This window comes from Bos grunniens, chromosome 7 (assembly GCF_055505025.1).
Source record: "Bos grunniens cultivar Pamir isolate PY7600 chromosome 7, Bosgru_T2T1.0, whole genome shotgun sequence".
Taxonomy (NCBI): domain Eukaryota; kingdom Metazoa; phylum Chordata; class Mammalia; order Artiodactyla; family Bovidae; genus Bos; species Bos grunniens.
The window spans coordinates 41193115-41265203 of NC_141171.1; the positions used below are offsets into that span (position 1 = coordinate 41193115).

The 72089-nt window shown below is 38.5% G+C and overlaps 2 protein-coding genes and 2 pseudogenes across 3 annotated transcripts; 1 reads left to right on the plus strand and 3 right to left on the minus strand.

The window, feature by feature from the left end:
- Positions 1-8238: 8238 nt before the first annotated feature.
- Positions 8239-24127, minus strand: LOC147369190 (olfactory receptor 14A16-like; annotated as a pseudogene).
- A 1639-nt stretch (positions 24128-25766) lies between these two features.
- LOC147369191 (olfactory receptor 6E1-like) lies at positions 25767-26968 on the plus strand. Its single transcript, XM_086413803.1, has one exon. The coding sequence runs from the start codon at positions 26000-26002 to the stop codon at positions 26966-26968; it is 969 nt and encodes a 322-aa protein (XP_086269929.1). The 5' UTR covers positions 25767-25999.
- Positions 26969-29494: 2526 nt separating this feature from the next.
- On the minus strand, positions 29495-30421 carry LOC147369192 (syntaxin-17 pseudogene; annotated as a pseudogene). Its single transcript, XR_015168652.1, has one exon. The product of XR_015168652.1 is annotated as a syntaxin-17 pseudogene (transcript).
- Positions 30422-60456: 30035 nt separating this feature from the next.
- Positions 60457-61428, minus strand: LOC147369193 (olfactory receptor 11L1-like). Its single transcript, XM_086413481.1, has one exon. The coding sequence runs from the start codon at positions 61426-61428 to the stop codon at positions 60457-60459; it is 972 nt and encodes a 323-aa protein (XP_086269607.1).
- Positions 61429-72089: the final 10661 nt, after the last annotated feature.

Here is a 72089-nt window from a genome sequence, read left to right on the forward strand (position 1 = left end):
TTCTTATTATATTTCATATTTGGATAATGAAATTATAATGTATTTTGAATTCATATTAATAAGCAAAATAATTTACAAGGAAAAAGACAATTATTTTTAAAAATTACAGATTGGCAAATTAACACAGCAAATTCAAAAGACCACGATTTTTATAATCTTTTTTAACCATTCATGAAGTGAAAGTGAAAGTCTCTCAGTGTGTTCGACTCTTTGTGACCCCATGGACTATACAGCTAAGGAATTCTCCAGGCCAATATACTGGAATGAGTAACCTTTCCCTTCTCCAGGGGATCTTCCCAATCCAGGGATCATTCCAGGTCTTATGCATTGCAGGAGGATTCTTTACCAGCTGAGTCACAAGGGAAGTCCAAATAAATTTTTGAAACTGAAAGTCCCACAAAAAAAGAAAACTACAGGCCAATATCACTGATGAACATAGATGCAAAAATCCTTAACAAAATTCTAGCAACCAGAATCCAGCAACACATTAAAAAGATCATACACCATGACCAAGTGGGCTTTATCCCAGGGATGCAAGGATTCTTCAATATCCGCAAATCAATCAATGTAATACACCACATTAACAAATTGAAAAATAAAAACCATATGATTATCTCAATAGATGCAGAGAAAGCCTTTGACAAAATTCAACACCCATTTATGATAAAAACTCTCCAGAAAGCAGGAATAGAAGGAACATACCTCAACATAATAAAAGCTTTCAATTTTTCACCATTGAGGACCCACAGCAAACATTATCCTCAATGGTGAAAAATTGAAAGCATTTCCTCTAAAGTCAGGAACAAGACAAGGGTGCCCACTTTCACCATTACTATTCAACATAGTTTTGGAAGTTTTGGCCACAGCAATCAGAGCAGAAAAAGAAATAAAAGGAATCCAAATTGGAAAAGAAGAAGTAAAACTCTCACTATTTGCAGATGACATGATCCTCTACATAGAAAACCCTAAAGACTCCACCAGAAAATTACTAGAACTAATCAATGACTATAGTAAAGTTGCAGGATATAAAATCAACACACAGAAATGCCTTGCATTCCTAAACACTAATAATGAGAAAACAGAAAGAGAAATTAAGGAAACAATTCCACTCACCATTGCAATGGAAACAATAAAATACTTAGGAATATATCTACCTAAAGAAACTAAAGACCTATATATAGAAAACTATAGAACACTGGTGAAAGAAATCAAAGAGGACACTAATAGATGGAGAAATATACCATGTTCATGGATTGGAAGAATCAATATAGTGAAAATGAATATACTACCCAAAGCAATTTATAGATTCAATGCAATCCCTATCAAGCTACCAACAGTATTCTTCACAGAGCTAGAACAAATAATTTCACAATTTGTATGGAAATACAAAAAACCTCGAATAGTCAAAGCGATCTTGAGAAAGAAGAATGGAACTGGAGGAATCAACCTACCTGACTTCAGGCTCTACTACAAAGCCACAGTTATCAAGACAGTATGGTACTGGCACAAAAACAGAAATATAGATCAATGGAACAAAATAGAAAGCCCAGAGATAAATCCACGCACATATGGACACCTTATCTTTGACAAAGGAGGCAAGAATATACAATGGATTAAAGACAATCTCTTTAACAAGTGGTGCTTTGAAAACTGGTCAACCGCTTGTAAAAGAATGAAACTAGAACACTTTCTAACACCATACACAAAAATAAACTCAAAACGGATTAAAGATCTAAACATAAGACCAGAAACTATAAAACTCCTAGAGGAGAACATAGGCAAAACACTCTCTGACATACATCACAGCAGGATCCTCTATGACCCACCTCCCAGAATATCGGAAACAAAAGCAAAAATAAACAAATGGGACCTAATTAACCTTAAAAGCTTCTGCACATCAAAGGAAACTATCAGCAAGGTGAAAAGACAGCCTTCAGAATGGGAAAAAATAATAGCAAATGAAGCAACTGACAAACAACTAATCTCAAAAATATACAAGCAACTCCTCCAGCTCAACTCCAGAAAAATAAATGACCCAATCAAAAAATGGGCCAAAGAACTAAATAGACATTTCTCCAAAGAAGACATACAGATGGCTAACAAACACATGAAAAGATGCTCAACATCACTCATTATCAGAGAAATGCAAATCAAGACCACTATGAGGTACCATTTCACACCAGTCAGAATGGCTGTGATCCAAAAGTCTACAAATAATAAATGTTGGAGAGGGTGTGGAGGAAAGGGAACCCTCTTACACTGTTGGTGGGAATGCAAACTAGTACAGCCACTATGGAGAACAGTGTGGAGATTCCTTAAAAAACTGGAAATAGAACTGCCTTACAATCCAGCAATCCCACTGCTGGGCATACACACTGAGGAAACCAGAAGGGAAAGAGACACGTGTACCCCAATGTTCATCGCAGCACTGTTTATAATAGCCAGGACATGGAAGCCACCTAGATGTCCATCAGCAGATGAATGGATAAGAAAGCAGTGGTACATATACACAATGGAGTATTACTCAGCCATTAAAAAGAATACATTTGAATCAGTTCTAATGAGGTGGATGAAACTGGAGCCTATTATACAGAGTGAAGTAAGCCAGAAGGAAAAACACCAATACAGTATACTAACGCATATATATGGAATTTAGAAAGATGATAACAATAACCCTGTGTACGAGACAGCAAAATTGTCGCTGATGTATGGAACAGTCTTATGGACTCTGTGGGAGAGGGAGAGGGTGGGAAGATTTGGGAGAATGGCATTGAAACATGTAAAATATCATGTATGAAACGAGATGCCAGTCCAGGTTCAATGCACGATACTGGATGCTTGGGGCTAGTGCACTGGGACGACCCAGAGGGATGGTATGGGGAGGGAGGAGGAAGGAGGGTTCAGGATGGGGAGCACATGTATACCTGTGATGGATTCATTTTGATATTTGGCAAAACTAATACAATTATGTAAAGTTTAAAAATAAAAAAATAAAATTAAAAAAAAAAAGAAAGTCACTCAGTTCAGTTCAGTTCAGTACATTTCAGTCACTCACTTGTGTCCCACACTCTGCGACCCCATGAATCACAGCACGCCAGGCCTCTCTGTCCATCACCAACTCCCGGAGTTCACCCAGACTCATGTCCATCGAGTCAGCAATGCATCCAGCCGTCTCATCCTCTGTCGTCCCCTTCTCCTCCTGTCCCCAGTCCCTCCCAGCGTCAGAGTCTTTTCCAATGAGTCAACTCTTCGCATGCGGTGGCCAAAGTACTGGAGTTTCAGCTTTAGCATCATTCCTTCCAAAGAAATCCCACGGCTGGTCTCCTTCAGAATGGACTCGTTGAATCTCCTTGCAGTCCAAGGGATTCTGAAGAGTCTTCTCCAACACCACAGTTCAAAAGCATCAATTCTTCAGTGCTCAGCTTTCTTCATAGCCCAACTCTCACATCCATACATGACCACAGGAAAAACCATAGCCTTGACTAGACGGACCTTTGTTGGCAAAGTAATGTCTCTGCTTTTGAATATGCTATCTATGTTGGTCATAACTTTCCTTCCAAGGAGTAAGCGTCTTTTAATTTCATGGCTGCAATCACCATCTGTGATTTTGAAGCCCCCAAAAAATAAATTCTGACACTGTTTCCCCATCTATTTCCCATGAAGTGATGGGATCAGATGCCATGATCTTCGTTTTCTGAATGTTTAGCTTTAAGCCAAATTTTTCACTCTCCTCTTACACTTTCATCAAGAGGCTTTTTAGTTCCTCTTCACTTTCTGCCATAAGGGTGGTGTCATCTGCATAGCTGAGGTTATTGATATTTCTCCCAGCAATCTTGATTCCAGCTTGTGCTTCCTCCAGTCCAGAGTTTCTCATGATGTACTCTGCATGTAAGTTAAATAATCAGGGTGACAGTATAGAGCCTTGATGTACTCCTTTTCCTATTTGGAACCAGTCTGTCGTTCCATGTCCAGTTCTAACTGTTGCTTCCTGGCCTGCATACAGATTTCTCAAGAGGCGGGTCAGGTGGTCTGGTATTCCCATCTCTTTCAGAATTTTCCACAGTTTATTGTGATCCATACAGTCAAAGGCTTTGGCGTAGTCCAAAAAGCAGAAATAGATGTTTTTCTGGAACTCTCTTAGTTGTGTCCTATTCTTTGTCACACACACCATTCACAGGAGTGGACTCAAATATAATTATATCACATATCAGAATCAGTCCTGGTCTGAGTCAAGTTCATAAATGATTATCACAATCATAGGATGAACTTTTTGAGAAGTTACTATTATCTGAAATATAATTATTATTCATCTTTATCATAAATATTTCAACATTAAATTTGAATAGAGTAAAAATCAAATGCCTCAGACCAGAAAGCATCCTGAAAAGCTTCTGGAATTAATTAAGTGTGTAACACTTGTGATATAAATGTGATGCCTATCTGCATCTAATGTTAGAAAGAAAGCTATAAATAATGAATGCACTTTATTTTCCCCAAATTTTCAGTCTTTATGCAATATTTTTATACTTTTAAAGTTTACACTGAATGATGCTATTGTTTTTATTTTCCATGAATTCAAGGTGATTTCTTTTAAAATATACATATGTAAAAGTAAATATTCTATGTTAGACACTCATGAGAAAATAAAGTATCCCACCGGGACATTTTCATATCTTTACATGAACTTTATGTAATGAAATAGATGGAAGTAAGTGAAATGAAAGCACTCATTTGTGTCCTACTCTTTGAAACCTCAATACTACACAGTCCATGGAATTCTCAAGGCCAGAATACTCGAGTGTGTTGTCATTCCCTTCTCCAGGGGATCTTCCCAATCCAAGGATTGAACCAGGTTCTCCTGCACTGCAGGTGGATTCTTTACCAGCTGAGCTACCAGGGAATACCAATGGAAGTAAATATATTCCCAAAGTATAGTGTAGTGTTATGACTGCTATTCAGCAAATATTTTTTGGAAATATTAGAATTAGGATGCAGTCTACTATCCATTAGATAGTAGATTAGATCTGATAGACAGAATGCCTAAAGAACTATGGACAGAGGTTCGTAACATTGTACATGAGGCAGTGATCAAGAGATTTCCCAAGGACAAGAAAAGCAAAAAGTCAAAATGATTGTCTGAGGAGGCCTTAAAAATAGCTGAGGGAAGAAGAGAAGCTAAAGGCAAAGGAGAAAAGGAAAGATATACCCATTTGAATACAGAATTCCAAAGAATAGCAAAGAAAGACAAGAAAGCTTTCCTCAGTGATCAGTGCAAAGAAACAGAGGAAAACAGTAGAATGGGAAAGACTAGAGATCTTTAAAAAAAAAAATAGAGATACCAAGGGAACATTTCATGCAAAGATGGGCTCAATAAAGGACAGAAATGGTATGGACCTAAATGAAGCAATTAAGAAGAGGTGGCAAGAATACAAAGAAGAACTACACAAAAAAGATCTTCATGACACAGATAACCACGATTGTGTGATCACTTACCTAGAGCCAGACATCCTAGAATGAAAAGTTAAGTGGGTCTTACCAAGCCTCAATATGAACAAAGCTAGTGGAGGTGAGGGAATTCCAGTTGAGCTATTTCAAATCCTAAAAGATGATGCTGTCAAACTGCTGAACTCAACATGCCAGCAAATTTGGAAAAATCAGCAGTGGCCACAGGACAGGAAAAGGTCAGTTTTCATGCCAATCGCAAAGAAAGGCAATGCCAAAGAATGTTCACATTACCACACAATTGCACTCATCTCACATGCTAGCAAAGTAATCCTCAAAACTTTCCAAGCCAGGCTTCAACAGTAAGTGAACCCAGAACTTTCAGGTGCTCAAGCTGGTTTTAGAAAAGGCAGAGGAACCAGAGGTCAAATTGCCAACATCCACTGGATCATCAAAAATGCAAGAGAGTTCCAGAAAAGCATCTACTTCTACCTTATTGACTACACCAAAGCCTTTGACTGTGTGGATCACAACAAACTGTGGAAAATTCTGGAGATGGGAATACCAGACCACCTGACCTGCCTCTTGAGAAATCTGTATGCAGGTCAGGAAGCAACAGTTAGAACTGGACATGGAACAACAGACTGGTTCCAAATGGGAAAAGGAGTATGTCAAGACTGTATATTGTCACCCTGCTTATTTAACTTTTATGCAGAGTATATAATAAGAAATGCTGGGATGGATGAAGCACAAGCTGGAATCAAGATTGCCAGGAGAAATATCAGTAACCTCAGATATGCAGATGACACCACCCTTATGGCAGAAAGGGAAGAAGAACTAAAGAGCCTCTTGATGGAATTTAAAGAGGAGAGTGAAAAAGTTGGCATAAAACAGCATTTACAAAACTAAGATCATGGCAACCGGTCCCATCATGTCATGTCAAATAGATGGGGAAACAGTGGCTGACTTTACTGTGGAGGGCTTCGAAATCACTGCAGATGGTGATAGCAGCCATAAATTTAAAAGACCCTTGCTCCTTGGAAGGAAAGTTATGACCAATCTAGACAGCATATTAAAAAACAGAGATGTTACTTTGCCAACAAAGGCCCATCTAATCAAAGCTATGGTTTTTCCAGTAGTCAGGTATGGATGTGAGAGTTGGACTGTGAAGAAGGCTGAGCGCCGAAGAATTGATGCTTTTGAACTGTGGTGTTGGAGAAGACTCTTGAGAGTCCCTTGGACTGTAAGGAGATCCAACTAGTCCATTCTAAAGGATATCGGTCCTGGGTGTTCTTTGGAAGGACTGATGCTAACGCTGAAACTCCAGTACTTTGGCCACCTCATGCGAAGAGTTGACTCATTGGAAAAGACTCTGATGCTGGGAGGGATTAGGGGCAGGAGGAGAAGGGGATGACAGAGGATGAGATGGCTGGATGGCATCACCGACTCAATGGATGTGAGTTTGAGTGAACTCCAGGAGTTGGTGATGGACAGGGAGGCCTGGCATGCTGCAATTCATGGGGTCACAGAGTCGGACATGACTGAGTGACTGAACTGAACCGAACTAAATTTTTGAAGATGTAGGTGTTTTATGTTAAAATTTTAATTAAGCATAAATATGTGTCAATGGCAATAGTGGTAAAAATTATAATTTATTGAAAAAACTATGTAAGTGATTTCAAGGAATATCTATTTTGCAAAATAATGACAGTATAAGCAAATCAAAGACATCATCACCCATTCCTTATACACTAGTAAATTCTAACTACTGTCTAAGTCAAAATGTTTGTTGGCTAAATATTTGCATTTAACCAAGATTTGAGCAAGAAAAATATAGAATATTATAAACAAAACATATATATCAAGCAGCATAGTTTTCTGAGAAACCTGTCTGAGTTTGGTTTATAGCAGCTTGTTTTTCTCCTATGTTATTTGGGCAAGAGTTTGAATGAGCAGTGCCAAAAGAAAACACTAACAGATCATACATCAAAAGATACCACATAAATTATTTCTGTGTACTGGTCAGTTATAATAAAGAATTTTAAAACTTTTCAAAATATTGGATAAGAAAAAATAAACAACCCAATCAAAAAGTGAGCAGATCTATATAGACATTTCTCCAAAGTAAATCTTCCAGGAAAAAGCATCTCTCCTGTTTTAATTTTCAGTGATACTTATGAAAACTTTTGAGACAGAAGCAAATGTTTTATTTAGCTATGTTCCAGTCTTATAGATTTAGATTATATGAAAGACTGACAATAACCTATCAATGCATACTCAGAAAAGGTTTGTTACTGTAAATTGTACAATGCAACAGGAGCAAGAAAGTGTAATGCAATATTAAGGAGATTCAGAACACCCTGGCTCAGCTTCCAGGGGCCATTCTCAGTCACATTCTCCAGAGAGGATGTACTTCCTCTCCAGAATACAAAGCAGGACACCTGGGAATCCAGGTTCACTCAAGGAGGAAGCTGCTCTCTAGTTAAGAATCCAAAACCAGGATGTGTGAGCTGACTCAATAAACAGAAATTAAATTGGCCTAATGGTAACTATTTATGAACTATGAATGCACATTTTCTTTAGCAAGTCTCCAAAACTGGAACTGTCAGACCTGAGTGCAGCTTCATTAATACTAGATTTTATAGTTTATTGCAGATTGACCAAGCATCATCACCATGGGTCCAGGTAATCCTGGAGATTAACACAACAAATCAGTCAGATCCATCTTGTACTTATACAAATATTAAGAAGAAAAATACCTCTATTCTTGGAGGAAGATAAGGATATTCTCCTTTGTCAGAGCTTTCTAGTGAGCGAGTTATTTAAACCTGTCTTCATGGCCTTGTTTCTTAGGCTGTATATGACGGGATTAAGGAAGGGGCAGTAAAATATAGAAAGAAGATAAAATGAGATCAGTGAATGATGTATACTCTAAAATAGGTTTCAAGCATGCAATAAATGCAGTTGAGAGAAAAAGTGCACTAACTGCCAAGTGTGGGAGGCAAGCAGAATAGGCTTTGATGGCCCTTCTGTAGACAGAATCTTTCTGACAGTAGAGAAGATGTAGATGTATAAGATTATGATGCACATAAAGCAACAGAAATCCAAGACTGCATTAGCAAGTATAAGCACAATTTCTGCAGTTATATTCTTTGAGCAAGTAATAGCTAACAACTGGGGAATATCACAGAATTGTTGGATCTTGTTGAGCCCAGAGTAAGATAAAGAAAATGTTTCTGCTGTGGGCATAACAGATAGTAAGCCACCACTGAACCAGGATAGAACCACTGTCTGGACACATGTGCCTCTGTTCATAATGACTTCATAGTGCAGGGGATGGCAAATGGCAACATACCAGTCAATGGACATGCCTGTGAGGAGAAATTGTTCTGCCACTGCTGAAAAAGGCACCAGAAACACCTGGGTGACACAATTAAGAAAGGTGATGGAATTCCTGTGGGTCAAAAAGTTGACAACAGCTTTGAGCACAACAACTGAAGTGAGGTAAGTATCAAACAGGGACAAATTTCTTAAGAAGTACATGGATGTGTGGAGGCATGGGTCTAAGGATGTTATTGAACTATGGTGTTGGAGAATACTCTTGAGAGTCCCTTGGACAGCGAGGATATGCAACTAGTCCATCCTAAAGGAAATCAGTCCTGAATATTCATTGAAAGGACTGATACTGAAACTCCAATACTTTAGCCACCTGATGTGAAGAACTGACTCATGTGAGAAAACCCTGATTCTGGGAAAGATTGAAGGCGGGAGGAGAAGGGGATGACAGAGGATGAGATGGTTGGATGCCATCACCAACTCAATGGACGTGAGTTTGGGTGAACTCTGGGATTTGGTGATGGACAGGGAAACCTGGTGTGCTGCAGTCCATGGGGTCACAAAGAGTCAGACACGACCAAGCGACTGAACTGAACTGAAGGATGTTATAGTAAAAATGAGGCCACTCCCCATTAGGGCTGCCAGGTAAATTACTATGGAAAAACCCAGCTTGTAAGAACTGAAAGATTCATGGGCCAGAAAACAAAAGATAAGAAATTTGGATACCTGTGGAGATATTGTTCATTCTTGATGAAACATTCTGCATTAAAAAAAAGAAAAAAACTTTGGTTAAAGTGGTCATAAATCCTAAATATAGTTAATATTACCTCAGCATACCTGAAAAATAACAACTCTAATAAGTGTTCCTATTTAATGATCATCTTTCTAATGAACGTGTTGAGTGTGTGTGTGAAAGAGATAGAAGTAAAAAATAATTTCAATGGTATATGTTCTCCATCAATATAAGCCTGTACATTAATCATATACTTTATATGTACTTTATGACATTTTTAAAAATTTCTCTTCGTGTGTCTACAAACTGTTATAATGTTATGCAACTATATAACAAATTGTTTCAGATTCTCAACATAATAGAATCCTAATTTACATATGAATTAGTAAGAGAAAGATATGGAGTATACAATGATGCTGTGTCACATCTTACATCTATTTGTCTTGTATTTTTTTGTCTTTCAATCAATTGACTGACATAATTATTTGCTCCAATTTTTGTCTTAAAAATAAACTTCACAACATAATAAAAATTCTTCTCTCTAAATTTGCTTCCTTTCTACACAACTCTGGGCTTCCCAGGTGGCACTAATGGTAAAGAATCTATCTGCCTGCCAATGCAGGAGATGCAAGAGATGCAGGTTTGATCCCTGGTTTGGGAAGATCCCCTGGAGTAAGGAAATGGCACACCCCACTCCAGTATTCTTGCCTAGAAAATTCCATTGGCAGAAAAGCCTGGTGGGCTACAGTCCATGAGGCCCCAAAGAGCTGGACACAACTGAGCGCATACACAATTCTAATCTTTTCTTACATCTTCTAAGATTTTAGATTATTGAATAATGGATTAAATGTCATATCTCAGAATTTCTTCTTTGGGCCTTTTGGGTTTCTCTACATTCTCCCTTGACATTCTCATATCATTTTGATTACCCGGTTTTCACCTTTTTAAAGTCAATTCGTTTATTTTTAAAATTCATCTGCCTAGATAGATGATAGAAAGTTAGAAACAGATATAAACTCACACATATGTTTATTAGATCATACTTCAATATATTACTACAAACATGGAAATATAAGAAGAGCTAAATTTCTATCTACAAAACTACATTTCCTTTCTCTATATTTTAATTGCCGATGTCATTTTTCTCACCCCTGATGTGTATGCTTCCTAGATGTCATGAGCTCTTTCCAAATGTTTTGCCTAAGTATAACTCCATATTAAAATGTAAATTCTGCCTTCTTCTCTACTTGATTTAAAATCTGTCAATCCCTTGGTAGGAAAGATATAGATAAATGAAAGCATAGCTATAGACATAGGCATAGATAGAAATATACATGGGTACATATATTTAAAAGCATATATTTATAAGTTTATCTCTCTATCATCTATATATTTATTAATAGTCTTACCTCAACATATTTCTGGTTTAATTTTTAATGCCATAATTGAGACTATTATCTCTGGCCTGTCTTTCTCACTCAATGATCAACAATTATTTTTTACTCATTTAAGAATTCAATTAATAAAACTGAGTAAAATGGTTAAGAAAATAGAGTTGTTTAAAAAAGTTGGGTGAACAAATTTAGTGTAAAATGCTGAAATTAATTGACATCTCTGATATGTGTGTATCCTTTCTTCAGTGCATGGTTTTTATTAAAATACACCTTCATGTGTTTTGTGATTATATATGTGTGTGTGTGTGTGTATATATATATATATATATATATATATATATATAATTTCCCAGATTGGCTAGTGTCATTATATTTTCACTTAATGTCATCTAAAATCTCTCTTACTCTCTGTCAACCTGTCTCTATAGATAGATAGATAGATCTCCTGTTTTTATACTTTGAATAATGTAGATAAATAAAAATTAAATGAATATAAAATATTTGTGATGGAATATTTAGAAGGCAATGTATTTCCTCTTATACTTTATTAGAAAAAATTACCTAAAACTAATCATTCCAAAATTATATTCATTTAAGAGTTATCAAATTTAACAAAGTGGAAAGATATAGTTGAACTATAATTGAGCTTACATTTTAGAGGCTCAAATGTATAGAATTCCAAAATACTTTAAACAATCTAACCTCCATATGTGTATTGTGTAATTCAAAGCAATGCTTTACATAAATCAAAACTAAACAAAGCTAATTGATAATTACTATAGTAATTATTTGCTTCCTCCAGTAATATCCAGTACATTTTAGTGGTAATGCACTGCCAAATTATATATAATTTTTGATCTCTCACTTCAGCATTTTACTTATTTTCTTTGCTATTTTTTTATTGTGGTTAATTTACCTAGTATTTTCAACTGATTTTTCATTCATTATAGTGAATCAGAGTGCTGTTGTGCATTACAAAGAAGTTATGTAAATAAAGAGTTACAAAGACTAATATGTCTGTTGTATATGAGTTCATTTTAGAATATAGATAGATACCGAAAACTTCTTGTGGCCTATACTTAGCAACTCATGTTTTAGAGATATTAAATTAAGTATTATTACAGAAGAAACTTTCTAAGTACAAAATTTAAATAAGACTTTTTTTTTGCAGGTTTCTCATATTCTGACTGAAATTATAATCAGCAGTCAGAATGAAAGAAAATAAAACTCACTAAAGTATCTGTTTTATAGATGAAAGAATACAGCAGGCTTCATGTCGTAGTCACTGTTCAAATTATTACTGACAATTCATCCAGATGGACAACACTAACTTTGACTTTCAAATATGAAAAAGCTCTTTTTCTCTACAAGAGGCACTACACTTTCTGTGAGCAAACATATTTGTCGGTGAGTACAGAGAGATTAAGAATGGTGATGATGTTATATCTGCTGCCCATGTCTCAGTGGCTTAAAATTGGAAATATTCCAAAGAGAGAGGCTGCCACTTTTGTTGAAATTGGCTTATCTATCCCTTTCAATTATGAGACAAATCTTGGCACTATCTGATATGAAGAAATTAAGTACGACAACTGACTTTTCCTTACCAATAAGTAATTTCAAGGGCTTCGCTGGTGGCTCAGACGGTAAAGAGTCTGCCTGCAATGTAGGAGACCTGGATCCCTTCCCTGGGTCTGGAAGATCCTCTGGAGAAGAGAATGGCTACCCAGTTCAGCACTCCTGCCTGGAGAATTCCACAGATAGATTAGCCTGGTGAGCTAAAATTCAAATACTGGCATGTAAATCAAGAGACTCCATAATTAGTAAGAAGGTATTTAAGGAACATATTTATCCTATCACCTATTGAGCTCATACAGACAATAATATATGTAATTAGCATATTCTCAGGTATTGGTTATGTCACTCATAGAGAGCATGTATGTGCTAAGTCACTTCAGTTGTGTCCGACTCTTTGAGATCCTATGGACCTTAGCCCATCAGGTTCCTCTGTCCATGATATTCTCCAGGCAAGAATACTGGAGTGGGTAGCCATTCCCTCCTCCAGGGGAGCTTCCTGGACCAGGGAGCAAACCCGTGTCTCTTACCTCTGCTGCATGGGCAGTTGGGTTCTTTACTGCTAGCACTACTTGGCAAGCCCTGCAGCACAAATATATTTTTATTAGTTTCTTGAAATAAAAAAGCCATATTTGCATTTATAATGGTGATATGTCAGTCATATTTTCTACTAAAGAGCTATACTAGCAAATACTTGATTTTATTGAGTGAAACCAATCAATCAATATCATAGAGTCAAAGCCTCCAATTTGTATAGGCAATGAAGCACACAGAAAGTGACTTCACCAACTAAATATTAGTTTGCTTATACTTTGGTAAAAGCATAATACGTTAGCTGGAATTGAATTAGTGTTCATTTGTGATAGACTTTCATGTATACAAATTCCTTGAGACAAAAGTGTAATGCAAACATTCATTATTGTAATACCTAAGTAAATTTCAATCCAAATACTGAAAAATGTGACTTTTTTTTTTATAAAATGTTAGCAAATAAGTTAAATATTTTTAACAATGTCATCACGACTAGGCTGCCATACAAGAAATGCAAAACAGAGTTTTTCAAGTTGAAATAAAAGGAAACTAGTTAGTAATATGAGGACATATGACTGTATAAATTTAAAGGTAAATGTAAACATATAAACACATTCAGCATAATACTGTAATTGTTACATAAAATCATTATTAGCTGTAGTATAAATATTAAAAGACAAAAGTATTAAATAAAGTTGTAACTACAGTAATTAATAAGGGCACAGTAAAGAAATATGACTGGTAATACAAAAAAAATAATTAGAAGGCAGTAATTATGCTGAGCTTAAAGCTAAGTTGTTATCAATTTAAAATAGACTGTTATGACTTCTGATTCAAGAGTCAGAGTAGAAGGACATGTGCTTATTTCCTCCTGTGGGAACACCAAAATTGCAACTAGCTGTTGAACAACCATCTACAGAAGGATGCTGGAACACACCAATAAAAGATTCCCCACATCCAAAGACAAAGAAGAAGCTTCAGCAAGATGGTAGAAGAGCCGCAACACAGTAAAATCAAATCCCATACCAACCAGGTGGGTAAGCCACAAACTGGAGAACAGTAATACCAAAGAAGTTCTCCCACTGTTGGAAAGGATCTGAATGCCATGACAGGCTTCCAGTCCTGGGGATCTGATAAAATAGAATAGAGTAAAAGGAATGAAAAGAAATGAAGACAGCCTAAGACACCATTGGGACAACAGTAGGTACACTAACATTCACATTATAGGGGTCCCAGGAGAAGAGAGAGAAAGGACCTGAGAAAATGTTTGAAGAGATAATAACTGAAAACTTCCTTAACATGGGAAAGGAAATAATCAACCAAGTCCAGGAAGCACAGAGAGTCCAAAGCAGGATAAACCCAAGCGGGAACACACCAAGACACATAGTAATCAAACTAAAAAAAAATTAAAGACAAAGATAAAATATTAAAAGTAACAAGGGAAAAATGACAAATAACATACAAGAGAACTCCCATCAGGCTGTAACAGGAGGAAAAGGGGCAGGGCACAACTTTTGAAAGAATGACATAGCCCAAGGACACAACAAAAACCAATTAGAATCAAATAAGACCAAGATGACAGATAAGACTAGACCTTAGTCCTCAATCAACAAATGAAATGACACACCCAGAGATGCCATGACAGTTCCACAGCACTGTTAAAAGACCAAGGAGAGGGAGGTGGACCAAATCCTTGAAATCTCCACCCCTTCCCAAAAATAGTTGAAATAATCCTCCCATTCAATAAGTTCAGTTCAGTTCAGTCTGCCAGTCATGTCCAACTCTTTGCAACCCCATGGAGTGCAGCACGCCAGGCTTCCCTGTCCATCACCAACTCCCGGGGATTACTCAAACTCATGTCCATCGAGTCAGTGATGCCATCCAACCATCTCATCTTCTGTCATCTCTTTTTCCTCCTGCCTTCAATCTTTCCCAGCATCAGGGTCTTTTCCAATGAGTCAGTTCTTCCAATCAGGTGGCCCAAGTATTGGAGTATCAGCCTCAGCATTAGGCCTTCCAATGAATATTCAGGACTGATTTCCTTCAGGATGAACGGGTTGGATCTCCTTGCGATTGAAGGGACTCCCAAGAGTCTTCTCCAACACCACAGTTCAAAAGCATCAATTCTTTGGTGCTCAGCCTTCTTCACAGTCCAACTCTCACATCCATACATGACTGCTGGAAAAACCATAGCTTGGACTAGATGGAACTTTGTTGGCAAAGTCTCTGCTTTTTAATATGCTGTTTAGGTTGGTCATAACTTGGCCATTCCAAGGGGAAAACATCTTTTAATTTCATGGCTGCAGTCACCACCTGCAGTGATTTTGGAGCCCCCCAAAAGAAAGTCAGCCACTGTTTCTGTTGTTTCCCCATCTATTTGCCATAAGTGGTGGGACCAGATGCCATGATCTTAGTTTTCTGAATGTTGAGTTTTCAGCTAACTTTTTCACTATTCTCTTTCACTTTCATCAAGAGGCTCTTCAGTTCTTCTTTATTTCTGCCATAAGGGTGGTGTTATCTGCATTTCTGAGGTTATTGATATTTCTCCTGGCAATCTTGATTCCAGCTTGTGCTTCTTCCAGCCCAGCGTTTCTCATGATGTACTCTGTATATAAGTTAAATAAGCAGGGTGACAATATACAGCTTTGACATACTCCTTGCCTGATTTGGAGCCAATCTGTTGTTTTGTGTTCAGTTCTAGCTGTTGCTTTTTGATCTGCATACAGATTTCTCAGGAGGCAGGTCAGGTGGTCTGGTATCCCCATCTCCTACAGAATTTCCCACAGTTTGTTGTGATTCACATAGTCAAAGGATTTGGAATAGTCAATAAAGCAGAAAGAGATGTTTTTCTGGAAATTTCTTGCTTTTTCTATGATCCACTGGACTTTGGCAATTTAATCCCTGGTTCCTCTGTCTTTTCTAAATCCAGCCTGAACATCTGGAAGTTCTCAGTTCAAGCACTGTTGAAGTCTGGCTTGTAGAATTTTGAGCATTACTTTGCTAGCACGTGATATGAGTGAAATTGTGCAACAGTGTGAACATTCTTTGGCCTTGCCTTTCTTTGGGATTGGAATGAAAACTGACCTTTTCCAGTCCTGTGGCCATGGCTGATTTTTCCAAATTTGCTGGCATATTGAGTGTAGCACTTTCACAGCATCATCTTTGAGGATTTGAAATAGCTCAACTGGAATTCCATCACCTCCACTAGCTTTGTTCGTTGTGATGCTTCCTAACGCCCATTTGTCTTCACATTCAGGATGTCTGGCTTTAGGTGAGTGATTACACCATCATGGTTATCTGGTTCATGAAGATATTTTTTGTATAGTTCTTCTGTGCATTTTTGCCACCTCTTCTTAATATCTTCTGCTTCTTTTAAGTCCATACCATTTTTGTCCTTTATTGGGCCCATCTTTTCATGAAATGTTCCCTTGGTATCTCTAATTTTCTTGAAGAGATCTCTAGTCTTTTCTATTCTACTGTTTTCCTCCATTTCTTTGCATTGATCACTAAGGAAGGCTTTCCTATCTCTCCTTGCTATTCTTTGGAACTTGGCATTCAAATGGATATATATTTCCTTTTTCCTTTGCCTTTAGCTTTTCTTCTTTTCATAGCTATTTGTAAGGCCTCCTCAGACAATCATTTTGCCTTTTTGCATTTCATTTTTTGAGGATGGTCTTGATCACCGCCTCCTGTACGATGTCATGAACCTCTATCCATAGTTTTTCAGGTATTCTCTCTATCAGATCTAATCCCTTGAATCTATTTGTCACTTTCACTGTATAATCATAAGGGATTTTATTTAGGTCATACCTGAATGGTCTAGTGGTTTTCCCTACTTTCTTCAATTTAAGTCTGAATTTGGCAATAAGGAGTTCATGATCTGTGCCACCATCAGCTCCCAGTCTTGTGTTTGCTGACTGTATACAGCTTCTCCATCTTTGGCTGTAAAGAATATAATCAATTTGATTTCTGTATTGACCATCTGGTGATGTCCATGTGTAACGTCTTCTCTTGTGTTGTTGGAAGAGGGTGTTTGATATGACCAGTGCTTCTCTTAGCAAAACTCTATTAGCTTTTGCCCTGCTTCATTCTGTATTCCAAGGCCAAATTTGCCTGTTACTCCAGATATTTCTTAACTTCCTACTTTTGCATTCCAGTCCCCTATAATGAAAAGGACATATTTTAGGGGTGTTAGTTCTAGAAAGTCTTGTAGGTCTTCATGGAACCATTCAAGTTCAGATTCTTCAGCATTGCTAGTTGGGTCATAGACTTGGATTACTGTGATATTGAATGGTTTGCCTTTGAAATGAATAGATCATTCTGTTGTTTTTGAGACTGCATCCAAGTACTGCATTTTGGACTCTTTTGTTGACTATGATGGCTTCTCCATTTCTTCTAAGGGATTCTTGCCCACGGTAGTAGATACAATGGTCATCTGAGTTAAATTCACCCATTCCAGTCCATTTTGGTTCACTGATTCCTAAAATGTTGATGTTCACTCTTGCCATCATCTGTTTGACCACTTCCAATTCTTTGCGACACCATGTACTACACAGTCCAAGGAATTCTCAGGCTATAATACTGATTGGATTTCCTTGCAGTCCAAGGGACTCTCAAGAGTCTTCTCCAACACCACAGTCAAAAGCATCAATTCTTTGGCGCTCTGCTTTCTTTATAGTCCAACTCTCACATCCATACATGACTACTGGAAAAACCATAGTTTTGACTAGATGGACCTTTGTTGGTAAAGTAATTATGTCTCTGCTTTTTAGTATGCTATCAAGGTTGGCCATAGCTTTTCTTCCAAGGAGCAAGCATCTTTTAATTTCATGGCTGCAGTAACCATCTGCAGTGATTTTGGAGCCCCCCAAACTAAAGTCTCTCATTGTTTCCATTGTCTCCCCATCTATTTTCATGAAGTGATGGGACCGGATGCCATGATCTGAATGCTGAGTTTTCTAAATGTTGAGTTTTAAGCCAACTTTTTCACTATCCTCTTTTACTTTCATCGAGGCTCTTTAGTTCTTCTTCTAAAGGTCCCATACATGCACTGCTGCAGTAAGTGCCCCTGACCCATGCTTCTGCCGGAGATTCCTAGACACTCACAGGCAAGTCTGGGTCAGTCTCTTGTGGGATCACTGCTCCTTTCCTCTGGGTCCTGGTGTGCACAAGGTTTGTTTGTGCCCTCCAGGTGTCTGTTTCTCAAGTCCTATGTAAGTTATGTTGGGTTTAATGGTGACCTCATCCAAGAGTGCTTATGCCATACCCAGGTCTGGTGCACTCAGAGCCCCTGTCCCTGAGGCAGGCCACTCTTGACCTGAACCTCTGCAGGAGACACTCAGACACACAGATCTGGCTCCGTCTTTGTGGGGTCTCTGGGTCCTGGTGTGCACGAGGTTTGTTTGAGCCCTTGAGTGTCTTTTGAGGGTATGGGGTTTGAGTCTAAACATGATTTCACCCCTCCTACCATCTTCCTGTGACTTCTAATTTGCCCGTGGACCTGGGGTATCTTTTTTTGGTGGGATCCAACATTCTCCTGTCAACCATGGTTCAGCAGTTAAGTTTTAATTTTGGAGTTCTCGCAGAAGATGAACACACGTCCTATACTCTGCCATCTTAAGGATATCTCATTAAATTCTTCTCATGCTTGAAACTTTCTGCTTTAGTCTTCTGCTACCAGCCAAAGGAAACTCTTCTCTCAAATGGCTCCTCACCCTTTGGCGAGCCATCAAGATCTCAAATCACCACAAGATCTTTTCAAGGTCAAGTTGTCCATCATTTCAAATTTTGCTGCAGGGTTCTTTTCCTTAAACTGTTCTGCAGGTCAGAAGTCCTAAACATCAAGGTGTCAGCCAGGCTGTCTTCCTTCTGCAGGCCATAGGGAGAATTCATTTCTTCTCTTTCTCCATGTTCTAGAGTTGATTGCACTTTGTGGCTTGTGGGCCCTCCCCCAGAGAGGTGGTTATGTGCAAATGAATTGACTAGTCAGTGTAGGCTTTGAGTTGGAAAGTGGGTATGATCAAGACTCAGCACACATGCACATCTGATCAAAAAACTGAGAAATTCTTTAGAAGCTAAAAAAAAAAACAAACAAGAAAATGGATCATCCCTTGGAGTTTTCAGAAAATAATATATCCATGTTAACAGACTGATTTTAGTCCAGTAAAATACATGTAAGATTATTGACTACCAGAAATTTAAGTTTAAAAATGTGCTATTTTCAGTTACTTCTTTTGGTAGAAAAATAAAAATATATATGGAGAAAAAATGTTAACAAAATTTGTATTTTAATGTTGAAAATTAAAAAAACATTAATGAAATGTTAAAGTGAGTGAATACACCAGGGTTTCTAAAACTAGATGCTTCATCACTACAAATGCCACAAATATTGAAAAGGTAGCATGATATAGCATAAACTTTATGTCATTTTAATGATAACTTTGATGAAGTTAACATGTGCCATGTGCTAAGTCTCTTAGTTGTGTCTGACTTTTTGCAAGAATCCTGGAGTGGGTTGCCATGCTATCCTCCAAGGGATCTTCCTGACCGAGGACTCAAACCTACATCTCTTATATCTCCTGCATTGACAGACAGGTTCTTTACCACTAGCACCAACTGGAAAATTGACTTTTTTTTTTTTTTTGCCAAAAAGGTTATAATAATGATACAATAGAAAACATTACTTTGACCTGCAAAACATCTGCAGAAGAATTTATAGATCCACATGACTTCATAAGTGAAATTTTGTGAATATTATTAAGGTTTATTTCCCTTACACAAATTATTTCAGGAAATAGACATAAAAGAATTCTACCCACCCATTCATGAGCTCAAAAAGACTTATAATAATATTGCAATTATTATAAAATTATGAAATTATATTATAGTATTACTATAATAATAAAGTATAATTTTAACTGAGAAGGCAGGAGGAGAAGGGGATGACAGAGGATGAGATAGTTGAATGGCATCACCGACTCAATGGACATGAGTTTGAGCAAGCTCCGGGTGTTGGTAACGGATAGGGAAGCCTGGCTTGTTGTAGTGCATGGGGTTGCAGAGTCGGACAGGACTGAGGGACTGAACTAAACTGATAACTGAGAAGAACATGACAAAATCAACAGCCAGAGAACAATATTCTTCATAAATATAGATAAAAGAGTCCAAAATATAAGCAAACATGATCATGCTCTCTATTGAAAGGCTAATATATCATAAACTATTGATACATATTCAAGGAATGAAAGTTTATTTAAGTCTTCAAAAAATCAGTTTATTATTTACATGAATAAATGAAAGAAATGATATGATCAACCAAATAAATATATGAAAATAATAAAGGTAAAAATCTATTCACAATAAAACCATAATAGGTGTGAATAGAACCTCCCTTAATGTTGCAGCCATTAAGTGTATAGTACAACTTTTGGGGAAAAAAATTGTTAGCAGGGAAGTCTTTATTTATAGAATACATTTAGCAGGATGGATCGGCCTGTCTAGGATTCCTTATAGCATATAGCACTTTATGTATTTATTGACCAGGACTTCCTGGTAAATGTCATGCAAATTAAAAATGATATGTTTCTTTAACCAAATCATTGTATTCAATACATGTGCTGTGATTACACATATTATACAGAAGTATCAATTGCACTCATCTCACACGCTAGTAAAGTAATGCTAAAAATTCTCCAAGCCAGGCTTCAGCAATATGTGAACCATGAACTTCCTGATGTTCAAGCTGGTTTTAGAAAAGGCAGAGGAACCAGAGATCAAATTGCCAACATCCGCTGAATCATAGAAAAAGCAAGAGAGTTCCAGAAAAACATCTATTTCTGCTTTATTGACTATGCCAAAGCCTTTGACTGTGTGGATCACAATAAACTGTGGAAAATTCTGAAAGAGATGGGAATACCAGACCATCTGATCTGCCTCTTGAGAAATTTGTATGCAGGTCAAAAAGCAACAGTTAGAACTGGACATGGAACAACAGACTGGTTTCAAATAGGAAAAGGAGTTCGTCAAGGCTGTATATTGTCACCCTGTTTATTTAACTTATATGCAGAATACATCATGAGAAACACTGGACTGGAAGAAACACAAACTGGAATTAAGATTGCCGGGAGAAATATCAATAACCTCAGATGCAGCTGACACCACCCTTATGGCAGAAAGTGAAGAGGAACTCAAAAGCCTCTTGATGAAAGTGAAAGTGGAGAGTGAAAAAGTTGGCTTAAAGCTCAACATTCAGAAAATGAAGATCATGGCATCCGGTCCCATCACTTCATGGGAAATAGATGGGGAAACAGTGGAAACAGTGTCAGACTTTATTTTTCTGGGCTCCAAAATCACTACAGATGGTGACTGCAGCCATGAAATTAAAAAACGCTTACTCCTTGTAAGGAAAGTTATAACCAACCTAGATAGCATATTCAAAAGCAGAGACATTCCTTTGCCAACAAAGGTTCATCCAGTCAAGGCTGCGGTTTTTCCTGTGGTCATGTATGGATGTGAGAGTTGGACTGTGAAGAAGGCTGAGCGCCAAAGAATTGATGCTTTTGAACTGTGGTGTTGGAGAAGACTCTTGAGAGTCACTTGGACTGCAAGGAGATCCAACCAGTCCATTCTGAAGGAGATCAGCCCTAGGATTTCTTTGGAAGGAATGATGCTAAAGCTGAAACTCCAGTACTTTGGCCACCTCATTGGAAAAGACTCTGATGCTGGGAGGGATTGTGGGCAGGAGGAGAAGGGGACGACAGAGGATGAGATGGCTGGATGGCGTTGCTGACTTGATGGACGTGAGTCTCAGTCAACTCTGGGAGTTGATGATGGACAGGGAGGTCTGGTGTGCTGCGATTCATGGGGTTGCAAAGAGTCGGATATGACTGAGCGACTGATCTGATCTTATCTGATCATATATTAAATTGAGTTGGAAGGATGCCCTGGTATATATAGTACTTCTCTGAAAAACTTCATTGAAGAGCTTAGAGTTCACCAGGAGACTTAGAGGTCAAAAACACTTGGATATTTTTGTGTTTGAAATTATACATTAAAAAAATGGTACTAAATGAGATCTCTGGGTTTTCTAAGCATAATTTGACAATTCAGTAATTTGTATTATCTCAGTTGAAACTCAAAATTATACCATGGAAGACAAGAAAGCAATAAGAGAAGAAAGAAAAATTAAGGTTGATTTAAACTTGATACATTGGAGAAGGCAATGGCACCCCACTCCAGTACTCCTGCCTAGAAAATCCCATGGAAGAGGAGCCTGGAAGGCTGCAGTCCATGGGGTCGCTGAGGGTCGGACACGACTGAGCGACTTCACTTTCACTTTTCACTTTCATGCATTGGAGAAGGAAATGGCAACCCACTCCAGTGTTCTTGCCTGGAGAGTCCCAGGGACGGGGGAGCCTGGTGGGCTGCCATCTATGGGGTCGCACAGAGTCGGACACGACTGAAGTGACTTAGCAGCAGCAAACATGATATATAGAGAGATGTTAGCAAAATGGAAGGCCAAAAATATCTTTCCCCTACAAAGACAGAAAGTTAAAAACAATATAGGGCTAGGAAAACTTTGAGAATTCTAGAGACCAGTTGAGAAGCTACAGCACAGAGGATGATGTAAAATCATGAAAGGATTCAAGCAGAAGTGGTAGAAAAATTCAGAGCATTTGCATGCTTATTTATGATATTCCTCTACCCAAGGAGAATAGTGAAACTGGGAGGAATCCTGTATATCAAGATTCCTTCTTCTGGATTGAAATAAATAGGGCACTGTATGTTCAATGTTTTCCTTGTCTGGAGGCAGCCCAGGAAACTGGTTTTGTGCAGCTTCAGTGTGTTTATGGGCCCTATGGCAGAGTTTGGAAGCCACTGAAAATAGAGGCAAATACCACTGCAATTTATAGCTACCTGTAGTTCTAGAAACAAACACTAAGTAGAATAAGAGATCACAAAAGGTTTCTGAGGTTCTAGAAACTTTAGGTGCGATGAGTAGTGAAGATCTTCAGTTGCCTAAAGCCAGTATATAAGGATTTCATTCAACTGGTGTTCCAGGGGTAAAGAATACACCTACCAAAGCAGGGAACCTGGGGTCCACCTGGTCCAGGAAGATTTCACATGTCATGAGGCAGCTGAGCCCACACACCACAACTACTGAAGCCCATGTGCCCATTCTTTTTTAATAATTTTAATATTAGACAAAATTTATAATTTTTATTTATTAATTTTGTGAAATTTGACTGACTTTTGATATCACTTTTATTTATTAATTATGTGAAAGAGCATAAGTCAATGTAACAATATGGTCTATGTCATATAGTTTCTATAAAATTAAAAAAGATATAAGTACAATTTTTGGAAGAGTTTCCAAGACATAGCATTCAATAAATGTAGTTGGTGATTATGCTGCTGTTGGTGATTATGCTGCTGTTGCTACTGATAATGATAAATATCAAGATCCTTCTCATGACCTGATGCCTGTACATGACATTACACAGTAGTTGAAAGACTGAGTCTTGAGCAAAGCATCTGTAATGGTTTTGCTGAGTTTAATGTGTTTCTTATAGAAATTGTGTTTATAAGTTCTCACTTTTTTAATTTGGGGCATTTTTACTTTTCTTTTAATTGGATTTTTAAAATAAATTATTCTCTGGAGGCTATTGTACTAGTAGAAACTCTGCCCTTAGGGAAGCAGAAATAATGAACTCAGGCTTTCCTTCCTTTTCCAAGTTCTAATAATCTGCAGATATACACTGGCACTTCATAGCTGTGAATCATTCATTTGCCAACAAAGTATTTAAAAATTCACATATCAATATTGTTGCAGTCACCAGACTTTGTTTCTTAACTTTCTGAGGCTGTCAGAAGAAGGAAGTAAGCTATGATTCCAATCACAGACAAAACCCAAATCCTCAAGTTACAGAGAAGGAATACTTGGAAACCATACACTTGAACATTCATAACAATTTTGAGGTATGCTTCAGCACGTAAGGAGAGAATTTACCATATTCTTTTTTAACTGATACTCTTTGTTGACATTGCTTTTGCATTCTTTGTTTGTTTTCCCCAAAACTATCATTTCCTCCTGTTCTATCTCTTCTTTTTGTTTCGTCATCGTGAAGTCGCTCAGTTGTGTCCGACTCTTTGTGACCCCTTGGACTGTAGCCCACCAGGCTCCTCCATCCATGGAATTTTCTAGGCAAAGAGTACTGGAATGGGTTGCCATTTCCTTAAGCTTAAAGCAAAATTTTGGAATTGATTGAATAAATCTTTATTATTTCCAACTGAGTTTGAGCAAACTCCGGGAGATGGTAAAGGACAGGAAAGCCTGGAATGCTGCTGTCCATGGGGTTACAAAGAGTCAATTATGACTTAGTGACTGAACAACAACACCTGAATCTTTAGCTTCTGCCCTGCATCACTATAGCCTTTGAGATGCCCATCAATTGTTCATATTCAAACCAATCATTTATGAGACCACAAGAAACCCTCTTTCAAGTAATATACTCCACAATTACTTTTTCCTTATTCATTATATCCATCAATATTTCTTTTTCTTTGCAAGATTATAGAAAAGTAAACTGGTTGCAGTGTTTCATACCAAGCCACTGTATTGACAAATTTAGTTCATATTTGTTTAAATACCAAATTTGTGTTATTGTATTAAGAATGGTCATTGTTAAGAATCATAGTGCTTTAACTTTAATTTTGGTCCAACTTATTCCTCTTACTCATAAAAAGTGTAACATGCATGAATCATATATTTATCTGTTTCTTCATTATGCAGTAAATAGATAATAGTAAAAGTAAGTAAAAGAATAAGCTAATAAACATTTAGGATCCAAAAAAAAAATGGTACAAATAAAAAAGACACAGGGTATTGTCTTATTTCTAATCCTCTTATGTAAATTTTAGTTCACTTCTGTCATGCTCATCCATCACATCTATTGAAAAGTAGCAACAAAAATTCCCACTTATATAAAAATAGCCCTTTCATAACCTAGCAATATAAATTTTTATGTGTTTTATGATTTGGAATTTGAAATTAGCCCCGATCCAAACCTTTATTTTTGCCTATCCAAAATATCACCATAACCATCCAGCAAAATCACCTTCTCTCTAACAAGTGTCCTGTTTTCTCTGTGCTTTTGGCCCTTGTTTTCTAGTATAAGAATACAAAACTATGCTTTCACTACTTCTCTTGGGAATATTCAAAATTCAAAAGTTTCATTTTTCTACTCCCTCCTAGCTGAGTATTTGCTCTGTCTCTCTGAATTTTAAGAAACATATAATAAATATTGACAAGTCATTTATTTAAACCTTTCCCTTACTCTTGAAATACCTGTGAATATCTCATTTGCTATAAGATGTGATTCTACATGGAAATTACATAAAGTTGACTTATAGTGGCCAATCTAACAATACAGTGTCTAGAACTTGTAAGTCAAAAGTAATGAACATATTATATAATCATGTTTAGTTGTTTATTTTAGCATTTTTCTTCTCAATGATAAGCCAGCTTTGAAAGACATTTCGCACATATATAATCATATAGAATTAGACTTTATTGCAACTTTTCCAGCACTCTGAATTGCTTTACATCTGAATGGATTAAGGACACTGTGATGTGTTTATCCCAAAGGACACTCTATGCATCTGTTCACAAGACTTCTAAAGAACTAAATTCACTGTTAGGTTCTCTACACTGGGGGGAAACTCACAGGTCTTTCAATAGGATATTTATCACAATCTTATTGTGGAACTAATTCAACTATTATGAGTGAATTTCACACTTGAACTCTTATATCTGGCACAGTTTATCTCAGAAGATGTTTATACACTGGAAAAATAATTATTTGTTTTTATTGTTTTTCTTTCATAAAAAGAAAATATAGTTAAAATCTATATGTGGATTATTTCCAAGATTTAGATACATAGACCAATCATAAACTTCTTTTTTTATTATGCCAGGCAGAAGTGAGAACTTATGGATCAAAGAAACAAGACCATTGTCACTGAGTTCATTCTTCTAGGATTTCAGAACGGGAAAGAAGTAGAAATTCTTCTTTTTTCTGCATTCCTGCTTATGTACATGACATCTCTGATTGGCAACACCATGATTATCCTTTTGGTGTGTGGTGACTACCGTCTGCATTCACCCATGTATTTTTTTGTAGCCAATCTTTCTTTCCTTGAGGTTGCAATTACCTCCACGGTGATGCCTAAGATGTTAGCCAACACATTTTCCCTCACCAAAGCAATATCCTTTGTGGGATGTCTTACACAGTCTTTCTTCTACTTTCTCTTGGGCTCCACAGAATTCTTCATCTTGGCTGTTATGTCCTTTGATCGATACGTTGCCATCTGCAACCCACTGAGGTATGCCATCATCATGAACAAACAAACATGCATATCATTGCTTCTGGGATCTTACATAGGTGCATTTTTGTCAATTTTGGTCTCATCAATATTAACTGCCCCTCTGCCCTTTTGTGGGCCAAATGTAATTAATCACTTCTTCTGTGACAGTGCTCCTGTGCTAAAGTTGGTCTGTGCAGATATCTCTGTGGCTGAGCTGGCTGACTTTGTCTCCTCTGTTTTGTTGCTATTGGGTTCCTTGCTCCTGACAGGAGTGTCTTACACATATATTATTATTACTATCTTTAGAATTCCCTCTGTCCAGGGACGACATAAAGCTTTCTCCACCTGTGTTTCACATATCACTGTAGTAACACTTTACTATGGAAGCTCCATCTTCATCTATGTCCGCCCACAAAAGGGTAATGTGATGGATGTTAACAAATTTGCCACAGTGCTAAACACCATTGTGACACCAATGTTGAATCCTTTCATCTACAGTCTTCGAAATGAGAAAGTGAAAGATTCCCTGAGAGATGGTGTCAATAAATATGTGATTACGCTAACAAATTTAAGATCTTTAAAATCTAAAAAATGATATCTTTACAACAAAGATATCTTCATGTCTGGCATTAAAGTTATTTTATCATGTAATCACTTCCAAATTAATATGCTCACATAAAGAAGGACTCCCTTTGTGGCTCAACTGGTAAAGAATCCGCCTGCAATGTGGGAGACCTGGGTTTGATCCCTGGGTTGGGAAGATCCCCTGGAGAAGGGAAAGGTTACCCATGCCAGTATTCTGGCCTGGAGAATTCCATGAACTGTATAGTCCATTGGGTCGCAAAGAGCTGGACATGATTGAGTGACTTTTTTGCAGGGGCTTCCCTTGTAGCTCACTTGGTAAAAAATCTGCCTGCAACGCAGGAGGCCTGGGTTCAATTCCTCGGTTGAGAAGATCCCCTGGAGAAAAAAATGGCAACCCACTCCAGTATTCTTGCCTGGAGAATCCCATAGATAGAGGAGCCTGGTGGGCTACAGTTCATGGGGTCATAAGAATTGTACACAACTTAGCAACTAAACCTTCCATAAGGAAGGAATTAGGAGAGCATATGTTACTTTCCTATCTCTCACCAGGTTCAACTAATACTGATTCATACAGATCTAAAAACTTATACATATATTCATAACAGACACACACATAATGAGAGAGATGAGTGATAAATATGTGATTATTCTATTTTCCTATGCCTCTAGTGTTTTAAAAATCAAATGCATGTACAAGCAAATGATTTAAAGTTAAACAATGCCAGGATTGGATGTCTCTGGTTTAGGCAATTCCTTAACTTCACCGAAGAACATTAAAAAGAAAAAAAAAAAAACATATACTTTTAAAAGTATCATTATTTTTTACAATTAATACATATGTATTGCCTTAATAAAATAATATAAACATTATTTGAATTTAATTTGAAATATTGTTATATATATTATTTATTATTTAAATTTTTATTTAATTCTAGACTGATCTACTCATGGTTCCATATTCCATATCTCTTACAGTGTATAACTATTATGCTCCTATTTCTGTGCCAGAGTGTGATGAGAAATCTACCTGTGGCAAAAGAATTCACCAAAACTTAGAAGCTAATCATTCACAGAAAGAATAGAAGAGTGACAGAAACATATCAGATTTTTCTATCCAAAATCTTTTTTTCAGGATGGTAGGAAATTAATATAGCCACTGAATTTTCATGTAAAATCATTTATAAGAAGAGATTTTTAAAATGCTAATGTTAATGGTGCACTGGGACGACCCAGAGGGATGGTACCGAGAGGGAGGAGGGAGGAGGGTTCAGGATGGGGAACATGTGTATACCTGTGGTGGATTCATGTTGATATATGGAAAAACCAATACAATATTGTAAAGTTAAAAAATAAAATAAAATAAAAAATTTAAAAAAAAGATAATCTGCAAATTTCAACATAACAGCCAGATCACATTACCTTTTCACTATTTGAAGGAACCTGTAAAATATCTTAATTTCGATATTTGGCAAAACTAATACAATATTGTAAAGTTTAAAAATAAAACAAAATTAAAAAAAAATCTTAATTAGATATAAGAGAGGAAGTCATTTCAAAATTGGAGAAGGCAATGACAACCCACTCCAGTACTCCAGTGCTTGGAAAATCCTGTGGACAGAGGAGGCTGGTAGGCTGCAGTCCATGGGGTCGCTAAGAGTCGGACACAACTGAGCGGCTTCACTTTCGCTTTTCAGTTTCATGCATTGGAGAAGGAAATGGCAACCCACTCCAGCAAGTGGAGAATCCCAGGGATGGGGGAGCCTGGTGGGCTGCTGTCTATGGGGTCACACAGAGTCGGACATGGCTGAAGTGACTTAGCAGCAGCAGCAGCAGCATTTCAAAATTCTTAGTTGAATGTGACGTACAATCCATCATTGTTACTATAAATTATACATTTCACAGGAGCCAAATTGTCTCCTGTAAGAAACAAGTAATTTTTTTTCCATTTTCTTACACTATTTATTTGCTTTACCATATAATATTGTTAGGCAAAAATGCAATAGAGCTCACCAAATGGATTCCATTATGCAGTTCACTCATGCTCCTTGCTAGATCCTGTTTTCCCTATTTGATATGAAAAGCTCTTAAACTTCCATTCTTTTCTCTGCTAAAATGCCTAAATAATCTACATTTAGGAGAAAAAGAAACATATTTATAATATGCTTAATCTCGGAGTCTCCAAGTCAGGGTCATGGAAGAAACTGTTCCAAAAACTACCCTTCCATAACCCAACATGTCCACACATCACAAGTCCTTATTAAAGTTATGGGTTCAGTTTTCACATTTCCAGGTAAAAATTCTTTTCCCTGCCAGCCTTTATACTTACCTGACAAATACTGTCAGCCTCAGGCCAAGCTCCTAAGTCTCTCACAACTCCATTAATATCCAGCAAGCAACAAAATATATCCCCTTATCACAGTTCAATCCCACTTGAGTATCTGTAGCCACTGTTTCAATATAATTATATTCTGAAAGCCAACTGAGTGTCCAACAGCAGCAAAGGTCCTCATTAGGATAGACATGCTTGTGTCAATAATTAGTAAAGTTTGGTTTTTAACTGCGTTTTTTTGTCAGTTGGGCTGGGGAGAGCTGGACAGCTGGAAGTGAGCTTCCCAATCATTTTCTGTTTTGTTTTTGTTTTTTTTTTTTGTATCACTTTTCCACCTGTGAAGCGCAACACCCCACCACCAAGTGCAGCTGCAATTTCTGACACTTTGAAGCATCAAGGAGGCCAATCTGACCCTTCACCACTCCTCCTATGAGTGCGCCTGCCACAGGTAGGGCTGCCAGCTTGTATTTTTCAGCCTTCCCCCATGTTTTGGTTCCCTCTTCAACATTCACAGCAGCACTGTTGACATGGTCTTCAGTGCTGTCAATCTTCTCCTGCTGAAAATTCACTAGGAGAGAGAAATCAGTGGGACCAGTTGGTTAAGTTCATTTAAGTCCGCTTCTAAGGTCTCCCATGATTCTGCAGTATTTTAATCTTGAGGCGTTTCAGGCAACACATACATCTGAGTCATACTCTGAGGATCAGCTTCATCTTCAGTAGTATGAAATGTTGTCAGTCATGGATCTAAAGAAGGCTGTAATAAAGTTTCTTCATCATTAAATTGTTTCTTAAGTTCTTCTACAGATGCTAGATGGAGTTGGAAAAATCCTGCTGTTGCAGCTGACGCGTTTTCAACAGAATCTATCATTCTCTTTAGAAGTCTTAGGTCACCCTTTTGGACTTTAAAACAAAGCGTCTCCATTCCTCCAATGTTGCAGCAGAGTTGCTGAACTGTACGTCCTGCATTGACATGCTCTTCATGTACTGGTCCCATGTTCAGCACCTCTAATATTTCTCAATATTTATCTGGCACTTTCGTAACATCTCCAGGTCTGTTGGGATTGCCATTTTAGTAAATTTCTGGATAGCTGGTTCAGGAAGGCATAATTTCACTTTTTCTTCATCTTCAGACATGCTTAAAATATGTTGTGCTTCTCCTATTTGCAATAACTGTCTTCTCCACTTATGCAGAAAAACCTCCCACAACGGTGCTTGAGGCATGGCACAGATATGGGGGCCAAAACCAAGTAATTTTGAAAGTATTCTATTGGCATAGAAGGTGGTTTAAATGCACAAATCATAAAGATACTCTTCTCATATACAGCCTCAGTTTTTGACCATTGAATACTCTGTAAATGATCCAAACATGTCTTTAGTCTGTTATTTAAAAAACCCAGATATAAAGAGCTACAATGATCTGTATTTATTTGTCAGTGTCAGCTTCTTTATAATCAATTTTCCTAATTCCTAGATATTAATTTTCTACCCTCCATTTCTCTGACTTGAAAATCTTGACTGTCCCTCTTTTAGTAAAAATAATGATCGATAACAATATTTTCATTTATATTAAAACAATAACTCAAAATGCACTGTTGTTCCTCAGCACCTAGCATAGTACCTGGTACATAACATTTTTCAATAAATTTTTGAATATTAAAAAATATCATTATCTTAAATATCTCAAATGCTAAAGGAGTATTAAAAGCCTATCTCATTCTACCTCCATCCTGTACCAATTCACTGTACTGAAATTATTAGAAATGTTCATACTTCAGAATGTCAGTGGTTGCAACCACTCTACCTTGCTGATGTCTTGTCATCTTGCTGGTAAGTAATCTAATTTCAAAATTTTATTTTGAGAAAAATGGAGCTGAATCCAAAGAGAACTCTTACAGCCACTAGATAATAGGGCTATCTCATCAGTGGGACAAAGTAATATGCCAGTTTCTGTCAGTCACTGATGAAGAACTGAGTACAGAATATATTAGATCTTTGGTGCCATTATTCTGCTACACAGATGGGTACAAGAGGCCATTAACAGCTTTCAGGCAAGAAATACTGGTATTTGAGTGAAAGTTAGCTTGTATAAGGGATTTCTCTGGTGGTTCAGTGTAAAGAATCCACCTGCAATTCAGGAGACACAGGAGACATGGGTTTGATCCTTGGGTTGGGAAGATCCTCTGGAGAAGGGCATGGCAATCCATGCCAGTAGTCTTGCCTGGAAAATCCCAGGGACAGAGGAGCCTGGCAGGCTACAGTCCATAAGGTTGCAAAGAGTCAGACATGAATGATGAGACTTAGCACGTTTGCACATAGCTTATGTAAAATGAAGTATTGTAGTTCTTCAGTGGTTTCATCTATTTTCTACAACTATGCTGCTGCTGCTGCTGCTAAGTCGCTTCAGTATGTCCGACTCTGTTCGACCCCATAGACAGCAGCCCACCAGGCTCCTCCGTCCCTGGGATTCTCCAGGCCAGAACACTGGAGTGGGTTGTCATTTCCTTCTCCAATGCATGAAACTGAAAAGTTAAAGGGAAGTCACTCAGTCGTGTCCGACTCTTAGCTACCCCATGGACTGCAGCCAACCAGGCTCCTCCATCTATGGGATTTTCCAGGCAAGGGTACTAGAGTGGGTTGCCATTGCCTTCTCAGTCTACAACTATGATATGTGTTGAAAAGATTTAGAAATTTCCAGGGAATGAACCACCCATTTCTCATTTGTATTCTTCCAATCATCCAAAGAAATAATGATTATCATTTTAGATCTAATTTTTCAGAGAAAATCAAAGGGCAAATGTTTTTATCTCATTATATTAGCTAGTATACACTTGTGAAAAGTGAAAGTGTTAGTCACTCTGTCATGTCCTACTCTTTGTGACCAAATGGGCTCTAGCTAAACAGACTCTTCTATCCATGTAATTCTCCAGGCAAGATTACTGGAGTAGGTAACCATTCCCTTCTCCAGGGGATCTTTCACACCCAGGGATTGAATCCAGGTCTTCTGCATTGCAGATAGATTCTTTACCATCTGAGCCACCTAGGAAGCCCAGTGTACACTTGTAATCTAAATCAAATAGGGATACTTCAAGAAGAGGATGTTAAAGGATAATAGTGCTCATTAATATGGAGGCAAGTATTATAACAAAAATTTATTAAGTTAAAAATTGAAGCATGTAGAAAAGCATACAGAAAATCTAGATGGCTAAATAGAATAAATATAATTTGGTTTAATGTTTGATGTTTATTAATAAGGGAAGTAATTTATCACTTTAACACAAAAGGAGAAAATAAAATGTATCCTCATCTCTAAAGAGGATAAGGCAAAAGAGGATAAGGCTATATTTCAACCATCTACTACAAAGCAACTTTAAATAATGAAAACAGAGCATTTGCTGGTTTCTTACAGTCAATGATTATGTGAGCAACTCAAATATAAACAAACAAAATTAGTTTGTTTCATATATTTTTAAAATCTCAAAGAAAAATTGATATTCTCATGTCTTTATAAATAAATTACAGGTATATAGGAAGAAATAGTCTTTCAAATGATATTTTCACAAAATAGAAGAAGAGGAACCCCTTCCAACTGATTTAATCCACATTAAAATAATAATAACTTATAAGAACATTACAAAAATAAAAAAAATTCTTAATGAATTCAACATATGTTTCTCATAATATTAGCAGTCCATTCAAACTCAAAAGGATGACATGTCATATTTTACTGCCGCTGCTGCTGCTAAGTCGCTTCAGTGGTGTCCGACTCTGTGCGACTCCATAGATGGCAGCCCACCAGATTCATCTGTCCTTGGGATTCTCCAGGCAAGAACACTGGCGTGGGTTGCCATTTCCTCCTCCAATGCATGAAAGTGAAAAGTGAAAGTGAAGTCGCCCAGTCGTGTCCGACTCTTAGCGACCCCATGGACTGCAGCCTACCACGCTCCTCCGTCCATGGGATTTCCCAGGCAAGAGTACTGGAGTGGGTTGCCATTGCCTTCTCCGTCATATTTTACTAGGTTTTTATTATAAAAATGTTTTGCTGTTTACATCTTCAAAAACCAACCAATTAATGCAGCAATTACTTATTGGATGAGAAAATTATATTATTGGATGCAGAAAATGGTTAAGAACATACTACATTCTACAATGTATATGTATGTCAAGTTATTAAATTGCACATGTTAAATACAATATGTATAAAACTTTTGTCAATTATACTTCAATAAAACTTAAAAGAAGCTAGTTGTCATGTGGAAGGGGATTTGGAATAAAGAACTTTGTATGATGCAAATTAAGAGTGCCCAAGCCTTTCCCAAGTCTTTTTTTTTTTTTCTAATTTTATTTTATTTTTAAACTTTACATAATTGTATTAGTTTTGCCAAATATCAAAATGAATCCGCCACAGGTATACATGTGTTCCCCATCCCGAACCCTCCTCCCTCCTCCCTCCCCATACCATCCCTCTGGGCCGTCCCAGTGCACCAGCCCCAAGCATCCAGCATCGTGCATCGAACCTGGACTGGCCAAGTCTTTTTTCTAAAGTCACCATGAATATCCAGCCACAAAACCAGGGAGAAACAAAAAATACATCCCCTCTTATTTAAGGGAAACCCTCAGTGGCTAAGTGGTAAAGAATCATTCTGTAATGAAGAAGACTTGCAGGAGATGTGGGTTCGATTCCTGGGTTGAAAAGATCCCCTGGAGAAGGAAATGGCAAGCCACTCCAGTATTCTTGCCTGGATAATCCCATGGACAGAGGAGCCTGGCAGGATACAGTCCACGGGGTCGCAAAGAGTCAGACACGATAGCAGCTGAGCACACATGCACATAAATTAATTAAGGCAATATCAATATTACTGTCATATTCCAAAGTAATGAAATCAGCTTATGATTCACATTTCAGCTTTGTTATGTCAATTCAGTTCAGTTGCTCAAGTCATGTCTGACTTTTTGCAACCCCATGAACCTCAGCATGCCAGGCCTCCCTGTCCATCACCAACTCCCAGAGTCCACTCAAACTCATGTCCATCGAGTCAGTGATGCCATCCAACCATCTCATCCTCTGTCTTCCCCTTCTCCTCCTGCCCTCAATCTTTCCCAGCATCAAGGTCTTTCCAAATGAGTCAGCTGTTTGCATCAGGTAGCCAAGTATTGGAGTTTCAGCTTCAACATTAGTCCCTCCAATGAACACCCAAGACTGATCTCCTTTAGGATGGACTGGTTGGATCCTCTTGCAGTCCAACTTTGTTACGTTGCTTTATCCAAATCAAGTTTCCTATCTTAGTGACATACCTAGCTGTAACTTGATGTATTAAAATCGTAATGTAGTAAGAACATATATAGTCATTTTCTTATGTTATAGTTACTTTTTAAAGAATTAAAATCTTAAAGTTAGTAGCAAGAAAGAAATTACAAAGATCAGAGCAGAAAAAAAAGTAAAATAAAGGAAGGAAACAATAATAAAGATAAATAAAACTAAAAGTTGATTCTTTGAGAAGATAAACAATATTGACAAACCATTAACCAGACTCATCAAGAAAAAAGAGAAAAGATTCAAAGTAACAAAATTAGAAATGAAAAAGGAGAGGTTACAACAGACAAGAAAGAAATACAAAGAATCATAGAGATGATTATGAGCAACTATATGGCAATAAAATAGACAACCTGGAAGAAATGAACAGTTCAATCTTCCAAGACTGAACCAGGAGAAATTATGAACAAGCCAATCACAAGCCCTGGAATTGAAGCTGTGAAAAAAAAAATCTCCCAAAATACAAAAGCCCAGGGCCAGATGGCTTCACAGGTGACTTCTATCAAACATTTAGAGAAGAGGGAATGCCTATCCTGAAATTATTCCAAAAAAATTGCAAAGAAACACTTTCAAACTTATTCTATGAGGCCAACACCACCCCTACACCTAAACAAGATAAAGACATCACAAAAAAAAGAAAAATGTAGGCCAACATCACTGATGAACATAGATGCAAAAACCTCAGCAAAATTTTAGCAAACAGAATTCAGCAGCACATTAAAAAGATTGAACACCATGACCAAGGTGGCTTTACCCCAGGGCTGAAGGATTCTTCAATATATGCAGATCAATGAATGCAATAGACCATATTAACAAATTGAAAGATAAAAATCATGTGGTAATCTCAATAGATGCATAAAAACATTTTGACAAAATTCAGCAATAATTTATGAAAAAGAACTCTCCAAAAAATGGACATAGAAAACCCTACCTCAACATAATGAAGGCCATACATGATAAACTCACAGCAAGCATTATTCTCAATGATAAAAAACTGAAAGCATTTCCTCTATGATCACACCCACTCTATTATTCAACATACTTTTGGAAGCCCTAGCTATGGTGATTAGAGAAAAAAATAAAAGGAGGAAACTGGATTGGTTAAGAAGAAGTGAAACAAATGTCATGTACTAATGTGTATAATCATGATGGTGTGATCATTGAACTAGAGCCAGACATCCTGGAGTGCAAAGTCAAGTGGGCCTTAGGAAGCATCATTATGAACAAAGCTAGTGGAGGTGATGGAATTTCAGTTGAGCTGTTTCAGACCCTAAAAGATGGTGCTGTGGATGTGCTACACTCAGGCCACTGGAAAAGGTCAGTTTTCATTCCAATCCCAAAGAAAGGCAGTGCCAAAGAAAGTTCACACTACTACACAACTGCACTCATCTCACAGGCTAGCAAAGTAATGCTCAAAATTCTCCAAGCCAGGCTTTAACAGTACATGAAATCAGAACTTCCTGATGTTCAAGCTGGATTTAGAAAAGGCAGAGGAACCAGAGGTCAAATTGCCAACATTTGTTGGATCATCGAGAAAGCAAGAGAGTTCCTGAAAAGCATCTACTTCTTTACTGACTATGCCAAAGCCTTTGACTATGTGGATCACAACAAACTGGAAAATTCTTAAAAAGATGGGAATTTCCTTGCAGACTACATTACCTGCCTCCTGCAAAATCTGTATGCAGGTCAAGAAGCAACCGTTGGAATTGGATATGGAACAACAGACTGGTTGCAAACTGGGAAAGGAGTACATCAAGGCTGTATATTGTCACACTGCTTATTTAACTTCTATGCAGAATACATCATGAGAAATGCTGGGCTGGATGAATCACAAGCTGGAGTCAAGATTGCCAGGAGAAACATCAGTAACCTCAGATATGCAGATGACACCACCCTTATGGCAGAAAGCAAAAAAGAACTAAAGAACCTCTTGAAAGTGAAAGAGGAGAGTGAAAAAGTTGGCTTAAAACTCAGCATTCAAAAAACTGAGATCATGACAACCCATCACTTCATGGCAAATAGATGGGGAAACAATGAAAACAGTGACAGACTATTTTGGGGGGCTCCAAAATCACTGCAGATGGTGACTGCAGCCATGAAATTAAAAGACGTTTGCTCCTTGGAAGAAAAGCTATGGCAGCATATTAAAAAGCAGAGACATTATTTTGCCAACATAGGTCCATCTAGTCAATGCTATGATTTTTTCAATAGTCATGTATGGATGTGAGAGTTGGACTATAAAGAAAGCTGAGCACCAAAGAATTGATGCTTTTGAACTGTGGTGTTGGAGAAGACTCTTGAGAGTCCCTTGGACTGCAAGGAGATCAAAGCAGTCAATCCCAAATGAAATCAGCCCTGAATATTCATTGAAAGAACTGATGCTGAAGCTGAAACTCCAATACTTTGGCCACCTGATGTGAATAACTGACTCATTTGAAAAGACCCTGATGCTGGGAAAGATTGAAGGCAGGAGGAGAAGGGGATGACACAGTATGAGATGGTTGGATGGCATCACCGATGTGGTTGACGTGAGTTTGAGTAAGCTCCAGGAGTTTGTGATGGACAGGAAAGCCTGTCGTGCTGCAGTCCATGGGGTTGCAAAGAGTTGGATGTGACTGAGTGACTGAAACTAATTCTCTATTTAGCAAATTGTTATAAACCCAAAGAGAGGCAAATGTTTGCCAGCCTCAAACTTAATGTCCTTAACTTGAATACTGAAAACAGATATATGTATATTTTCAAACTGTTTAAATTTGATAGCTTTATAATGGTAAGAATGGTTTTTATTTCTGTTTTCTAGCAAGGTGAACAGTTAATTACTTTCTCATCAGAAGAGTTTATATAAATCCTTTAATTAAAATATTATGAGTAAAAGTTCAGTTGTTAAAATTATTTTCATAGCTTCAAACTTTATAGAAATATAGAAAAACTATCCCATAAATAAACTAAACAATAAAATTATCTGTCATATTACTGTGATAAAAGAGTTACCCCAAGTTTAGTCAAACTTGTTTTCTTCAGCTAATTATTTTGGTTTTATTTAGTTAGCATAGGTCTAGCTGGTGTTCTTGATGTTAACAGCCCTACATGCAAGTACTTCCCTGGGGAATCTCTCCTTCTTTCAGGAATTCTCCCCAAGAGCTTTTCAAATAAATTCAGAATACTTATTTCTCCTGGCAGTTCTATCATCTCAAACAATAAATAGGATGACTTCTATTTTCACATTCTCTTCATCTTAGGTCACAAGAGGGTATGATTTTACTTTATCAACTTGTTCTATAAAGTTTGTCAGAAATAATATATCTATAAAGGAATTACCACACTATCAACATATTTGAAAAGTTCAATTCATATTTAAGAATTAGAAAAGAATCACCAAGAGGATGATGATTCACACTAAATTAAAAGCTGGTTCTAAATTTAATATAGCCTGGAACTAAATTAAATGCTAGTTCTCTTCTTAAAAAGCACACACACACATTGCATCACCTATCTTTAGAGAATGTACTTATAAGACGGATCTTGTTTAATAAACTTAATATTGACTATGTTTCTGAAAAGTCAGTCAGTTCACTTCAGTTCAGTCTCTCAGTCGTGTCCGACTCTTTGCGACCCAATGAGTCGCAGCACGCCAGGCCTCCCTGTCCATCACCAACTCCAGGAGTTCACTCAGACTCGCATCCATCCAGTCAGTGATGCCATCCAGCCATCTCATCCTCTGTCGTCCCCATCTCCTCCTGCCCACAATCCCTCCCAGCATCAGAGTTTTTTCCAGTGAGTCAACTCTTCGCATGAGGTGGCCAAAGTGCTGGAGTTTCAGCTTTAGCATCATTCCTCCAAAAGAAATCCCAGGGCTGATCTTCAGAATGGACTGGTTGGATCTCCTTGCAGTCCAAGGGACTCTCAAGAGTCTTCAACACCACAGTTCAAAAGCATCAATTCTTCGGGGCTCTTCACAGTCCAACTCTCACATCCATACATGACCATAGGAAAAACCATAGCCTTGACTAGATGGACCTTTGTTGGCAAAGTAATGTCTCTGCTTTTGAATATGCTATCTAGGTTTGTCATAACTTTTCTTCCAAGGAGTAAGCGTCTTTTAATTTCATGGCTGCAGTCACCATCTGCAGTGATTTTGGAGCCCCCCAAAATAAAGTCTGACACTGTTTCCACTGTTTCCACATCTATTTCCAATTAAGTGATGGGACCGGATGCCATGATCTTCGTTTTCTGAATGTTCAGTTTTAAGCCAACTTTTTAACTCTCCACTTTCACTTTCATCAAGAGGCTTTTGAGTTCCTCTTCACTTTCTGCCATAAGGGTGGTGTCACATGCATATCTGAGGTTACTGATATTTCTCCCGGCAATCTTGATTCCAGCTTGTGCTTCTCTCAGCCCAGCATTTTTCATGATGTACTCTGCATATAAGTTAAATTAGCAGGGTGACAATATACAGCCTTGACGTACTCCTTTTCCTATTTGGAACCAGTCTGTTGTTCCATGTCCAGTTCTAACTGTTGCTTCCTGACCTGCATATAGGTTTTTCAAGAGGCAGGTCAGGTGGTCTGGTATTCCCATCTGTTTCAGATTTTTCCACAGTTTATTGTGATCCACACAGTCTAAGGCTTTAGCATAGTCAATAAAGCAGAAATAGATGTTTTTCTGGAACTCTCTTGCTTTTTCCATGATCCAGCAGATGTTGGCAATTTGGTCTCTGGTTCCTCTGCCTTTTCTAAAACCAACTTGAACATCAGGAAGTTCACGGTTCACATACTGCTGAAGCCTGGCTTGGAGAATTTTGAGCATTACTTTACTAGCGTGTGAGATGAGTGCAATTGGGTGGTCATTTGAGCATTCTTTGGCATTGCCTTTCATTGGGATTGGAATGAAAACTGACCTTTTCCAGTCCTGTGGACACTGCTGAGTTTTCCAAATTTGCTGGCATATTGACTGTAGCACTTTCACAGCATCATCTTTCAGGATTTGAAATAGCTCCACTGGAATTCCATCACCTCCACTAGCTTTGTTCGTAGTGATGCTTTCCAAGGCCCACTGACTTCACATTCCAGGAAGTCTGGCTCTAGGTCAGTGATCACACCATCGTGATTATCTGGGTCATGAAGATAGTTTTTGTACAGTTCTGTGTATTCTTGCCACCTCTTCTTGATATCTTCTGCTTCTGTTAGGTCTATACCATTTCTGTCCCTTATCGAGCCCATCTTTGCATGAAATGTTCCCTTGGTATCTCTAATTTTCTTGAAGAGATCTCTAGTCTTTCCCATTCTGTTGTTTTCCTCTATTGCTTTGCATTGATCGCTGAGGAAGGCTTTCTTATCTCTTCTTGCTATTCTTTGGAACTCTGCATTCAGATACCTATACCTTTCCTTTTCTACTTTGCTTTTCACTTCTCTTCTTTTCACAGCTATTTGTAAGGCCTCCCCAGACAGCCATTTTGCTTTTTAGCTTTTCTTTTCCATGGGGATGGTTTTGATCCCTGTCTCCTGTACAATGTCACAAACCTCAGTCCATAGTTCATCAGACACTCTATCTATCAGATCTAGGCCCTTAAATCTATTTCTCACTTCCACTGTATAATCATAAGGGATTTTATTTAGGTCATACCTGAATGGTCTAGTGGTTTCCCCTACTTTCTTCAATTTCAGTCTGAATTTGACAATAAGGAGTTCATGATCTGAGCCACAGTCAGCTCCTGGTCTTGTTTTTGTTGACTGTATAGAGCTTCTCCATCCTTGGCTGCAAAGAATATAATCAATCTGATTTCGGTGTTGACCATCTGGTGATGTCCATGTGTAGAGTCTTCTCTTGTGTTGTTGGAAGAGGGTGTTTGCTATGACCAGTGCATTTTCTTGGCAAAACTCTATTAGTCTTTGCCCTGCTTCATTCCGTATTCCAAGGCCAGATTTGCCTGTTACTCCAGGAAAGTAAATGTAAATTAATAAAAAATTGAACAGTTTAGAAATGTGTATTTTTATGGATTTTTCCTCTGAAATATGAATGTATTTGTAGTCTCTACTTAGTCCCTTTCATATTATACTGTATATATTTGGGTTTTGTAATTTCCTTATAAAAGATACCTAATGTCTCCAGTCTGTACCAGTACCCAGTGTTTTTCATTTTTCTTTTATTCTTTTAAAATTTTTATCCTGGCCAAGTTGTTCTAACTTTTACTTCTACTGTTGAGAAGCAGATACACTTTTCTGTAGATAGGAAGTAGACAATGAAAAGTGTTATGAAACGTTTTGCTCCTACAGGAGAAAATAGACTTTAATTCAACTGTTATGAAAAAAGTGATAGTTTTAATATATTATTTTTTTAAAGTTTCTCATTAGGCCAAATGAAACACTTATGAAATATCAACAGATATCTATCTTAATAAACTGAGTGGACATAATTTCCAAAAGAGTTATCTACACTACAATTATATGTATTACCAATGGAAGACCTCAGTAAGTTCAAGCTACTGTTGTGCATCTGTTCTTCCCTCAGGTGTGTGGAAGTTTTGAAAATAAAGGTATGCTTAAATTGTGTACACAGGTTTAAATATGAGCTTACTGTGAATAAAAAATAACATAAAACTGTACAAAGAAGCTGAATAACATTACCTGGACAAAAAAGTTTATCGAACTAAGTTGTTAGTTTATTACATGGCTTGATGATGCTTTGGATTATTAATTTTATCAATTGATACAACCTGCTTCAGAGTTAGATACAGTGTTCTGAAAATTTGCGGCAGAAATGTCACATTTATTCAGAAAGAACACATCATATTTTAAACTCTGAAAAATACAGCCAAGTACCTCCTGAATGAAGCATGTATGTTTTAGGTTAATTCCACAAACCAATATCATAATTTTATAACTCAGATTTTTGAAAATCAATATTATTGATTTATAGAAGTTTGAGATTGTTGGAAACATAAAAGAGTATTTGTGTGTGTATACTTATCTTAGTAATGATTATAAAGCTCTGAAATATATATTGTACATTTTATTCAAAATATTCTATTTAGGGGAAGGTAACAGTTTTAGATATATGTTTATTTTGTATAAAACCTTTTGTCTTTATTGTATATTGGTTTTGATTATTTAGCTATTAAAATATCTTTTAAAATTCAATTACTCTTCTCCATTGTTAAGAAAAATTAGAGAGAGCAAAAGAATTTGCAGTAGCAGTGCTTGAAGTAGTTAAAGATTTAAGCAAAATCAGTGACTGTACAGGCTCCATTTATATTCTGATTGCTAATTATATTGCAAAGATTCATGAATCCATTAAACAAGGAAGTATCAACCCCAGCATCTATGCTACATAAATATATGATTTGAAGCAATTTTTATTGACTCATTTTTATGTTACTGTCAAAATTATACTAGTGATGCTATAAATTAATTTTCAAATTTGATCTATGTATTTACCATTGTGAGTAAAGCTTTGTCCTTCTGCCTATTTCTACAGTTCATTTAATTCTATCAGTAATACTTTTCATTCAAGAAATTTGTTAAGAAAAAATTGTATTTTTAGAAATGTCAATATGATATGAATATTGAATTTACTCATATCATAATTACATGACTATGACTAACATCAGAGTTCTTATTCCAGGAAGTATCTTGTAATGGATGTGGGAAGAAGAAATTAAAGACGTAGTTTTAAAAAAGGTAGCATGTTAATTCTGATAGTACAGATATATTAAAAACATTGGAAGCTAAAGGAGATTAGTTAATAACTTTGAGCAGGGTTGTAAGAAAAGTACCCAGATGTGCTGAAATATTTAGTCTAAAATTTTAAGGGATGTGTAGTCTTGTTTGATATAGATAAGAAAATTAAAAGAATAGACAAAGTGTATAGTGAGGAGTGATTTCTGAAGGGTCCTGAATTTTTTGATAAAGACAATATAGTTATTTGTTTGAGACACATAGGTAATTTTGGACTTAGTTGCTCATGTCCAGAAAAGAATGTTAGAACCAGATGCTGAGAATAACTTTCTGATATCACCTGGAGTGTGTAATAGAAAGCAGAGGATTTACATATTAGGTAAGTTTCTCATTGTAGATCAGTTCAGTTTAGTTCAGTTGCTCAGATGTTTGCGACCCCATGGACTGCAACACACCAGACCTCCCTGTCCATCACCAGCTCCCAGAGTTTACTCAAACTCATGTCCATTGAATCGGTGATGCCATCCAACCATCCCTTTCTCTGTCGTCCCCTTCTCCTGCCTTCAATCTTTCCCAGCATCAAGGTCTTTTCCAATGAGTCAGCTCTTCACATCACGTGGCCAATGTATTGGAGTTTCAGCCAAGTTTAAACCAACTTTTTCACTCTCCTCTTTCACTTTCATCAAGAGACTCTTTAGTTCTTCTTTGCTTTCTGCCATAAGGATGGTGTCATCCGTATTTCTGAGGTTATTGATATTTCTTCTGGCAATTTTGATTCCAGCTTGTGCTTCATCCAGCCCAGCATTTGTAGATAAGAGCAATGTATAATGGTACAACTATTTTAATCAATTAAATAGTAATAGAAATTATTGTCTGAATAATGTGCCCTTCATAGTCAAAAGAAAACTTGCATTGTTAGCATAACCAGGATGCTGTGGAGATGTTATCTGTATGAGACAAATGTAGTTACTCATGGCTAGGATGCCTGTGCCTGGATTCATTCCAGAGGTCCAGTGACTCAATGAATCTGATCCCTCATTGGGTTAGAAATCCCTATTCCTGCATCAATCAATCTCCTATTAGTGGGGTTTACCAGTAAATATGGAGGAAAGTAGAACCATCTCCCCCAAATAGCGCACCAGAGAATCATTTTTATCTAAGAAGTTTCTCCAACTCATGTCCATTAGAGAAAACAAAATGGCAACTACACTTTATGATCAACATAAAGTCTGAAGATAAATTATAAGCCATTACAATTTTGCAAGATAATTAGGACTTTAAAGGAAAACTGTTTACTAAAAATGGACAGAATAGATGAGAGTTGAGAAACATTTTTATATACTTTATTTATTTCAATTGGAGAATAATTGTTTTACAATATTTTGTTGGTTACTGCCATACATCAACATGAATCAGCCATAGGTATACATATGTCCCCTTCCTCTTGAACCTCCACTCTATCCCACCCCTCTACATTGTCAAAGAGCACCAGATTTGAATCATACAGCAAATTCTCACTGGTTATTTTACATATGGTAATGTATACATTTCAATGCTACTCTCCCAATTTGTTGCATCCTCTTCTTCCCCTACTGTGTCTACAAGTCTGTTCACTGTACCTGTGTATCCAATACTGCCTAGCATACAGGTTCATCAGCACCATCTTTGTAGATTCCATATATATATATATGAGTTAATACAAGATATTTGTTTTCCTCTTTCTGACTTACTTAACTCTTTGTAATAGGCTCTAGGTTCACCCACCTCACTAGAACTGTCTCAAATGTGTTCATTTTTATGGCTGAGTAATATTCCATTGTGTATATGTACCACCATGTCTTTATCCATTCATCTGCTGATGGATATCTAGGCTGCCTCCATGTACTAGCTACTGTAAATAGTGCTGTAGTGAATATTTGGGTACTTTATCAATTGTGGTTTTCTCAGGGTATATGCCCTCATGCGAAGAGTTGACTCATTGGAAAAGACTCTGATTTTGGGAGGGTTTGGGGGCAGGAGGAGAAGGGGACAACAGAGGATGAGATTGCTGGATGGCATCACCGACTTGATGGACATGGGTTTGGGTGAACTCCAAGAGTTGGTGATGGACAGAGAGGCCTGGCATGCTGCAATTCATGGGGTCACAAAGAGTCTGGCTCGACTGAGCGACTGAACTGAACTGAACTAAAAGAAGGACTTTGTTTTTAAAACAAACATGGCCAGAGACCCTGAGGCAGGGAAGAGATGTGTCATGGTGGAGGTGAAAGATTGTGTGTATGGATCAAGTTGTTACTTACCTAAGATCCTATTTCTCAGAGTTTTTGCTCTAGAGTAAAAAATCACAGGGCTTGAAATCTTACAGCTCAAATAGAACATATAGCTCAAGAGGTAGACTGTAACTTATACTACTTCAAGCATTAAACCTGCCAGTTTTAAGAAAACATTTAGGTCTCAGAGGAGTCAGACTGAGGCTTCTCAATCCAGCTCCCATAGAACAGCTCCTATTCCCAAGGAATGGGCCAAAGATTCTGAACCAGCAGAATTCCAATGAAACACCCCTTGTTTCTGAATGAATGGGCCAAAGGCTTCTCAGTTCCCAGAGGAGCAGCCTCTGATCCTGAAGAAATGGCTTGAAGGCTGGTCAATTATAGTCAATACAGTCTGATTTCAAAATGAGACTGAAATGTAAAGTCAACACTCAAAAACGTAATAAGGTCTTAATCAGAAATGATAAAACTTAAAATAGATACCAAATAAAGCCTGGAGCGGAGAAAGCAATGGCACCCCACTCCAGTACTCTTGCCTGGGGAATCCCAGGGATGGGGGAGCCTGATGGGCTGCCGTCTATGGAGTCGCACAGAGTCGGACTCGACTGAAGCGACTTAGCAGCAGCAGCAGCAGCAGCAAAGCCTGGAGAACTTCAAAATACAAAGAAGGAAGAAGATCAAAACCAGGAGAAGTAACTTCATATTTCAGGGTCAATGAGAAAAATAGTTGTTATTAAACCAAACTTGGGTCCACTCATCCACTAGCAGTAAAGACAATCTACTTGAAACTGTGCAACTCACATTGGAATTTGAGCCTACCATCTTTTAACTGAGATCACACAAGTGGTTTCAGGACTTAAAGAAGCTCAGATTCTTGATGTCTCATCATAGAAAGAATTCATCAGAAGACAAAGTGATAGGTAAGAAGTGGATTTATTTAGAGGGAAACACTCCACAGACAGAGTGTGGGCCACCTCAGAATGCGAGAGTGGCCTCAAAGTATGGCATGGTTAGATGTTATGGGGTGAGTAGTCTCATAGGTTAATGAATGGGAGGATTATTCCAACTATTTGGGGGAAGGGGTGGAGATCTCCAGGAATTGGGTCATCACCCAGTTTTTGGTCTTCAAGGTCAACCTTAGAACTGTCAGTGTGTCTATGAGTGTCTCATTTAGCTTGCTGATGTGTTACAGTGAACCTATACTGAGGCTCAAGGTTAGTGGATTAACTCATTTGCCATCTTGGACCTATTTGGTTATAATCAGTTTATATCATACCCTCAGGCCGTATCTTTCTTTTAAAGTTTGTACCCTGTCTTCTTACCTCCTGTTTCACATTGACACTGGGTTATGGTAAAGTACAGCATTTATTGCAGGGCATCAAGCAAGGAGTCAAGGGAAGCTAGTGTTCAAAATGCCTAGACTCCCTGATAGATTTCAGGAAAGCATTTTTAAAGGAAAGGTGAGGGAGGTGGAGTCCCAGGGTATGCAATCAACTCATGAACAAGTCTCTGGTTGGTTGATAGTGAGGTAACAGGGCAGTGTCACAGGGGTTAACAGTTACAATTCTTGTGTTGTTGTTGCGGGTGCATCCTGGTTAAGCCAAGAGTTATAGTAAGAGAATTTAGGGCCCATGAAAGTCCTGATTGATAGGCTAAGGAATTTAGAAGCTATTTATTTGGTATTTAGTGGATATATGTGTTTACTGCGCTCGGTCATGTCTGATTTTTTATGACCCCATAGATGGTAGCCTGCCAGACTACTCTGTCCATGGAATTTCCCAGGCAAGAATACTGGAATGGATTGCTATTTCCTCCTCCAGGGTACTTTTCCTGATCTAGGGATTATGGCGATTGCAGCCATGAAATTAAAAGATGCTTACTCCTTGGAAGGAAAGTTATGACCAACCTAGATAGCATATTCAAAAGCAGAGACATTACTTTGCCAACAAAGGTCCGTCTAGTCAAGGCTATGGTTTTTCCTGTGGTCATGTATGGATGTGAGAGTTGGACTGTGAAGAAGGCTGAGCACTGAAGAATTGATACTTTTGAACTGTGGTGTTGGAGAAGACTCTTGAGAGTCCCTTGGACTGCAAGGAAATCCAACCAGTCCATTCTAAAGGAGATCAGTCCTGGGTGTTCATTGCAAGGACTGATGCTAAAGCTGAAACTCCAATACTTTGGCCACCTCATGTGAAGAGTTGACTCACTGGAAAAGACCCTGATGCTGAGAGGGATTGGGGGCAGGAGGAGAAGGGGACAACAGAGGATGAAATGGCTGGATGGCATCACTGACTCAATGGACATGAATTTGAATAAACTCCGGGAGTTGGTGATGGACAGGGAGGCCTAGCGTGCTGCGATTCATGGGGTCGCAAAGAATCAGACATGACTGAGTGACTGAACTGAAATGCGGGATTGTGCCTGCACCTCTTGTGTCTCCTGCATTGGCAGGTAGATTCTTGACCATGGTGCCACCTTGCCAATGTATATTCATGGTCATCAAGTATTTTATTTTCTCCACTTGGTGATGGTTTTAACATCTGTAAAGCAATGAGATACTTTCGAAAGGAGCTAAAGCAAAGGATATAGGGGAGGAGACTGCCTCTGGAAGGCCTCATAAGATCCTGAAGGAACAGTGGGTTCAATTGTGAGGACTGCTCCTGTTTACTCACCAGCCCTGGAGTCATCAGAATCTCCTTTGCTCACCATATGGTTCACCAAAATGTTCAGTTCAGTTCAGTTCAGTCACTCAGTTGTGTCAGACTCTTTGCAACCCCATGAACTACAACACGCCAGACCTCCCTGTCCATCACTAACTCCCGGAGTTCATTCAAACTCATGTCCATCGAGTTGGTGATACCATCTAGCCATCTCATTCTCTGTCGTCCCCTTCTCCTCCTGCCTCCAATCCCTCCCAGCATCAGAGTCTTTTCCAATGAGTCAACTCTTTGAATGAGGTGGCCAAAGTATTGGAGTTTCAGCTTTAGCATCAGTCCTTGCAATGAACACCCAAGACTGATCTTCTTTAGGATGGACTGGTTGGACCTCCTTGTAGTCCAAGGGACTCTCAAGAGTCTTCTCCAACACCACAGTTCAAAAGCATCAATTATTTGGCACTCAGCTTTCTTCACAGTCCAACTCTCACATCCATACATGACAACTGGAAAAACCATAGCCTTGACTAGACGAACCTCTGTTGGCAAACTAATGTCTCTGCTTTTCAATATACTATCTAGGTTGGTCATAACTTTCCTTCCAAGGAGTAAGCGTCTTTTAATTTCATGGCTGCAATCACCATCTGCAGTGTTTTTGGAGCCAAAGTAAATAGACATCTAGCTATTTCTCCAGCAAAACTGGGTTTATTTGGGATCAGCAGAGACTTGCACTTCAGGGTCTGCAACCATGGTGATGTTACTGAAAGGTGTGGGGTCCACTTGCTTGTCACTCAAGCACCAATAAACAGGCTAGGTTGGTGGAAAGGAAAATTTGCTTTGCAGATTCGGCAACTGAAGGAGAGGGCAGGCATCTGTCCAAAAGTTGACTCCCCCCACAGACAATCAGTCGGTAAGAGCTTTTATAGTCAGGGGAGGGGAAGAAGGGGTCGATAGGTTACATACAGAAAGAGCATAATCAGCTCTGACAGTCATCTTCAAATTGGTCATCAGTGATCTGATCTAGTATCATCATGGTTGTTTTTAGTAAACTTAATATTCAGTTCCAGGGTCAGTTTCTTTCCAGTTCTTGGAATTGTGGCAGCTTATGTCATGGATATAGTCTGGTCATCATGTAGTTAACTTCTCCACCTGAGGTTTCAGTATCTATAAAACATCTCACGGGATATGGCTCAGAATATTATCTACAGCCCTTAGAAAGACTATAGCCATAAAGGTCCTTGACTGTGCTTATTGACTACATTATTATAATTTGGTCCCCTTTGACTGCTTTCCTTTGTTTCTGCATACTATCATTTCTCTGATTAAACTTATTCTTTGACTAAAGTTTTGTGCAGACAAAAGGCCGGCAGAGGACATGGGAGGTAAAGACCATAGGGTCCTGTTCCATTTCAATGAGGCACATGCAAGTGCCCACACAGCAAGAGAAGGAAAATTCCTTTACAGAGGGAAAAAGGAATTTGTGAGGGTTATGTAATAAATGAAGAGTCCATGGCTTTTCATTGACTGAGTTGTTGCCAGGAAAGAAGAGGAGGCCATTCTTATTGGGCACTGCTATTGTCACAGGACGTGAGAGTTCCTCTTTCTAGTCTCTTGACCCTATTTAATTGAGGCTCTGCTTATTGGTCCTGGAGAAGACTCTTGAGAGTTCTTTAGAAAGCAAGGAGATCAAACCAGTCAGTCTTAAAGGGAATCGTCCCTGAATATTTATTTGAAGGACTGATGCTAAAGCTTAAGCTCCAATACTTTGACCACATGATGTGGAAAGATTGATACTGGGAGAGATTGAGGGCAGGAGGAGAGTGAGTGACAGAGGATGAAATGATTGGATTGCATCACTGGCTCAATGGACATGAGTTTGAGAAAACTCCAGGAGATAGTGGAGGACAGAGGAGCCTGGAATGCTGCAGTCTATGGGGTCACAAAGAGTGGACACCACTTAGCAACTGAACAACAAAAATAATCTATTTTTACACTTTCATGTTACTCTGGATTTCATTTCTAAACTGATTTTTTGAGGGAACATTGGGGAGATGTAATCATTTATACATCATACTGCCACTCAACCACACATTCTGTCATGACAGCACATGTGATCTATCAATCTCCTTCTCAAAGCACATGTTTTCCCATTATCTGTCTGTACTATTTTTTTTATTGCTGCAGAGTTTAAATATATGAGTGTGATTGCATGCATTGTTTGTGGTAGCAAAGGTATTTTCCCACATTAAGTGAAATCTTTTGTTGCATTCTCTCATTCTCTCCTCTCTAATTTTATGCCACCTGGGATTGGTATAACTAGCACTGTGTTCTGTTTAGAAGTGGTTCTCTGATGGATAGATACCGGGACAGGAATTAGGGGATTGAAAGACTGTTAGAATCCCTATTAAGAAAGTACTACAGAAAGTGAGAAAGGCAGACATGGGCCAAGGATGAAGCTGCCCTACAAGGCAGTTGTTTCTGAGGCCTCATGCATTTTGTGAAGAACTAGAGCGAAAGGGCGGGTCTCTGTATCCAATCAGGGGTTATAGGCTGTTCTGGGGAACATCCTATAGATGGATGCAACTGTGAGTCCTCAGTAGTGAATGGGTGTTTTGGCCTGAGAAGAAAACCTAAGGAGAACGTGAACATATCCACTGCAGATAAGAGTCCAGTAGTTAATAATTACCTAATATACTCAGGGCTCCCTTAAGGATTTTACATAGAAACTACTATGGGGTAGATATTGTTTTCCTTCTTTCAAAATTTGAATTACTTAAGGGTGACATTATTAATTAATGTTACATGACATGCTATGTTCCCTGTGTGTTGAAGAGCTGGAATGTGAAAGAATGACTCCCTGATTAAACAGTATGTCCTTTTGACCACTATGTTATATAATAAGTATTTAATTTTAACACCACATTGTAAATGAACTGACAATCTAGTCATCCAAACTCCAAATGTTGCAAAACAATGGGTGAAAGGAACATCATAAATTGATAAGGGGCCAGTAATGTCTTGACCCCCCTGAGCACTCCATCCTGGTTCTTCATCTGTATCTATTCATTTGGTGCCTGTTGAAAGCAAAGCTATAAGTTATGTCAACTAAAAAATTAGTCACAACCTAGAAGTAGAGAGTTACTTTATTCGGTGGGAGTGTTAAGGACTTTGAGCTTGGGAGGTGGCATCTCAGTGGCCCTGACAAAACTGCTCCAAGGAGGCAGGAGAGGAAGTCAGTCTATATACAATTTTGTAATAAAGGGGGCAGGCTAAGATTATGTTAAGTAGTAAGGAAAACCAGATATCAATTTTAGGAATTTAGTGTTCTTCTATGTATGAGAAGATGCAAGCCTCTGGGCTCACTGAATTCATTCCTTTTATATGCACCTCAGCTATCTGGGGTCAAATCCTGTTTTCCGATTGTTTAAATCTTTAATTCTTTGTTCACCTTGAGGGATGGCAGCTGTGGTAGGTGGGACGGCTGCTTCCTGCATTCCCCCAGCTCCTCAGCAATCACTGTGGGGCGGGAAGAGGTGGGGGCGCCATCTGCTGGTTCACAGGCATTGTATTCCATTTTGGGAGTCATTCACATTTAGAGGCCTGAAATCGAAATTGCTGATGGCTGTGACATTTATTTATTGATATGGCAGGAGATATTTCATTTCACCGTTAAAACCAGAGATAAACTAATAGTCCCTACTCTCACAGGACAGATTTAGGGTAATTAATCTTTAAGATAACCTATATATGACACAGCTTCCCTGGTGGCTCAGACAGTAAAAAATCTGCCTGCAATGCAGTAGACCTGGGTTCAGTAGACCTGGGTTTCAACCCTGGGTTGGGAAGATCCCCTGAAGGAGGACATGGCAACCCACTCCAGTATTGTTGCTGGAGAATCCCCATGGACGAGGAGACAGGCAGGCTGCAGTCCATGCAGTCACAAAGAGTCAGACACAACTGAGCGACTAAGCACACAGCAGACAGACAGACAGACAGACACACACACACACACACACACATGACACATGATCACACAAACATACAGTAAAATCTAGTTGAAGTTAATAGAAGTTAAGGTCATTTTTAATTTTGTGTGTGCCAGAGACAGAACAAACAACTTCTGTTATGAAACCACACATTGCTTACTAATAACATAAGAAAGGATTCATTTTATAATACTTTGTTTTGGGTACATATATATGGTCAAGGGCTTAATGGGAGATGGTTTTCAATTATCAGAAAATATTTTTAAGGACCCAAACTCAAGTTAAAAATTACAGAGTTGGACAGATTCCTTAAGACATAAACTAAAAACAAGGGCAAGAAGGGGAAAGCTTTAAATAAGACCAAAGATACTGCTTGAATTACATTCCTTGTATCTAATTAGTTAAAACAAACACATGGACAAACAAAGTTATAAGAGATAGGAGTCCAACAGAGAATTTAGATTCACATCCCATTCAATTTCTTTATTTTTGTAATAAGCATGTTGGTGGTTAGGAAGAGTAAATGTAAGAGGGATGTTAATAATATTAATTCTCCATCATTTTCATGAAAATAAATTGTTTCCTCTATTTGCTTCCTTTTCTTTATTATTATTAAGCTGTTGATAAGGTAGTATATTTAACAAAAAATAATGCTTATTGCATAATGAATGTATTTTTAATATTTTTTATTTTGTACACTTAATAGGTCAATCACAAGATTCAATTTTTAAACAGCAATCAATAAAATGATGTATTTTTTGATTCCATTGATAAAACACACAATAGCAGAATTTATTTACAGTAGGACAGTCCATTTACAGATGGACTAAAGTGATGGACTAAGTTGAAACTTCTGTATAATTTTCCTAGTCCATGCTATGACAAAATCACTGCACATTTATGAAATGATTCCTTAAAAAATGATATACTTAAACAACTTCTCAATTCTTGAACAACTGAGAATAAACAATTGAAAAACATGTAATATTGGCTCCTTTATCTTTATAATATAGTGATGTGATCCTTTTAAAGGAACTGATATTTAAATTGTGTTTAATTTAAAACATGTTAAATCCACATTCATCAACGTTAGGGACTGTGAGATATTCCACCTGGCATGTTCCATGAAAGGCTCGAGTAACATCTTTAGAGAAGAGTGATAGCCCCACCTCAGGAGAGGTCTTGAAATGTTCTGATGGCTCTAAATCAATCACAGTAATTCCTCCCTTTGGAACTTATGTTCCTTGTTTAGTCATCAGTTCTTTATTAATCTTATACCACTTCCTTGCTTAAATGGAAACTGACCACTAACTCATGTGGAATTTCTTCACATCTCCCTCCCCTTGACTGAGAGTCAGTCTGTAGAATAATACACTCTTTGCTCTTTAATGCTTTGCCCTGAATATTGTTCTCCCGATCGTTAAAAAAAAAAAAAAAAAGAAGAAGAAATCCTTTAAAGCTCATGCTATAAAAATACACAACCCACTCACATCATTGAGACAGTTCACTAAGCTACTGGCTACTCCCTCTTATTTACAGACAATACAAGCATCATGACTTTCCTTCCTTTCAGAATTTTTGCCCTCAGCCATGTGACCAATTCATCCTTCTTCTCAAGACCTAATTTATCTCAATTTTTTTAATACTTTTGACTTTTTTTGTGATTCAAAACTAAACTTTGTCTTATATTGCTATTTCAAGTCAATAAATTTCTACGTATCACTTCCTATCAATCCACATAGTATACGCAAATAATCCTATTACAACTGCATTTTTCAAAAACTCTGAACTTCTAGTCAATGTTTGTTTCATTTCCCTCTTATGTATTTATTTCCCTTGTTGACAACCTAAGACTCTAATGTCCATTATTTCCTTGCTTATACCTCTAGTTCTAACCACAGAGCTAAGCCTCAACTCAGGGTGAACTTTGTCTTTTACCATATGGGATTGAGTTAAAGTAGCTGAGTGGTCTTAAAGTAGAATACACAGACAAGTCACTTAGATCACAATAAATTAGCGATAGCCTACTTTCCTAGGGGGCTTCCCAGGTGGTGCTAGTGGTAAAAACAAAAAAACACCCACCTGCCAATGTAGGAGACGTAAGAGACAGGGGTTCAATCCCTGGGTCTGTAAAATCCCCTGGAGGAGGTCATGGCAACCCACTGCAGTATTCTTGACTCAAGAATCCCATGGACAGAGGAATGTGTGGGGCTAGAGTCCATGGGGTCGAAAAGAATCAGACACTACTGAATCGACTTAAAATGCACACACTTCTACTAGGAACACATCTTTGCTTCCAAATTCACCTATCTGCCTTCAGTCAGCTATCAATCCTATTTTAAAAAAAAAAAAAAAAGTGAGTCTAGACTGCATTACTATTTTCTTCTGGTGGCTTCCCTGGTGGCTCAGCTGGTTAAAAATCTGTCTGAAATGTGGAAGACCTGGATTCAATCCCTGGGTTGGGAAGATCCCCTAGAGAAGGGAAAGGCTGCTCACTTCAGTACTCTGTCCTGGAGAATTCCATGGACTGTATAGTCCATGGGGTAGCAAAGAGTCAAACACGACTGAAAGACTTTTTTCTTTTCTTTCTTTTTAAACCTTAACCTACATTCTTTATGGTAAATAAGAGCTTCTGATCTTGTCTCAGAAATATAAATCATATAAGTCCTTCAATGGGAATTGTAGAAGTCCTAAATCTATTTCTTTCTAGTCTCATCAAGTTAAAATGATTCTCTCCCTGCTGTCTCTCACACTAAATAAAATGCTTTCCCTATTGAATACTGATCTCCTCACATTTGCCCCCAGATCCCAACCTCAAGCTGTCACTTATTACTCTCTATATTCATTCCTCAAATTTTTGCTCACTAGTGGACTCTTGATGCAAGTTTTCAAACAATCAGATCCTAAAATCTTGCATCTTACAAAAACACAACAACCCCTCCACTATAAGCATATTTATCTCATTTTTTCACAGTTGCATTTCTCAGGGTAATTATTTGCATATACATAATTGCTTCTGTCTCCTTATAAGTCAGTCCCCTCCTCCACTGTAATCAGTTTGGTGTGTACTCTTTCCAGTCCAAAGACGCTGCCCTTCCCAGAAACAATGGTATCCTCTGTGTTGAGAACTTTGAGAAAAGCACCTTAATCCTCACCTTCCATGCCCAGTGCCCCTTCCTTCAACATTCTCTTCCTTTGCTATGCTATGCTAAGTCACTTTAGTCGTGTCCGACTCTGTGCGACCCCATAGACGGCAGCCCACCAGGCTCCCCCGTCCCTGGGATTCTCCAGGCAAGAACACTGGAGTGGGTTGCCGTTTCCTTCTCCAATGCATGAAGGTGAAAAGTGAAAGTGAAGTCGCTCAGTCCTGTCCAACTCTAGCGACCCCATGGACTGCAGCCTACTAGGCTCCTCCATCCATGGGATTTTCCAAGCAAGAGTACTGGAGTGGGGTGCCATTGCCTTCTCCGTCTCTTCCTTTAGAAGACTCTATATAATCACTTCACAAATGCCCTTCCATCCCTGTGCTTGTTCCTCTTTAATCTCTTTTCAGGTTCCTCTTTTCTACTTAAAACTTGTGAAGTTATGTTTTGAAATTTTTCCAAACTTTTTTTTTTTTTTTTTGGTTTACATCTTTCCTTTGGAAATCTTATTCATTTCCATATTTTCAAAAGTGATGTATATGTAAAAATTCCCAATTTTTATCTCTCAGTCAAGTTACTCCTCTGAGCTCCAGATCTATACATCCAAATGTCCATTGGGTATCATTTTTTGAAGTTCCTCATATGTGGATCAGCAATCTTTTTCTCTCCATAGTGTAAGTGAAAGTGAAAGTTGCTCAGTTGTGTCCAACTTTTTGTGACCCCATGGACTATACAGTCCATGGAATTCTCCAGGCCAGAATACTGGAGTGGGTAGCCTTTCCCTTCTCCTGTGGAGCTTCCCAACCCAGGAATCGATCCCAGGTCTCCTGCATTTCAGGCAGATTTTTTATCAGCTGAGCCACAAGGGAAGCCCAAGAATATTAAAGTGGGTAGCCTACTCCTTCTCCAGGGGATCTTCCCAACCCAGGAATAGAACTGGGGTCTCCTGCATTGCAGGCAGATTCTTTTACCATCTGAGCCACAAAGGAAGCCCATAGGCAGAGTCAGGCACCCATCAAATTTAAAATTAGAAAGCATCTTCTGGTAAGATAATTTAAGTCTTGTTAAATACAAGGCACAGTGAACATAATCAAAGGCAAAGGCTAGCAAGATAAGATATCTGGTTGTTTTTGAATACTCTGCCCCAAGGCCCAGATAAATGATGTTTTCCCACCTATATTATCCAGTGCATTGCTTTCCTTCTACCTAATGTTTGAACCAGATGGATCTGATAAGGACTAACAACAGTTCTCACAAGTCAAGTCCCTGGAGGAAGTGTGAACTTGAGCACTGGAAGAAGAGGGGGAATAAACACCAGGGACATGTGTTGAGATGAAATTATATGAGCTAAAGCATCAAACAACACTTACTTCTGAAGCTCAGGGGTAGATGCGGAACACATCACAAGTGTGTGAAGAGACTACAAAATGGTGTCACTGCACAGGAATAAATGATTCCAGATTGTCTGTTCCCCACATCATAATTGGGAGGCATTACTGTGATGGGTTACATCATCAAACCTAAATCAAACCAACCTTGTCTTCTGTGTGGACTAGTGCTATGGCTACAGAAACTCTTGTTCTCTTTCAGTCTTTTCTCTAAACAGTAGTGAGATTTGCAAAGGCAAAGTATATCATGACTTTCCATATGGATACCCTTTGATAATCAATTACATTTCTTAGTGTAAAAACAAACAGAAAAAAAAAAAAAAACCTTACAGGGCTTTCTGTGAAAGGCTGACATGGGCAAGCTTTTGCCTTTCTCTCCAGACTTGTCTATTTCCTCCATCCTCAGATTCTTCTGGATGCTTCACCTTTCATGTTATATTCTCTTCATGGACCACTATTTCCATTCTTATTCTCCTCATCCTTAAAGTGTAGGTTAAAGCACCATATAAACATATCAGTAGAAAGCTTTGCTAGCCTTCTGTGATAATTTAGACCTTATTGTTCTATATTAATGCACAAGCTTACACTTTATCATTTCATAGCATTCATAATACATATCAAGAAGTCAATTCTTTCTTTGATGGCTCATTAAATATTTCTCTCCCCCTCAAGACAAGAGGGTCCCTTAAGGCAAAGTAGTCACTGGCCATTTCTTGAGTAACACAGGCTGCAACAAGCAGACTGGCATATACCAAGTGGTTGAAAATATGTGTGGAATTAATCAGTGGAATAGTAAGCAAGATTAGTAGAGGCCTTTTTTTAAATTATGGTATAGTTGCTTTACAATGTTGTGTTGGTTCCTGCTGTGTAACAAAGTGAATCAGCTGTATGTATACATATATCTCTCCCTCTCGGACCTCCCTCCCACCCCCACTGTACCACCCATTTTGGTCATCACAGAGCACCAAGCTGAGCTCCCTCTGCTACTCAGCATGTTCCCACTAGCTATCTATTTTACACATGGCAGTGTATATGTCAATCCCAATCTCCCCATTCATTCCACACCCTCTTCCCTCCACCTTGTCCACACATCCTTCCTCTGTGACTGCATCTCTATTCCTCCCCTGGAAACAGGTTCAGTTGTACCATTTTTCTAGATACCACATATATGAGTTGATGTACAATATTGTTGTTTTTTTTCTTTCTGACTTACTTCACTCTGTATGATAGATTCTAGGTCCATTCTTCTCTCTGCAAATAGCACAATTTCATTTCTTTATATAGTTGGGTAATTATTCTATTATATATATGTCCCCCCTTTGACTGTATGGATCACAATAAACTGTGGAAAGTTCTGAAAGAGATGGGAATACCAGAGCAACTGACCTGCCTCTTGAGAAACCTGTATGCAGGTCAGGAAGCAAAGTTAGAACTGGACATGGAACAACAGACTGGTTCCAAATAGGAAAAGGAGTACGTCAAGGCTGTATATTGCTATCCTGCTTATTTAACTTCTATGCAGAGTACATGATGAGAAACACTGGGCTGGAGGAAACACAAGCTGGAATCAAGATTGCTGGGAGAAATATCAATAACCTCAGATATGCTGATGACACCACCCTTATGGCAGAAAGTGAAGAGGAACTAAAAAGCCTCCTGATGAAAGTGGAAGTGGAGAGTGAAAAAGTTGGCTTAAAGCTCAACATTCAGAAAACGAAGATTCTGGCATCTGGTCCCATCACTTCATGGGAAATAGATGGGGAAACAGTGGAAACAGTGTCAGACTTTATTTTATGCGCTCCAAAATCACTGCAGATGGTGACTGCAGCCATGAAATTTAAAGACACTTACTCCTTGGAAGGAAAGTTATGACCAACCTAGATAGCATATTGAAAAGCAGAGACATTACTTTGCCAGCAAAAGTCCATCTAGTCAAGGCTATGGTTTTCCCAGTGGTCATGTATGGATGTGAGATTTGGACTGTGAAGAAAGCTGAGGGCTGAAGAATTGATGCTTTTGAACTGTGGTGTTGGAGAAGACTCTTGAGAGTCCCTTGGACTGCAAGGAGATCCAACCAGTCCATCCTGAAGGAGATCAGCCCTGGGATTTCTTTGGAAGGAATGATGCTAAAGCTGAAACTCCAATACTTTGGCCACCTCATGTGAAGAGTTGACTCATTGGAAAAGACTCTGATGCTGGGAGGGATTGGGGACAGGAGGAGAAGGGGATGACAGAAGATGAGATGGCTGGATGGCATCACTGACTCGATGCACGTGAGTCTGAGTGAACTCCAGGAGTTGGTGATGAACAGGGAGACCTGGCGTGCTGCGATTCATGGGATAGCAAAGAGTTGGACATGACTGAGCGACTGAACTGAATTGAACTGATCTTCTTAATCCATAGACATCGACTGACTTAAAGACAATATGAAAGACAACATGAAAGCCTTTTGATGTACAGTCTTTGACTTCTAGGGCTCACAAGAATATATATACTTTGGATTTTTCTTTCACTTCGTTTTCTTTCTCTTTTCTTCCCTTGTCATTCCTTTCTTTCTTTTCCCTTTTTCTCTCTCCTTTTCCTTCAAATTTTGAAAATGCAGCAGTGGCCACAGAACTGGAAAAGGTCAGTTTACATTCCAATGCCAGAGAAATGCAATGCCAAAGAATGCTCAAACTACCGCACAATTGCATTCATCTCACACGCTAGTAAAGTAATGCTCAAAATTCTCCAAGCCAGGCTTCAACAATACATGAACTGTGAAGTTCCAGATGTTCCAGCTGGTTTTAGAAAGGGCAGAGGAACCAGAGATCAAATTGCCAACATCCACTGGATCATGGAAAAAGCAAGAGAGTTCCAGAAGACACATCTATTTCTGCTTTATTGACTCTGCTAAAGCCTTCAACTGTGTGGATCACAACAAACTGTGGAAAATTCTGAAAGAGAGGGGAATACCAGACCACCTGACCTGCCTCTTGGGAAGTCTGTGTGCAGGTCAGGAAGCAACAGTTAGAATTGGACGTGGAACAACAGACTGGTACCAAAAAGGGAAAGGAGTACATCAAGGCTGTATATTGTCACCCTGCTTATTTAACTTCTATGCAGAGTAAATCATGAGAAATGCTGGGCTGGAAGAAGCACAAGCTGAAATCAAGATTGCTGGGAGAAATATCAATAATCTCAGATATGCAGATGACACCACCCTTATGGCAGAAAGTGAATAAAAACTAAAGAGCCCCTTGATGAAAGTGAAAGAGGAGAGTGAAAAAGTTGGCTTAAAATTCAACGCTCAGAAAACTAAGATAATCGCATCTGGTCTCATTACTTCATGGCAAATAGATGGGCAAACAATGGAAATAGTGACAGGCTTTATTTTTTTGGGCTCCAAAATTGCTGCAGATGGTGACTGCAGGCATGAAATTAAAAGATGTTTGCTCCTTCGAAGAAAAACTATGACCAATCTAGACAGCATATTAAAAAACAGAGACATTACTTTGCCAACAAAGGTCCATCTAGTCAAGGCTATTGTTTTTCCAGTAGTCAAGTATGGATGTGAGAGTTGGACTATAAAGAAAGCTGAGCACCAAAGAATTGATGCTTTTGAACTGTGGTGCTGGAGAAGACATCTTGAAAGTCCCTTGGACTGCAAGGAGATCCAACCAGTCCATCCTGAAGGAAATCACTCCTGAATATTCATTGGAAGAACTGATGTGGAAGCTGAAACTCCAATACTCTGGTCACCTGATGCAAAGAACTAACTCATTGGAAAAGACCCTGATGTTGGGAAAGAATAAAGGTGGGAGAAGGGGTCGACAGAGGATCAGGTGGTTGGATGGCATCACCCGCTCAATGGACATGAGTTTGAGTAGTCTCCGGGAGCTGGTGATGGACAGGGAGGCCAGGTGTGCTGCAGTCCATGGGGTTGCAGAGTCGGACATGACTGAGCAACTGAACTGAACTGAACAGAACTTTCCTTCCTCCAGTTATTCCTCTTCTATCTCCTCTCCCTATCTCTCCCTCCCTTCCTTCTTTTCTTTCATATAATTTCATTAAACAACAGAAAAACTCTAAATCACTATACTTAATCTTTGGCACTTCAAAAATCCTCCTTTGCTTTTTCCTGTCACTAGAAGATAATTCAGGTCAACACATATTTCATTTATCTTTTCTTTTTTCATTCATTCATTTCACAGATATTTAACAAGGACCAATAACATCAGGAGCTGAGTCTACAAGACCAATTTCCTAATAGTATTTAAAAGATGCATAATTTTCTGTACACAGGGTTATGAACTTAAGAGTAACCCCTTTGTAGATTCTGAAAATATTACATATGTAATCTTCATGCCTTGGAATTACACAATTAGATTCCCATCAGAAATGAAAGAACGTGTCCAGGACAAAATTGTACCCAAATTAGTTTGAAAGAGGCAATTTATCTTCTGAGCACCTGTTGGCAAATGGTCATGCAGACACTCTTTTATTATGACTTGTGGAATTTCAGTTCAGTTCAGTCACTCAGTCATGTCTGACTCTTTGTGACCCCATGGACTGCAGCAGACCAGGCTTCCCTGTCCATCACCAGCTCCTGGAGCCTGCTCAAACTCATGTCCATCGAATTGGTGATGCCCTCCAATTAACTTGTGGAATTTAATGTAATGAAAATGATGGCATTCATGTTTCAAGGCTCTGAACCTGCCACTCACTTTTCCTGAACTTAATTCACTGTGTTCTATGTTGATTTTCTTTATCTGATAAAGAGATTTTCCTTCATTCTTACCCCATAAATGCCACAATTTCTTCTCATGACTTTTCTAAGAGCATTTTTGAAGTCTTTGTTCCTCAAGCTGTAGATGACAGGGTTCAACAGTGGGGTGACCACAGTGTAAAAGACAGAAATAATCTTGTTGATATCTGGTGACAGGGGGGCACTGGGGCGGACATACATGGAGATCATGGTTCCATAGTAGATAGTCACAACAGCTAAATGGGAGCCACACGTGGAAAAGGTTTTCATTTGGCCAGAGGCTGAAGGAATTCTCAGTACTGATGATACAATAAAAACATAGGACACCAGTGTAAGAATAAAGCAAATGCACAGCACAGCAATTGACAGGATAAAGATGACCATCTCAGTGACATAAACACTGGAACAAGAGAGCTGCATGAGGGGAGGGAGGTCACAGAAGAAATGATTGATCTGGTTGGGCCCACAAAAATCCAACTTGGAAATCATTAGAGAGGGCAGAAATCCTGTGCCAACTCCTGTCAACCAAGAGATAGCCACCAACTTGGTGCAGATCTCAGGACTCATCAGGAAAGAGTAGTGCAGTGGACTACAGATTGCCAGATATCGGTCATAGGCCATCACAGCCAGAAGAAAGCACTCAGTAGCCCCGAAGAACACAAAGAAGTAGAGCTGTGCTATACAGGCGTGGAAGGAGATGGCTTGGCCCTGGGAGACCAGAGTGGCTAGGAGAAGGGGCACAATGGTGGATGTATACCAGATCTCCAGAAAGGAGAGATGTTTGAGGAATGTGTACATAGGTGAGTGCAGCCGCTGGTCCTGGCTCACCACTACAATAATGACAATATTCCCTGTCATTGTGAGGAAGTAGATGAACAAGAAAATGATAAAAAGCAAGGTCTGCCACTCAAGAAGGTTCTGGAATCCCAGCAGCTGAAACTCAGTAACAGTGGACAAATTTTGGGACTTCATTGCCTGTAGAAGAGGAAAACATTTTGGAAAAGCATTGTTTGCAAGGCATAAAAATATTTATAAATACTGACATCTTGAACTTCAGAGACTAATTTTTAAATTAGTTCAGATCTTTAGGTACTGCATTTTAGGAGAGCAAATGCATGATTTCATCTTGCTTTTAAAGAATACATTTTGAGATTAGAACCTGAATGTGGATATGAAGTCTTGTAAAGAACTTCAGAAAACTTCATTTGTTGTATTCTCTGAATTCTACAAGTGGTCTCAGGTTCAAAGACATAGGCCAAAAAGGACTCTGACTGAAATCAAACTTAGAAACCAACAATAAGAGCAAAGTTAAAAAAAAGTCAAGCACATAAGGAAGCAAATACCTTCCTTTTCTCATATGTGGGCTTTGTCTGAAAAAGAAATTAGACACAGCATAACTCCTAAGATACCTTGGAAAAGTTTCTCCTTTCAAACAATATGTAAGGATAACCTGCTCTCCATGTGCTTGTGTGTGTGTACATTTTTGTGAAGTTTTGTACTGAGCTAACTTGTTACCTTCATTGCTGTCCTTGTCCAGCTGGATAACATGCTCAGCCACTGTAATCACTCCTTTCTGTATACACCTCAGTTCAGTCACTCAGTCATGCCCGATTCTTTGCGACCCCATGGACTGCAGCATGCCTGTCTTCCCTGTCCATCACCAACGCCTGGAGCCTACTCAAACTCATGTCCATTGCGTTGGTGTATATATTCAACAATAAATTTTTTCCTTTGAAAGTGAAGTGAAAGTGAAATTCGCTCAGTTGTGTCTGACGCTTTGCGACCCAATGGACTATATAGTCCATTGCTACATAGTCCAATGCTATATAGTCCATGGACTTCTTCAGGCCAGAATACTGGAGTGGGTAGCCTTTCCCTTCTCCAGGGGATCTTCCCAACCCAGGGATCGAACCCAGGTCTCCCGCATTGGGGGCAGATTCTTTACCAGCTGAACCACAAGGGAAACCCAAATTTTTCTTTTGCTTTCGTTCAATTCATTGTCATAACCAGTTTTTGTTAGTCAACATTTACCTGCCATATATGAGTTTTCTTTCTGTAAAGGAGGTAAGAGACAACAATGTAGCCATTTTAAAATTTACAACCAATACATTCCAATGCATTCTTATTGCTTAGAGCATTCATTCTGCATTTTCTTTATCTATTCACTTTTCATTTTCCTTAGTGATTGTATCATAATGTTCTTCTCTTTTCAAACTCCCAACACTTTCTTGTTGTGTATCTATACCCTCAGCAAAATATAAATGCCTACTGTACTGTTAAACAGCAACAACAACAACAAAATAACCAGAAAAACAAAACTGAAATCCTCCAAAGGGAACATCCAAACTCTCAGGCCACTAAATTCCCCGACTACCTACCTGAGTTCCGATGCATCTGCTCCCTATTTCTTCCTCTGAATAAACAGTGTAAGCCCAGGTTAAGGCAAATCCCTCTACAGGTGCTTCAGGTGTTGCATCTTCCCACTTAGCTGAAGGTATTTCTGGTATTACTCCCCCTTACTCCCCTTAATAAATAGTGGCCCCCTCTCAGTTGGATCATTTCCTCAGCTTGTCAGCATGCTGGCTTTCTCTCTCTTTTATAAAGGCAATCAGAGCAATAACAGGTCTTGATGCTCTTCTTTTCTCCAAATACTACCTGCATTTGTCTGTTCATTTTAACTCCCTCCCTTTGGAAGGGAGTCTCTCTTCACTGCCTGCATTCCCTCTTGAATCCACTGAATTATGCTTTGCCCTCTTCAGGACACCAAAATCATTCTGCTGCACTATTACCCTTCAATCATTCATCCTCGTTCCTAATCGTTCTGATGTGTCAATGGTATGGCACATTTGATTTTTCCCTCTTTCTGGGGCTACTATGCATGACCATGGACTCTCTGAGTTCAGCTATAGACTTTTCTTCTCACTTTTTATCGATTTCCTTTTTTCTAGCATCTCCATATCCTCTAACCTGTAAAATACATCACTTTGGGGCTGAACACCTCTCAATCTACCTCATTTCCCTCATGATTTCAAGCAGTCTCTTGATTTTAAATGCCGTTGCGCTTGGTCTTTAACCCCCTAAAGTGTGAATCAAGCCTGAATATAAGACTCATGTAAACAACTGCCCTATTTGAAGTGCATACTGACACATTCAATCAGCATCTGAAACAAAACAAACTATCCTGCATTCCTGCCTCACCCCCCAGTCTCCTCGAAGCAAGTCTCTCTCATCTCATTAGGTCCCTCTATCCTCCCACTTGCTCAAGCCAGAATTAGATTTGATTCTTGTTTGTCACAGACCCAGTATCGGATTTCTCACCAAAATTGCCTGGCTTCACCTGAAAGTATATCCAGAAACTGCTCACCATTTGGCAACTACATCACATCCTCTCTGGGGGAAAAAAAAAGTTCTACTTACTCTTACCTGGATTGTTCAACAGACTCCTTGCAGTCCCTCCACAGCTACCTGCCCTTCCTTCTTCAGTAAATCCTCAGTAAAGCAGCCAGAGTGAAACTTTTAGCACAGAGTATGCCATTCCTCTGCTTAAAGCCCACAGCAACACCCAGATTCTACAGGAAACATAAATATCCCTGAACTGTTCCTAATAAGTAAATGAAACAATGTGGCCAATCAGCTTATTCATATGTTTCATAGCTCTCGATTTTTGCTATGTTTTGTTTTCACCTCTTATACTTGGCTAAAGTCACTAGGAATATTATCTTCATTTGACAATGAAATAGTCATATAGAGTAAAAATGGTACTTTAACAAAATCCATGTTGGGTTTTCCTGGTGGCTCAGACATTAAAGAATCTGCCTACAATGCAGAAGATTTGGATTCAGTTCCTGGGTTGAGCTGACCCCTGGAGAAGGGAATGGCTACCCACTTCAGTATTCTTGCCTGGAGAATTCCATGGACAGAGGAGCCTGGTGGGCTACAGTCCATGGGACTGCAAAGAGTGGAACAGGACTGAGAGACTCACATTTTCACTTTCATGCATTTGTTACCAGGGACACACTAACAGATCTCTCTTTTTTATCTTTTCATTTATTTGTAAGTATATTACCATGGGACTCAATTAAATATAAACAATGAGTAGATTAAAAAAATAAACATGGAGAACAATAAGGGCCCACAGGGAGCTCACAGGGAAAGCAAAGGAGCATTGTATTATGATTGACTAAGTTTATAAGGCATTTGGCCCAATTTCCTAGTCATATAAAATTTCTCCCATAATGCGCATCCAAGGGAACAAGGAAGCTGAACTTTACTAATCACCATTCTTTGGTTAAATACTTTCAGAAATGAGGAACTCAACCCTTAATGAACTAATGATCATTTACTGATTATTTCCAAGAGTTAGAGTCACCTTAACTGCATTAAGCTTAAAAAAAAAAATCTGTTTTCTAAAATGCTGTACTGAGTTTACTTAGCACTAGAATAAACAGTGTAACCTCATATCCAATGCTGTAGCTTTATTATGAGAATTATATGTATAAAATTATACAAAAATAAATATAATCAAGAATGTTATTGTTTTTATATTCAATGTCACACAGAGTCATCTAAATGGCCTTTGGCATCTCAAGACATTTTTGATTACTTTTCAGCTATTACAGTTTTATATGTTAAACAATTTAGGCAAGATAATTTGTCTCAAAGTAGATAGAGTATCAGCAAAGGCTAAAATTGCCTTGGTCATGAGGAATAGTTTTTAGAATTCAATATAGTCACTCACAACAACCAAAATAAAATCTGTGTCATCAACACCAAATGTACCATTTAGATTTCTTTAGGAAAAACTTCAAGTCTGTCCACAAGAACCTCCCCTACCTGTCAATAACCACAGCATGAAGAGCCCTAAATCATGGGTACCACGTGCACCTTGCCCTCCTGGAACCCAAATGCGGGCTGTGCTTTTTTCTTGAGTGGAAATTTGCCATCTTCTGTTGGAGTTTGATGCTGTAGAAAGCAGACTTTTCCTTTCAATAACTCTGTGTTTCTTAGGGACCTGGCTCTTCTGAGTACTCTGTTTCCCAGATATATATATATATATTTTTTTTTTTTTTCCTGTAATTTGCCAATCAAGCTAGTAAACAATGGAACCAACCTTCTGAGATTCAACAGTTCCCACTGAGGTTTATATGTCAGTAACACTCAGGATAGAGGCAATTCTTAAATTCTTATGAAGTACATTTTTAAAATTTAACTTAATATCAATCCTAATGATATTTGACTAAAAGTTAAATCAAATTAAAAAGTGTTTTTTAAATCTAACAAGCAGGTAATTAGTGAGAGGCCTGAATGTATGACAGTTGGGTTTTGTTGCATGGTGTTTCTTCATCAAACTTTAATTACAGGTGTGGCTAAATTTAAAAAAAAAGTCATGACTGAAATAATTGTCTTCATTCATTCAATTAAAGCAATCTATATACAAGTTCCAGAGAAGGCAATGGCACCCCACTCCAGTACTCTTGCCTGGAAAATCCCATGGACAGAGGAGCCTGGTGGGCTGCAGTCCATGGGGTCGCACAGAGTTGGACACAACTGAGCGACTTCACTTTCACTTTTCACTTTCATGCATTGGAGAAGGAAATGGCAACCCACTCCAGTGTTCTTGCCTGGAGAATCCCAGGGACAGGGGTGCCTGGTGGGCTGCCGTCTATGGGGTCCCACAGAGTCGGACACGACTAAAGAGACTTAGCCGCAGCAGCAGCAGCATACACAAGTTCATTCTGAGTATTACTCTGTCAATCTAACAAAAAATATACAATATGTGAATCTGAGAATTAGGAGATGAGTTGAAAAAGAAAAAGGTTTTAATTCATCCATAATATAGCAGGATTAAAAAGCCAAGTGTATTAAAGTCTATTTAATTAAGAAGATCTAATTTATTAAGATCCCCTGGAAGAGAGCATGGCAACCCACTCCAGTATTCTTGCCTGGGGAATCCCAAGGATAGAGGAGCCTGGCAGGCTATAGTACATAGCATTACAAAGAGTGGGACACAACTGAAGCAATTTATTAATATTTATTAACATCACATGCAATTGATTAATATTTTAGTTGTTTATATCTTTTAATTTAGAATAACATATTAAAAGATTGAACAAATGAAAAAAGAAAACAAATTACAATTGCACGTATTTTGGATGGGTTTATCATTAATTTATTCAGCAAATATGCATTTGGAACTTACTATGTGCTTGGAGCTCATCCAGGCATTGGAATTCACCAGTGAATCACACAAACACTATAGTCCGATGAAGTAGGCTGACATAATTAATTATTGGTATTTGACTTACTTAATATAATTAAAAAAATATTTAAACTAATGATTTTAAAATAATGTGATTCCTGTGTATATATATTTTAGAAGACATTGAAAAGGGAAGAATATACAGATTAAAAATGTATCCTTTTAAATATCTATAGTACTGTCTCCCAGAATTAAACACCTTATACTTTTACCTTCCATACTTTTTTGTGTCCCACAAGTGGAGTAGTATAATTGAGTTAGTACTATATAGCCTGGGCTTCCCTCCCGGTTCAGTTGGTAAAGAACCTGCCTGCAATGCAGGAGACTCAGGTTTGATTCCTGGGTCAGGAAGATCCCCTGGAGAAGGAAATGGCAACCTACTCCAGTATTCTTGCCTAGAGAATCCTATGGACTGTAGCCTGGGGTCACAAGAGTCGGACACGACTTAGCGACTAAACCACAACCACCAACACTGTATAGTCTATATCTTGGCATGCACGCATGCGTGCTAAGTCAAGTTGTGCCTGACTTCAGTTGTGTCCGACTCCGCAACCCTATGGACTGTTGCCCGCCAAACTCCTCTGTCCGTTGGTTCTCCAGGCAAGAACACTGGAGTGAGTTGCCATGCCCTCCTCCAGGTATCTTCCTACTCAAGGATCAACCCTGTGTCTCTTATGTCTCCTGTATTGGGAGGTGGGTTCTTTACCTGTAGTACCATCTAGGAAGCCCCAATATCTTGGCGTATTGACAGATAATTTTTTAAGCTTGAATCTTGCCCCTTTTTTGCAGAAAATTTTATGGATAACTTACATCATAGGTCTTTTCACATGCTGTTGAATTTGGGGAAAATAATTAACATTTATGGACTGCATGATAGTTCACTCTTTGGGGTATGGTTTTCATATCTAATCCCAAATCCAGATCTTGTAATCCCTGCATGTTTATGGAAAGATGTGAGACCTGATAGGGCATGTAGAGCACACCAGAAGCATCATCAAACACTACACCTAGAATTAGAGCTATCAGATCAGATCAGATCAGTCGCTCAGTCCTGTCCGACTCTTTGCGACCTCATGAATCACAGCACGCCAGGCCTCCTTGTCCATCACCAACTCCCGGAGTTCACTCAGACTCACATCCATCGAGTCAGTGATGCCATCCAGCCATCTCATCCTCTGTCATCCCATTCTTCTCCTGCCCCCAATCCCTCCCAGCATCAGAGTTTTTTCCAATGAGTCAACTCTTCTCATGAGGTGGCCAAAGTACTGGAGTTTCAGCTTTAGCATCATTCCTTCCAAAGAAATCCCAGGGCTGATCTCCTTTAGAATGGACTGGTTGGATCTCCTTGCAGTCCAAGAGCTAAGACAGGGTAAATTTGTATACCTTGCGTTTGCTCACATCTCAAATTTCTCATATTTAATATACAAATGTGGTTTACAACACTTCTTTAGAGAGTGATTGCAAATCTCACACAGGACATTGCATATATTATTTAATTTATTCCATAAACTATAGGGGGCCCTTACTCTATGAAGCCCAGAGTAAAAGACTCTGGAATAAAAATATGAATGAGATAATATTCTTTTCCTTGAATCTATCAAATGACCTTAAAAATTCTTAATGTAAATCCATTGTAAAGTATAACATTAGGGACTAAATCTACTTTTGTTAACATGTACATGTGATGATTGGAGCTCATATGCACAGAAAACAGCCCACAGGCAAGCATTTTTTCCACTGCACAGATCAGTATCTTAGAAACCCTAGGTTCTCACTCACAGTCAAAAGGAAACTTCTCTGCTTCACGTTTTCTTTCTGAATTCCCTCCAACGAAACAAAGAAGACTCTGGAGATGTCAGCACCCCTTACAAAGCCAATGAATGCTGAGATTGTGTCTACAGAGGATATTAGACAATCTTAGCTCAGTGAATGATCAATATAGACTCTGGGGAAAAGGAACAATAAAAATGAAGGATACAACTGCTGAAATGAAAATCAACAATGGGATACTGCTTAGCCATATAAATGAATGAAATAATGCCATTTGCCACATCATGGATGGACGTAGAGATTATCACACTAAGTGAAATAGGTCAAACAGAGAAAGACATATATCATATGACATCACTTATATATGGAATCTAAAATAAGATACAAATGAACTTATTTATAAGACGGAAACAGAGTCACAGACATAGAAAACAAATTTATGGTTACCAAAGGGGAAAGAGGGGGATAAATTAGGAGTCTGGAGTTAGTAGACATAAACTATGATATATAAAATAAATAACAATGTCCTACTGTATAGCAGAGGGAACTATATTCAATGTCCTATAATAAATCATCATGGAAAAGAATATGAAAAATAATAGTTATGTATATGTATTTATCTATATCTATACTATATCCCTATCTAGCTATCTAGCTGAATCACTTTGCTGTACACCAGAAACTAGCACAACATCATAAATCAACTATATTTAAATAAAAGACAAATTTTTTTTTATGGATTGAAAAACTGAAAAAAAAAAAGTAAAAACGAAAAACAGAGATCCTTTTAAAAACCACAAGCAGGAAGGAAAGTGATGGCTCAGTTGCTTTTGAGGTTTGTTCTGGCTGGCTTTTTTTTTTTTTTTTTTTTCAGTACAGGGTGGGCTGAATTTGGGACTGCTGCTACTGCTAAGTCATTTCAGTCGTGTCCGACTCTGTGCGACGCCATAGACAGCAGCCTACCAGGCTCCCCCGTCCCTGGGATTCTCCAGGCAAGAACACTGGAGTGGGTACTAGGAGATTATAAATTCTCAAAGCTGAGGTAAGGGTATGGTCATAAAACGCTGGGAGCCTTGTTTAAAAAGACTCAGACTAGGAAAGAAAACATGGATGCCCTGGAGAGATGGTTTCAGGAGCCCAAAGTCACTATGTCAGGAAGTCAAGAAAGAAGCAGAGAGAAATGGTCAGAGGAGGAGGATCCTATATCCTTAGAGAAGGCAGAATACATGTGAAGTGCAGTATTAGAGAAGGATGATGGCAGGAAGCGAGGATGTTAACGAAAAGATTTAGAACTGTGCAACCTGAGACTGAGTCAGAGAATGGAGTTAGGGTAAAGCAGTAGGTGCACTAAAATGTGATTGTCTCAGCACAAAGGCATGTTTTATTCACCCAGGAAGAATGATTGTGAGGAAATATAAATTTAATTTGCTTCTCTGGAGGCTCAGACGGCAAAGAATCTGTCTGCAATTCGGGAGACACCTGGGTTCAATCCCTGGATTGGGAAGATCCCCTGGAGGAGGACACGGCAACCCACTCCAGTGTTCTAAAGTAGGTGCATCAAAATTCGATTGAATCAGCACAAAGACATGTTTTATTCACTTCAGAAGAATGATTGTAAGAAAATACAACTTTAATTTAGACCAACTCTATTAAACAAGAAAGTATTCAGGGAGGCCTTTCACATAGCACTTGTAAATACAACGACATCTGAGTATAATGCAGCTTACTACTTACCACAAATGGGCTATAAGGAAATTTTGCTTTTTTTAAGGACAATCGTACAGAGGTCATTCTTATCCTCCCAAAGCTAGAGACAAAATAGAGTTTATATTCAATGACTGAAGAACAAGTCAGGGAAGAAGTACCATCTGATATTAGCTCACTCACTCTCCTGAAAATCACTTTGACCTCCACATGCAAGGCTAGTGACCTTCCCTTAGCCTTTGGCGTGTGTGTTCGGTTGCCCCACTAGTGTCCCACACTTGCAATCCTATGGACTGTAGCTTTCCAGGCTCCTCCCTCTGTCCATGAAGGTCTTCAGGCAAGAATACTGGAGAGGGTTGCCATACCCTCCTCCAAGGGATTATGTTGCATTATAATGTTTTCAAATAAAAGAGAAATGTGCTTCAGCATCTTTGCAAGTCACAGTAACATAAATCAAAGTCAAAATCATATATGAAAATCATATATGTTAATTGTAGAAAAATATGAATCTCACACTGAACATATAATGGTCATTGAAAATTTTCCTTCTTTAGCTTCTAGGATGAACTGTACTGATTCTATTCATTCATTCATTCACTTGTTTATTCAACCAGTATTTATTGGGTATCTTATGTGCCAGTCATTCTTCAAGTTAATGGGGATACATTATTGAGCAAAATAGAAAAAAAAAAAAAAACAACTCCTGCTTACTTTCTAATTATCCATCCCTTTGTTACTTGTTTTCTTTTTTTTTTTTTCTTTTTTTTTCTTCGCCCGCCGGACCTGCCACGCGCCGCCGCCGCCGCCGCCGCCGCCACCGCCGCCGCCACCGCCGCCACCGCCGCCGCCACCGCCGCCACCGCCGCCGCGCGCACCTCAGCAAGCCTTTTTCTTTAATTAGATATATTTACTACACACCAGGACCTGTATCAAATGTGTGACATTGTTTAGCCCATTTAATCCTTTGAACAACCCTGTATGAGAGGCATTAACAAAGTCAGTCCTCATATTTTAGAGGAAATTTGGTATAGAAACTTATTTCAAGCCTCTTATCTAGCAAGTAGCACAGTCTTCAGCCTGGAGCCAGGGTCTGCTTTTCTACTAAGGAGCCCTCTGCCCTTTTCCTTTCTTTTCTAAATTCACATCTTTAATGTTCTACTCATAACTGTTTCTGTTTGTTCTCAAAGAGTCTATTGTATTTATTTTTAGAATCTATTTTAATTTTCCACCTGGAACTTTCAGCAGACAGCCTCAAACTGTTTAGACCTTTCCATTTGCCAAAGTTCCAGGCCAAGCCCTGGTCCTTAGAACAAGGAACTGCAAACCTCTCCAGCCTCTTCATCACACCCTTTTGTCGTGGTGAAGGGGCTTGAGTAACTCAGTGAAGCTAGGAGCCATGGTGTACAGGGCCACCCAAGATGCACAGGTCATAGTGAAGAGTTCTGAAAAAAATGTGGTCTGCTGGAGGAGGGAATGCCAAATAGAAGGGGGGAAAGTGGAAGCAATGACAGACTTTTATTTTCTTTGGCTCCAAAATCACTGAGGATAGTGATTGCAGCCATGAAATTAAGACACTTGCTCCTTGGAAAGAAAACTATCACAAACCTAAACAGTGTTTTAAAAAACAGAGATATCACTTTGCTGACAAAGGTCCATGTAGTCAAAGCTATGATTTTTCTAGTAGTCATATACAAATGTGAGCACTGGACCTTAAAGAAGGCTGAGCTCCAAAGAACTAATGCTTTTGAATTGTGGTGCTGGAGAAGACTCTTGAGAGTCCCTTGGACAGCAAGGAGATCAAACCAGTCAGTCCTAAAAGAAATCAGACTAAATACTCTTTGGAAGGACTGATGCTAAAACTCCAGTTCTTTGACCACCTGATGTGAAGAGCTGACTCATT

Excerpts from the sequence above, each read along its gene's own strand:
- LOC147369191 (XM_086413803.1), top strand. The coding sequence starts at position 26,000 with ATGGATCAAAGAAACAAGACCATTGTCACTGAGTTCATTCTTCTAGGA.
- LOC147369193 (XM_086413481.1), bottom strand. The coding sequence starts at position 61,428 with ATGAAGTCCCAAAATTTGTCCACTGTTACTGAGTTTCAGCTGCTGGGA.